General features: G+C 37.0%; 2 protein-coding genes across 3 annotated transcripts in view; both read left to right on the top strand.

The window, feature by feature from the left end:
• Window positions 1-14563: 14563 nt before the first annotated feature.
• On the top strand, window positions 14564-29882 carry LOC311582173 (cytochrome P450 2C50-like). The gene is made up of 9 exons (XM_084755019.1): window positions 14564-14765; window positions 15768-15930; window positions 16096-16245; window positions 16509-16669; window positions 17803-17979; window positions 22296-22437; window positions 23485-23672; window positions 27563-27704; window positions 29415-29882. Exons 1-9 carry the CDS (start codon window positions 14598-14600, stop codon window positions 29594-29596), a joined length of 1473 nt encoding a protein of 490 aa, XP_084611145.1. The 5' UTR covers window positions 14564-14597; the 3' UTR covers window positions 29597-29882.
• A 25077-nt stretch (window positions 29883-54959) lies between these two features.
• LOC311582172 (cytochrome P450 2C50-like) overlaps window positions 54960-60075 on the top strand; it is a 19784-nt gene continuing 14668 nt past the window's right edge. Inside the window, exons 1-6 of one of the 2 annotated variants that reach the window (XM_084755018.1) lie at window positions 54960-55152; window positions 56234-56396; window positions 56560-56709; window positions 56973-57133; window positions 58276-58452; window positions 59038-60075. The exon at window positions 59038-60075 is cut by the window's right edge and continues 2005 nt beyond it. In XM_084755018.1, coding sequence (XP_084611144.1) covers window positions 54985-55152; window positions 56234-56396; window positions 56560-56709; window positions 56973-57133; window positions 58276-58452; window positions 59038-59148 — 930 coding nt within the window. In that variant the 5' untranslated portion in view covers window positions 54960-54984 and the 3' untranslated portion in view covers window positions 59149-60075. The remainder of the gene's footprint in view (window positions 55153-56233; window positions 56397-56559; window positions 56710-56972; window positions 57134-58275; window positions 58453-59037) is intronic. The other variant, XM_084755017.1, reaches the window with a different exon arrangement.

Raw genomic sequence — 60075 nt, 5'->3', positions numbered from 1 at the left:
TGTACTATAGAGCAATAGTAATTAAAACAGCATGGTACTGGCACAGCAATAGGCTAGTGGATCAATGGAATTGAACGGAAGACCCAAAGATGAATCCACACACTTTTGCTCACTTGATTTTCGACAAAGAAGCCAAATCCATTCAATGGAAAAATGACAGCATCTTCAACAAATGGTGCTGGTCTAACTGGATGTCTACATGCAGAAAAATGAAATTAGACCCCTATTTGTCACCATGCACAAAACTCAAGTCCAAGTGGATTAAAGACCTCAACCTAAAACCACAGACATTAACCCAGTTAGAGGAAAAAGTGGGGAAGAGTCTGGAACTCATAGGCACATGAGACAACTTCCTGAACAAAACACCAACAGCCCAGGCCTTAACATCAACAATTAATAAATGGGACCTCATGAGGCTGAGAAGCTTCTGTAAGGCAGGTGACACTGTCAAGAGAACAAAGCGACAGCCTACAGACTGGGAAAAGATCTTCACCAACTCTTCATCTGACAAAGGTCTAATATCCAAAATATATAAAGAACTCAAGAAATTAAACATCACCAAACCAAATAACCCAATAGAGAAATGGGGGCGCAGAGCTAAACAGAGAATTCTCAACAGAGGAATATCAAATGGCTGAGAAACACTTAAAGAAATGCCCAATGACTTTAGTCATCAGGGAAATGCAAATCAAAACAACTCTGAGATTCCATCTTACACCCATCAGAATGGCTAAGATCAAAAATTCAAGTGACACCACATGCTGGCGAGGATGTGGAGAGAGAGGAACACTCCTTCATTGCTGGTGGGAATGCAAACTAGTACAACCACTTTGGAAAGGTATCTGGTGCTTTCTCAGAAAAATGGGAATAGGGCTTCCTCAAGACCCAGCTATTACACTCCTTGGAATATACCCAGAGGATGCACTACCACACAACAGGGACATATGCTCAACCATGTTCATAGCTGCCTTATTCATAATAGCCAGAACTTGGAAACAACCTATGTGTCCCTTAATAGAAGAATGGATAAAGAAACTGTGGTACATTTACACTATGGAATACTACTCAGCTATTAAAAACAAGGAATTTCCAAAATTTGTGGACAAATGGATTCAACTAGAAATTGTCATAATGAGTGAGTTCACACAGAAGCAAAAAGAGCTAAGTGGTATATACTCACTTATATTGAGACACTAGTCCAAGGTGTACGTCCCCATGAAAACCTGTACCTACCACGATAGTGGGTAAGAGGGGAGGACATCCTATTGAAACTTTAGGTGTGAGAAGCCTGGGAGAAAGAGGAAATAGAAGGATCCAGCGGGTCCTGGAAAACTACAGGTGAGTCTGGGCCCTGGGGTCCTCCGCAAACTGTGGCAACAGCCAAGGAAAAAAATAGGCAGTAAACCTTGAACCCCCACCCGGACTAGCCGATGGACATTCTCCACTGTTGAGTGGAGAAGGAGATCTAACTTTCACACAACATGTCCCTTGGATGGAGATGCCTGGTGGCACTCAGAGGAAAGATAGTAGGTCACCAAGGAGAGACTTGATACCGTATGAGCATATTCAGGGGGAGGAGGTCCCCCTCAGACACAGACTTAGGGGAGGGGAGGGGAGTAGGGGGGAAGTGGGAGGAAGGGAGGAATGGGAGGATACATGGGATGGGCTAACAACTGAGATGTAATATGAATAAATTAATAAAAAATGTATAAAAATATAAATAAAAATTAAAAAAATAAAAAACAAAAAAATAAAAAAATAAAAAGCAGTGTACACCTCAGGTGTGGTGGTGCACACTTTTAATCCCAGCATGCAGGGAGGAAGATATAGGCATATTGCTGTGAGTTCTAGGCCAGTCTTCTTTCAAAGTAAGTCAAGGAGAGCCAAGGCTATACTGAAAAACCATGGTGTCAAAACAAAACAAAAAATGCAGTATAGATAGATAGATGATAGATAAATAGATAAATAGATAGATAGATAGATAGACAGATAGATAATAGATAGATAGATAGATCCTCATTATACAGATTACAAACATCTTAGAAACACTTTTTAAAATGTTCCACAACCATAGGCAACAAGGAAATGAAAAGGAAAGTTACTTTGAGCTTCTTTCTTACACTTCTCAAGATAACTAAGAGCATTAACACAGGTGACAGCTCATAGAGATAAAGATATAGAGGAAGAAAATCACTCCTCTATGCTGGTGGTAATGCAAATATATGTAGTCACTATTGGATTCTATTTGGTAGCTTCTCAGAAAAAAAAAGGGAATACATATACTTCCAGACCCAGCTATACTATTCTTGGACATATACCCAAAGGACTCTCCATCCTACAGTCATGACACTTGTTCAAACATGCACACTGAGAATTTATTCATGATAACAAAAAACTGGAAAGAACCCAGATGGCTCTCAGCAGAAGAGTTCTAAAGAAAATGTAGTACATTTACATGGTGGAATATTACTCAGCTGTTAAAAAAAAGGCTTACTGATAATTTCAGGCAAATTAAAATTTTTTAAAAAATCACCCTGAGTGAGGTCACCTAGCCCCATGTGACTGAAGTCATGTAAAGCCTATAAAGCTCCTTCAGAAATACAGACCACCAAATCTCAGAAAAGAATCGCTGATTATTTACTACAGACTAATTCAAGGCTTAAGTGGCCATGGTCACTCCTGAGGAAATCCAGGTACAATGGCTCTTCTGAAATCCCACTACATCTGTTTCTTTGCTTGAGGACTTAACATGTCAATACATGGTTTAAATAACTTCTCCCTCCAACTCATGCAATGTCTGTGTATGACTCTAATCAGTGGCCTCTTTTTCTATTATTGTTACCTATAAACCTATAAATACAACCTGCAAATCCATCTGGTGTTCCTCCTATGGACATAATAAGTCTGATGACTTGGTCTCAAAGAACCAGCTAAAGGGCTCATCCCTGTGGAAGACTAGTTCTCTTGCCTTCAGCTACTATTAATTGCCTATATCTCTTCATCTAAGCAAACTCTAGATAGATTTGCCCACCTACTTTGGTAGGTTGACTTGTGTTGCCATTGTGGAAAGAATCTTTAAAGCAACCATATTGTTGAGCTCTCTCAGGCACAGCCTCCCTGCCATACAGAGGAGTCACTATCTTATATTATGATCCTCTGACTCCTACAGTATTTTCACCCATTCCTCCTCCATGCAGCTTAGGTTTCACACTTGTGTATCAATTGTGGATAGGTACATGCTACTCCCAATCAGAGCATGTCTATTATCTCTTTCTAATAATCTTTGCTCTGTATCCTGACACTATACTAAGATTATGTTTTGAAAAAGATTATTCTCTGATCATTTCTTCATGGTTTTCTATCCTAACACCTTGCTGTTTCCTCACTGATTTATATCAGAATTGGATCGTTTGTCATTCTCTTATAACATTTACTTACTTCCAAACTCTGATCTGCCCCGGCCTGTGGGGTTTGACTAAAACTCAGAAGGAAGGTCAACTGTTGAAAATGCAAGACACAAGAGGGAGAGCAAGTCTGATTGATCAAATTCTCAAACTTTATTAGTCAGGCAGCAGCTTTTATAAGTCAGAAGACATAGGGCATATTGCTATTGCTACCCAGTTGCAGGCTTTTCTCAAAACACAAGGAATTCCAGGCAGGGTCATAATGTCCTGAGGATCTTATCTCATCATTTTTATAAAATTTTAAATTCCCTGAAATTAGGTATAAACTGTGCAGACATTTCCCTCCTCATCTTTGACCAATCACCACCTTGTTGATGGTCTCTATTCTAATGACACCTTATAACAGTTCTAAGAGATTCCAAAACTATGATACCCAAAGACTATGCCATAGGCATAATTCTACTTGTCCCTGTGGCATCATTTAATAAGGTTCTGAATCTTCAAAGAGAACACCTTTACCTTTCACACCTACAATGTGACAATTTATTTTCTGGGTCATCTCTCTAGACATTTAGTTTCCAGATTTTTAGTATTATCAATTGTCAGGTAACCCTTATTGAACTCTAATTTTACTAGAGAAAAATATATAGCTTCTCTAAATCAGAAAAATAATTGCCTTTGTATTACCTGGAACTGAGTGATATTACTGATAAAATGGTGTTTGGTGCTGTGGATTAAGCAAGATTAATTTATAAGCTATATAGAGATGCTGAATTTACAAAGAACTTAGCACCCCAGACCTTTTTTTCGCTGTGATCATTTTTTCCAGTCTCTAAATGAGCCAGAAGCTACAAACTTGTCAAAAATTCTTCACACCACAGAACACTCTAATTCACATCCAAGATCCCATCATTCAGTATTTCAACTCCTTTATTCGGTACCCTAAAGAAAATCATAAAAACAGTAAAAATCCCAGTTGATATTTTTCATTTTAAAGAGTCTTCTTATTTCCAGAATCTTCATAGTTTTGTCTGTATTCCATCCAAGTGGATGTGTACATCTGAACAAAAGACCATCTAATTTAAATTTCACAAATTGCAGTCCATTTCTCCATCACTAAATTCAATAACATACTCCCAACCACAGTCCCCTTTTTTATTGATTTTATCTCATAAAGGTTTGTGTCTCCTTCTTATGATTCAAAATCACAAGTTTTTATAATGTTCAGTTGTTAATAATTGATCTTATATAGTACGAAGCACTCCCTATGTCCAGCTTTATAATTGTTTTCTTTCTGTGGATTTGTGACTTTTTTGTGTTATCCATTAGAATACAGATGGAAAAAAGCAGCACCTGAAATGTAGGTCATGTGTTCATTGTGTCAGGTACGGTAGTGGGGTGTGTATGTGTGTGTCTGTGTCTGTGTGTCTGTGTGTGTGTCTGTGTCTGTGTGTCTGTGTGTGTGTTCATGAGGGTGTACTAGAACAAGAACATGACATCACCCATCCATAACATACAATTATAATGTGTTCATCAAAAGTTTTCTGTCATGAGAGTAAAGAGAATAATTCTCTGGATTGGAGCTGATTGTTACCTACTGGGGCTTCCATGGATGGCAGCAATCATAGGCCAGAACTGCTTGTAAATGGTGAGAGATTCTGAAAACAGAAAAAGGCTAAACTGAGAAGAAACTACTATTTATGAGGATGTAAAATGATAGTGCTGTTAAAGAAATAGAAGAAAAATATTTATCCAAAATAAAGTGTATAAATGCATGGCAATACACAGCAATGTGAATGAGTCACAAATTACCACTGACTGTGTTGTAGGTAGTGGAGACAGCCAACACTCTGGGTCACTAAAGTTCTACAAATTACAAAAGCAAACATTTCTGAACTCGATGCAATAAAAACAGTGACAACATTGTTGACCATACCTTGTTTGCTTTGTTTCATGCTGACTAAGGTAGATATTGAACCATAGGACAAGGTCTGTAAGTGTGGTAAGTAAAGATAACAAAACGTATCTGTGCAAGAAAGAAGTGAGGCTCAAGTGAGACAGGCTCAAGCCTTTCTGTACCAACATCATTCTCTGGATTTGTTGAGATTATTAATCTACAAAACAAAGATTCTAATTTGTATATGGGCATAAGTTCTCCTCAGAAAAGAAAGTTGAATGAATGAAAATTGACAGAACCACTGTAGGAGTGACTAGTACACGTGATGTAAACAAATATCAAGAACACAGTTTCCCATACTGAAGAGGTTTATGAGAAACTGCTTAGTCCAACCAGAACAAACATAATGACATTCTTACAGAGGGATCCTTTGCTTAAACAATGGCATTACCCTTCAAATAATAAATGTTATTCTTCTGGTAATGAAGTTCCTTTGATAACTGTCTCCATGCATTTAGTTCTGCATACATTGGTCCTTTCATAGTAGTATTTTAACAACTATAACATGCAAGTTCTTTGTCCACAGAAAGTGCTCTGCAGCTAACAAAGCTTCATTACTGTGTACCACCTGTTTCTGACTCTTAAAAAGGAATGCCACTGGGGATGTTTCAAAGTTTAGAAGATAGACTTCTTCAAAAGCTTTCTGATATTGTCTTCTGCTCAGTTATGCTGGGCCAACCTCACTTCTGAGGTGCTGTATTATGGAGAATCCAAATATTTTGGGAAGCCATGGTAGATCCAAAAAAGGTACCTGCAACCACAAAATAATCACATTGAATTCTGAACTCTTCCAACTAAGAGCTCTTAGACAATGGCAGTTCTTATGTTACACTGTTGCCCTCAGGGGAAAAAAGTCATCTATCTCTTATACATTTGGGTTCCACATTAATAAATTCCGTACAGCTTTCTCTAGGTGACAACATTGTATAATTTCTCTTTTAAAAATGTGTTACTAATATGAAATATCTTTGCCTTAGTTGCAGTGCTCCAACCATTCATAATAGTTGTAAGCATTCACTGTGGACAGTGTATGTTGAAATGCTTACTTTGTCAAAAGCTATTTAAATGTACAACTTACCATACGAATGATATTATGGGTGTCTATTTCTACCCAAGAGTGGAATCAAAAAGTGAGTATTGAGTTTGAGGCCTTCATGAACTACACAGTGACTGAACTACACTTTATTTAAAAAAAAACATTTATTATAGGACACACAAAATATCCTTAAAACACAAATTCCTACATGAATACAAACACAAGAGTAAACCTTTTGAGGAATTTTTCACTTATTTAAAAGTAAAATCAAGTATTTGTATCTTTAGGAATCTATATGTGCATGCAAAAATGTATATAAGAGTCATGAGACAGAAAAGAGGTCATGGATTAGAAAAAACAAGAAGTTAAAAATATGGGAGGTTTGGGATAAGGACAAAAGGGAAAATGACATAATTATACTATAATCTATCGATAATGAAATACTTTTGAATATTAAAATATTTTAGATAAACTAACATTGCTGTCCTAGATTCCTTTTGTTGACCAGACTGGCTTTGAACACACAGAAATTCTCCTACCTCTGCCTGTAAATCTCTTTTCTGATGCTCATATTTATCAACATCATTTGGTCCCACATTACTCAATAAAATTTATGCAAAATATCTTATCGGCGGCCCACAAAGAAGGACAGCAGAACTGTTCTGTCTGCCTACACCATGTCTGTTTTACAGGAACATCCATTTTACACACCTCCCCCACCACTCTCTGCACATTAAGTTTCCTCATGCATTCCCAGCTATTCTGTGACCACTAAAATGCACAGTGGCTTCTGAGCTCTGTTATCTGGTCCATTGGCTGCCTTTGGAGGACAGCTGCATCAGGAACCTCGAAGGACAGGCCGATGGCTTAAAGTCAGCATAAGAACACAGCCACCAAGTTGTCAGGCAATATGCCACCACCAGAGTCCAGCTTTTATACTGGAAATAATCCCTGGATATTCTACCACACCAAAAGAACAAGAATATGCAGTATTCAAATGCAGTAATGTGAATATGATAGATCTTTAAAGAGGAAATTACTACAGCTCATAATGAAATAAAGGAAAATACAATCAATCAGGTGAATGAATTGGCTAAAGCTGTCCAAAACATAAAATTAAAAATAGAAACAATAAAGAAAACACAAACTGAGGCAATCCTGGAGATAGAAAATCTTGGAAAGACAAAAGGAACAAGAGAAACAAGCATCACCAACAGACTACAGGATCTTGAAGAGAGAATCTCAGGCATAGAAGACAAGATTGAAGAAGTCAAAGAAAATTTTAATTCTAAAAAATGCCTGAGAGAAAGCATTCAAACAATCTGCATATAGTATCCAGGGATACTGTGAAAAGACCTAGCCTAAGAATGATAAAAATAGAAGAAGGGGCACAGTCCTAGTACCAACGGAATGTTCCCAGGTGACAACCCCTTAACCTCAGTCCCCTCCAGTACAGTAATGACTTTGATGTGTTTGTGACCTATGGGGGCCTCAACGAGAACTCTTTCGTAGATGGCTTGAATTTTAGCTTAAATAACATGCAGTATTCTAACCAGCAATTCCAGCCTGTCATGGCTAACTAAAAAAACAAGGGAAAACATGTATCATACAACTTAAAATGTATTGGACAAGGTAGAAATTTAATTTTTTTGCCTCATTGAGATTTTTAAAAAAGATAATAGTAAGGATACATTCAAGCTTGGTTACAAAATAAAACATGCATCATTTTTCATTTTCCAACCAAGCTCAAAAGTTATTTTCTACTGACTGTATATTTTAAAGTAAACTCTCAGATATGCCTCCTTACAGCATTTAAGATATAGCAAAGACATGGCTGATTATATATATAATTGACATTAAGTGGTTTTACTGATATTTTCTAATAGTATAATTTAATTTAGTACAAAGTTTGTAAAATATCAGAAAATATATATGTATATATGTATATAGTTTCTATGACACAATATTGCATTTCTATCTTTTTACTACAATGATCTATGACAGGAGCTTCTCAACAGAGACTGTAAAGCTATAAAACCAGGCCATATGTTAGGCAGACTCAAAGAGACCACAGATATCAGTGCAAAGTACCATACACAGCAAAACTTTCAATCACTATAGATGGCAGAAAGATATCCTAACACAAAACTTAATTTCAGCAATATCTATCCTCAAATCAAGACCTACAGAAAATACAAGAAGGTAAATGCCAACCCATTGAGGTTAACTATACCCAAGACAGGAAAAATAACTCCATACCAGCAAAAACAATAAAGATAACACACACACACACACACACACACACACACACACACACACACACACACACACACTTCCTCTATGAACACATATGGAAAAGAATGAATTGGGAAGGATGTTAAGAAAAATCTGTTTGGCTGGGCACCACCTAAACTTACTTGAAGTATTTACATTTGGAACAGAGAAACAGTACCCAGGAGTATCTGCACACTGTGTAGAAGCTATTATGGAATATACTGGCAGAGGAGAGGACATTCCTCCTGTGGGTCTATGGAGTCTCACTGGCCAAACCTTCAATAAAAATAACTTTTGCTGAAATGTGGCTTTTTACTTGAAAGCCTAAAGTGTCTAATAGTGACATGGTTAGCACATTATACAGTAACTCATTGTAACTCCTTTTATATGTGTCTATGATATAGAAAAATCAGCACTACAGTAGGGATTTCATAGATATATGAGGTGTTATGCATGCTACTAAAAGAGAAATTAATAATCAGTTTGTGAATTCTGGAATCTACAGTAGTCAACTAGACTGAAAAACTGCTGAGGCATTAACAACCTAAATATCCTGTGAGTAACCAATCGCTTATGGGTGTATTTAAGCATCCCTCTATAAGATAGAATTCATACCTGAAACTATTATCAAGGCCAAGAACCTTTGGCTAGATAGGTCACAGATACCAGGAGAGGGTCAACTATGATCACTTTAAAAAGACATAGTACTTTACTGACTTCCAAAGAATCCAGTTGTTTTGTGCTTTTTTAATCATTAAGTGACAATTAACACAGGGACTCACAAATATTCAGGAGGGTAAAACTAAGGGATTGCAGTGTGTTCAGTCCTGAGTTAGAATTTTTTGACATCCTGACATTCCAAGACTCAGGAATCACTGCAGTAACTGGGAAAAATATATTATAAGAGCCAAATGTAGTAGAGCACTTCAAGGATACAGTGTATTTTTTTTTTCAGAAAAAAAAATGTGAAACAGCATTTATGAACTCAAACAGTTGTGACAGCAAACACAAGACATGTGCAAGTTAAAGCAGGATGAAATTCCAGCAAGTGTGTGTTGCATAGGGGCAATTGCCCTGTCTCACCAATCTCTAATGTGCTCCTTGTAACTGAAAACTGCCAATAATAAGAGACTTGGTTTTCTCTAAATGTATGTCCCATGTTATGTGATATACCACATACCCAACAGTATGTACTGTACTAATGGGTTAAAAAAAAGATAACATATGTCCTTACTGTATGGGAGACCATCTTTTGGGTATATGTCCACGTGTGATACAGCTGGGCCTTCTGATAGTGCTATTCCCATTTTTTGAACAAAGTGTGAGATTGATTTCCAATGTGGTTGTACAAGGACAATTGCACAACTATGTTCATAACAGTTTTATTTGTAAAAGCCAAAATCTAGACACAATCAAGATATGCCTGAACCAACGAATGGATTTTTTTAAAATGTGGTACGTTTGCACAATGGAATACTCTTCAGCTATTAAAAATATGGAAATAATGAAATCTGAGGACAAATGAATGGAACAAGGAAAGATCATCATTACTGAGGCAATCCATAACAAAAAGACACACATGATATATACTCTGAAGTGGATCTTAGCAATTTAGTATGGGGTAAAAATACTACAATTCATCAATTTAAAAAATGACAAGGACCCATGTGAGCATGTATAAATCTTACTCAAAGGGGGATATATAACTGAGATTGGAAGAGGTTGAAGAGAGAGATCAAGGTAGGAGAAGAAGCACAGCAAAATGGAGGTAGAAGGAGTGAGAGTGGGACTGGGATGAGAGGACAGAGGGGGCTAAGTACATAATATAAAGTGAATAAAAATAAATAAATAAATAAATACAAGGAATTTCTGAAATTTGTGGACAAATGGATTGAACTAGAAATTATCATAATGAGTGAGTTCACACAGAAGCAGAAAGAACTAAATGGTATATACTCACTTACATAGAGCCAGTAGTCCAAGGTGTCCGTCCCCATGAAAAACTGTACCTACCAGGAAAGTGGGTCAGAGGGGAGGACATCCTATTGAGACTTTAGGTGTGAGAAGCCTGGGAGAATGAGGAAATAAAAGGATCCAACGGGTCCTGGAGAACTACAGGCTGGTCTGGGCCCTGGGAGCCTCCGCAAACTATAGCAACAGCCAAGGAAAATATAGGCAACAAACCACGAACCCCTACCCAGATTAGCCGATGGACAGGACATTCTCCACTGTTGAGTGGAGAAGAAGATCTGATTTTCACACAAACTCTAGTGCCCCATATTTGACCATTTCCCTTGGATGGAGATGCCTGGTGGCACTCAGAGGAAGGATAATAGGTCACTAAGGAGAGACTTGATACCCTATGAGCATATACAGGGGAGGAGGTCCCCCTCAGACACAGACATAGGGGAGGAGAGTAAAGGGGAAGTGGGAGGAAGGGAGGAATGGGAGGGTACAAGGGATGGGCTGAGGTGTAATATGAATAAATTAATTTTAAAAATCTTTAAAAAAAAGAATCAGTATGTGATGTGGAAAGATGGCTCAGAGGTTAAGAGCACTGTCCACTCTTCCAGAGGTCCTGAGTTCAATTCCCAGCAACCACATGGTGGCTCACAACCATCTAGAATGAGATCTGGTGCCCTCTTCTTGTGTGCAGGTGTACATGCAGGCAGAACACTGTATACATAATAAATAAATAAATCTTTTTTTAAAAAAGAATCAGTATGTGCATACAAATATGTATATAACAATCATGAGAAAGAAAAGAGATCGTAGATTGGAAAGAAAATGAATTCTAAATATAGGATGTTTGGATAAGAAAAAGTAATGGAAAATTACATACTCATACTATATTCTCAAGAAATAAAATATTTTTGAAGAATAAAGTATTTTTGAGATAAATTAACATTATAAAATCTCTTTCTTATTTTTTGAGATAGGGCTTCTCTGTGTACTCTTGGCTGTCTTGGAATCTTTTTGTAGTCAAGGCTGGCCTTGACATCTCATAGATCCTTCTACACCTGTCTGTAAACATCTCCTGTATTGCTCATTTAGTCAGAATATTTGTTACCCCATCTCTCAACAAAACTTTTGCAAAATGTCTTATGGGCAACCCATAAAGAAGAAGTATAGTTCTGCCTGCCTACATCATGTCTGTTTCACAGGAGCATACATTTTACACCCCTCACCCATAACCCTCTGCCCATTAATACCCCTCATGCATGACCAGCTGCTCAGTGACTCCGAACTTCCCACTGTCCTCTGAGCTCCATTATCTGGTCCATGGCAGCCTTTGGAGGACTGCCAAGCAAACAGCTAAAAGTCAGCATAAGAACACAGCTATCAAGATGTTGGCCAATCTGCCACCTCCAAAGCTCAGCAGTTCTACTGAAAATAATCCCTGGATATTCTACCAAAACCAAAGCACAAGAATATGACTTTAAATACAATATTATAAAGATGATAGATCTTTAAAGAGGAAATTACTAAATCCCATAAAGAAATACAGAAAACACAATCAAATAGGTAAATAAAATGAATAAAGCTGTTCAAAACCTGAAATCAAAATAAATGTAATAACGCCTGCACAAACTGAAGGAATCCTGGATATAGAAAACCAAGGTGGGAGAGCAGAAACAACAGAAATAAGCATCACCAGCAGAATACATGCAATGGAAGAGAGAATCCCAGGCATAAAAGACTAGATTGAGGAATTCTAGACATCAGCTAAAAAATTTGTTAAATGTAAAAAGTTTCTGACACAAAAGTCCAGAAAATCTGCATAGAGTATGCAGGATTACTATGTAAAGTCCTAACCTAATATTAATACTAATATAAGAAAGTGAAGATTCCTAGCTCCAAGGCCAAGAAAATATTTTCAAAAAAAATCATGGAAATTTTCCCAAGCAAAAGAAAGAGATGCCAATAAACATACAAGAAGCTTACAGAACACCGATTAGATTGCACCAGAAAAGAAAAATATCCTACCATATAATAACTAAAATGCTAAATGTACAGAACAAAGAAAGAATAATACAAGCTGCACTGGAAAAGAGCCTAGTAACATACAAAGGCAGATCTACCAAAATTGTACCAAACTTCTCAACAGACATTGTAAAGCTATAAAACCTGGCCATGTTTTATAGACTCTAAGTGACCACAAATGTCAGCCCAGACTACTATATCAAAAAAAAAATTTTCAATCACAGTAGATGGGAAAACAAGGTATTTTAAGACAAAACTTAATTTTGACAATATCTATTTATAATTCTAAGTCTAAAGAAAATACGAGAAGAAAAACTCCAACCTAAGGTTAACTACACTTAAGAAAACACAGAAAATAAATATCTCTATATCAGCAAAATTAAAGAATAGAAACACACACACACACACACACACACACACACACACACACACACACACACACACACACTAATACAACCACCATGAAAATGATGTGAATTAACAATCATTGGTTATCAACATCTCTCAATGTCAATACACAATAGAAAAAGAAAGCATTTTACACAAATGGTGCTGGTCTAACTGACTGTCTGCTTGCAGAAGACTGCAAATAGGTCCATATTTACCATCCTGCAGTAAACTCAAGTACAACTGGGTCAAGGACATCGACACAAAAGCAAATACACTAAATCTGATAGGAAAGAAACTGGGGAATAGCCTTGAAAACATAGGAACAAGAGACAATTTCCTGACCAGAACAACAGATCAAGCCCTAAAATCAACAATTAATAAATAGGAATTCGGGAAACTGAAATGCTTTGGTAAGGTAAAGGAGACTGTTAGGAGGACAAAAGGCAGTGTACAGATTTAGAAATGATCTTCGCCAATGCTACATCCAACAGGAGCTAATATCCAAAATTTTTAACGAATTCAAGAATTTAAACACCAACAAATAAATAACCCGAGCAATCCCACCTCAACACTATTAATGATATTCTTCTATATTGGTAGTCAAGAGCCTAGCATAACTGTCCTCTCAGAGGTTTTGCCCACTAATTAATGAGAAGAGATACCGAACCCACAGACAAACATTCAGCAGAGCTTAGAAAAATCTTATGGAAGTCGGAGAGGATGAATTGAAGGATACAGAGATGTCACCACAAGAAAATCTATGAAATCAACTAACCTGGGCCCCAAGAGACTTAACTATCAACCAGTGAGCATTCTATGGTAGGTACTATACATATATTAAAGAGATGTAGCTTGTTCTTAACATGGGGCCCCTAGCAGCAGGACAAAGGCTGGTCTCTGACTCTGTTACCTACCTTTGGATCCCTTTCCCCTAACTATGCTGCCTATTCTACCCTCAATAAGAGAAGATGTGCCTAGTCCTACTCTAACATGACCTGCAAGGCTGGCAAATCATACATGGGAGGCCACCTCATCTCAGAGAAGAAAGAAAGGGAAACATGGAAGGATTGGTTTGGATATTGAGGCACTGAGAGGAAAGGATGGGGAGGAAGTTGTGATTGGGATTTAAAGTAAATTTAAAATCATAATCAAGAATATGAAATGACTAAGTAGGACCAAATCTGAAAGAAGTTTAGGGCTGGCCAACACAGTTCACAACACCGAAGTGAAAATACGAGGAGAAAGAGGTTCCTCTGTATATTAAGATCACAAAGAGAAAAATGGAATAACTAACTCTGGAAGTGAAATACTCAAAAACAGATAAAGCACACAAATTTCATGACAAAACAGATCAGAAGATCTTTACCAAAAAAAAAAAAAATACCTAAGCGACTGTTTGTCTAATCATTGGAACAAAGTCTACTTGGCTGAGACTTAAAGCCTGTGAAGTTAATGGTCAACGATGGCCAAAAGTACAACATGTTGATTCTGCAGCTGCATTATAAAAGCTCTGTGATGCCTGTTCACATCTGTGTCAGGAAGAAGGGTCCCCATGGAGCCAGTTGTGGTCTTGGTCGTCACTCTGTCCTGTCTGCTTCTCCTCTCACTCTGGAAACAGAGCTCTGAGAGAAGGAAGCTCCCTCCTGGCCCCACTCCTCTCCCAATTATTGGCAACATCCTCCAGATAGATGTGAAGGATATTTACCAATCCTTCACCAAGGTAAGTATGCTTTATGCTTCTCTAGTCACAGTGCTTTCAACAAAATTCTATCACTGGAAAAAATATTGTTTATAATAGTTCATAAAATAAAATACTGTAACATTGTATGTCTTTTCTGCCTTTTACCTCAGATAATTTTAAAGTTATGCTTCTTCAAATCCTTATTTCATAACAGTTTTAATTATTCCATTCAATATTTCAGAATTTTAGACATGCCTTGTTATTTGATGCTCAATTCTGAAAAACTAACTTGTGCCTAGTATGAAGTAAAATCTATGGGCATGAACTCACACTAGAAAGGAAAGCAATAAACACTCTGTAAAGCCATATGTGGTAGATTCCCAATCTTATTACTTACAGAACATGTCCCTTGATCCAAGGCCGCTTCACGGTGATGTATTTTCCACACATGCTGCATTCTGCAGTGCAGCTTCTATGATGTGTGCTCTCTGTAGTTCTGTAAAAATTGACAAAAACACGGATGCATTAATTTGTGGTAAATGAAGATTTTGTATCTCTTTTCTTCATTGTGAGGTTCTGTAGTTTTCACAGGAGGAGTTTCATATCTTATTCTGCATCAATCATATGACTGTTGATGTCTATTTCAGTATAAAATGTGCATGAAAGTAGTGCTCAAGCATCCAATAGTACATAAACAGATGATAAATTTGGAGTCTTTACTTGTTTGCAATACGGCCCTATAATGAACATAGGATCTTCTTCCTTCCATTTCTTTACTAGATTAGACCTGAGAGCACCTAAATATCTTAGTGTGGTATAAAATTTTATCATGTTCTATGTGTCAATCCTCTTTGTGAATTCCTGCCATACTATAGGATATCCACAAGTAATTATTCTCAAATTGTAATGTATAACAACTTCAAATTGAGATATTCTTGATAAAATAGCATATTACAAGAATATTATCAGTTAAAAATGTTTGAAATAGTGGAGAAGAAGGTGACCTTCTTTTTAAAATGTATATTTCCTTTCTGTTTTTAGTTATCAAAAGCTTATGGCCCTGTGTTCACTCTGTATTTGGGAAGGCAGCCCACTGTGGTGTTGCATGGCTATGAGGCAGTGAAAGAAGCTCTGATTGATCATGGGGAAGAATTTGCTGGAAGAGGAAGATTACCAGTGATTGATAAGGTTGCAAATGGCATGGGTAAGTGTGCATGTGCTTATGTGTGGCTGGGCAGTGTGTGTAGTCAGTTGGAGGGTGGAAAGCAGAGACGGGGTAGGCACCCTTTGAGACTTTATGGGGACCACTAGTTATCTCCTTATCCTATCTATGCTATATGTTCTCTCTTGTCTCTTCCCTTATTTTCAGGCATTGTATTTAGCAATGGGAATATATGGAAAGACACGAGGCGCCTTTCACTCATGACCTTGCGGAATTTGGGCATGGGGAAAAGGAGCATTGAGGAGCGTGTTCAAGAGGAAGCTCAGTGCCTTGTGGAGGAACTGAGGAAAACCAATGGTGAGTGCAGCTTGAGAATCTCACTTTTACTTCTTGAATCTAGGTACAGGTGTATGCATCATGTTGTTCCTATCCTCTTCTGAGCATTTTTCTTAATGAGATTTATAGGTCTGATGTTAAGGCTGCAATGCACTTCCAATCCATGCAGTTCACTTGGGACAACTGTAGTTTAAAACAGCTAAAGTAACTTACCATGTTAACAAGGGCAAAGTGCGTGCTATGGATATTTTAATAGTATTTTACAATTGTTTCCAATTCCTCAGGCTCACCCTGTGATCCCACCTTCATCTTGAGCTGTGCTCCCTGCAATGTCATCTGCTCCATTATATTCCAGAATCGTTTTGATTATAAAGATGAAGATTTCCTTAACTTGATGAAAACAGTGAATGAGAACGTCCATATTCTGAGCTCACCCTGGTTGCAGGTGAAGTCACAATCCATTCTTTCTGAAAACACTCTTGTATTCTTTCTTTCTCAAATGCTACAGGGACCAAGTACTGAGGTGACCAGACCTCACAGTCCTTACTAACATGTGATGGAAAAATATTTGGAGAAAGCACTAAACCTTTTCCTCTTCAAAAACAAACCAAGAGAAAAAATAATAAATAAATGGATAAATAAATAAATAAATAAATAAATAAATAAATAACAAAACCAAGAAAGGAGAATGCCATGATGGCTTTAACCTGATAGCTTCCTGTCTATTGATCTCACTATTAATGTCCACAAGGCTCTTTTATAAAATACTGTATTTAATTCTAGGAATCTGGCTAGAAAAATCATAGAACAACCTTCTAGTATGCACATTTATTGGCCTCATTTTAACAATTACACACATCCTCATCATATTACCAGGATGTAATATCTTAGACTATTTTCTTAAAGGAGAAAGAATATATATGTTAATGAAAGATTGCAGTGAATTCTCAGTTGTTTCAGTGGTTTGATGCATCAGTTAGAATCCTAGGTGACAGGGTAAGAGGAAGAAGTGACAAGGTGAATGATCTCATTTTGTGTGAATCATAAACATCTTCCCAGAATTTTCTTTGGCTGAACTACCCTTTCATGCACACTGCATAAAGAAGGAATTCATGAGAAATTCCCAAGGGTTTGGTATGCAATTTATTTTAAGTCATATACTGTATTTGTGTAGAAAGCTGTTTCATAGGAATAAAATCTTCAGGGACTAAATTTCTTCACTAAGTAACGTCCACCCAACTGTCTTAACTTCTACTGTCTTCCTAAGTGTGAGTGTAAGTAATTTACATAACATGCCATTTCAGCCTTGTAGAACAGAGTTTATTTTGAGCTATCAAAGAACTGACATGAGTTTACTTCACGCTAAAAAGAGATGTAAGAGTAGAAATTTTACTATGATCTTTGATCATTTGGGCAGAAATTTCTCCATGAAATATCTCTATTAGAATATACAGTTGCCATCTCCTTAGATAAATTTCAAACATAGCTTAATATATTAGTGAAAGCAGTCAAGTGATATGCTATAAATATATTTTAATTCATTCATTACAATTTAGAAAATCTTACATTTCCTCGTAGGTTTGCAATGCATTCCCCATTCTGCTTAATTTTTGTCCAGGAAGTCATAACACATTTTTTAAGAATTACATTTATATAAGAAGTTACCTTTTGGAGAAAATAAAAGAACATGAAGAATCATTGGATGTCACAAATCCTCGGGACTTTATTGACTATTTCCTAATTAAAGGAAGACAGGTAAAGGGTTAATATAACTTTGTATAATTACTGAATTGATCAAGGTCTTTATAGTTCATTGAATACTTAATAACTTGCCAATAATTTTTAAAATCATGCAAGCATCATTTGAAAAACAATTTTGTGTTTATTATTTTGTTTGAATATGCCTGGAAGAAGGAGAACAAATTTGTTTATTATGCACATTGGCCCTGGTGTTTAAATTACAAACAAAAAAAGAAGTGTGAAAACAGCCTAGTGACTATAAAGGCAACACAAAAGGTAGATAAGGTGAAACAAATCCGAGTCATACATCATAAATTGTCCTATGTTTTTTGTTGTTGACTTTATATTCCAGCTCAGGGCCCATCTCTTGTCACATACTGGTCCCACCCTGGGTCACTCATACTCCCTCACTCCATCCCTTAATCCTCAGATAGAGGAGCACTCCTTTCTTAATATCTGACCTCAGCCTTTCAAGTCATATCTGGAATGCCGATGTCTTCTCCCTCTGTGTTTCATGGCAAGGCTTCCCTGACACGGGGAAGTGATCAACATGTTGACATTTTGATGGGAATTGCATTAAATCTGTAGATTGCTTTTGGGAAGATGACCATTTTTACTGTGTTCATCCTGCTGATCCATAAGCATGGAAGAACTTTCCATCTTCTGGTAAGAATTGTCCTGTCTGAACATGAACATAAGTGTCATTGTCACCCTATTGTAGATCACTTGCATAGATTTTAATGTGCAGTAATATACATTTAATACAGAATAAATATAATCTTTACATACTTGTACTGATAAACTCTACAGGGCATTTCAAAGGAAATTAATCATTCATGGAGAGGTATACGATAGAAAGAGTGGATAGAAGAACAAGTGAAAATCTGAGTATTGTTTCCACTGATTTTGCCCAAGAGGGGTTAGAAATAGATATTATTTGAGTTTGCTGTCAGTGTAAATATTGGCAATTGTGTAATTTAGAAAAACAAAGATTCATAGAGTTTCTGTCTCACACTCATTTAAAAATAACCAATCGATGATAAACATTCATGTTTATTGGAGGGAATCAGTTCTACTCCCTTTATGTCTATTTGTCTCCTTTGCTTGTGGCCCAGTGATCCAAGGTGTTCATACCTGACACACTTTAGAAATATTTAAAATGTACATTCTTCAACTTCAGTTCTTGTTTTTGCCAGACTGTTTGACCATCCTTGGCCCTTTCCATTTCCATTTGAAATCCAACATATGTCACCAGTTTCTATGAAGAAACCAATGGGGATTTATATAAACAGTAATTGAACTTAATTGCTCAATAACTGTAGGGACATATGCCATCTTTAAAACAGATAACATTGACATATAGAGAAAATCATCATATTTTGTGTCACTGTGGGAGTACTAAATGCATTTGCAAATACTACTCCTAACGCTATCCAGTTTCAAATACAATATCACTCTACAAAACATCGCAGCCACTAACAATTACTCCACAAACTGCACATTATTAGTAGCTGGGGAGTGGTTTCTGACTTTCTAGACTTCCCTGTGTCTCTCTGACAGAGTACACTGACATCTACACCTGCCCTTTCTACACCAGAAACTGGAACATGTAATTCTGGAACCTTCTGGATTTAAAAATCAAAGTTATGTGACCAGATGCTATTCTGATGGCTCTACGTTTAGGAGTGACTTGGTCTTTCCTACGGCATTTATTGTCATTTCTTTAATCTCTGGTTTTAATATTTTAACTTGGCAGATTCTTTTCTGATACTTCGTATTTCAAAGTCTGTGGATCTTTTCTACATATATTGGTATCTCCATTTCTGAATTTCTTCTAAGATATTCTAAAGAACATTCTTTTTGTCTTTGCTGGATTTCTTTTCCTTCTATGCACTTATTTTGAAAGTAGGATCTTTACATGTTAGCCAACTGCTCTTCTATTTTCTGTTTATATTCATTTTAAAATTCATTATTGGATTTTACAGAGTCATCCATCTACTCTACTACATTTTTTACTTGTTTTTGGTCAAATTTCTTGAAAAATATCTATATCAATTTTTAAATATTTTATTTAAATGAAATATAATTATATCACTTCGGGTAAGCCTCTCCTACCAACATTTGACATGGCAAATGTTTTGATCTCTTGAAATTCATGATCTCTTATCATTTAACTGCTATTAGTGTGTGTGTGTGTGTGTGTGTGTGTGTGTGTGTGTGTGTGTGTTCGTGTGCGCACGCACACATGTATGTGTGTTGTATATATAAATGCACTCAGCTGGGTTTACTTAGCGCTTCTTGTATGTATATATTTTAGGACTTGTCCTTTAAGGTGGGATAGCACTTTAGGATGTTCAGTCCTGAGAAAGTTTTTAATTGCCTGAGTCTTTCCAGCTTGGAATCTTACTCATCAACCTCATCATTTCAACTGATGTTATTGTTGTTCAGGTCTGGTTTCACCAACCATGTTTTTGAGATTTTGTGGAGGTAACTTCCCTGTCTTATCTACAAGATGCAATCTTGCAGAAGACATTCTCTTCCTATGGCTCTTAAATTATTCTTTCCCTATTTCCAAGATGTACTCTGAGTTTTAATTGTAAGAGTTGTACATACATACTATAAATCAGGTCAAGAGCTCCCATACTCAGTTTACTCTGCAATTTTACTAGGTGATAATTTCTCCTATTGCTCTACAAGGAAGATTTACTGATGAGATAGATGTAAAAGCTACACTATCTCTTGGTATTAGGAAGTTTACTTATAACACAGTTAACAATTTTATGTTTATGAACTATTACCTCACTAGAATAGTTCGCTAAGTTTACAGTTATAGCATGAATTCCCTATTGTTAAGAAATCCTTAAAGCCACATAGACACTGGTAGGGCACTGATCAGATATAACTACCATAATTTTACCATTGTATGTCTATATGTTTTAACATGTGGAAATAAAATTATTAGGTTTTAGTGCAAGATTTAGGTTAATTTGAGGTTAAATTTTATACAAGCTATGCCATGTTTACAGTTAGAAAGTGACATGAAGCGGTATTACAAAGGGAAATGAGTGTATTTGCCTGGCAGGTATCAGTACAGAGAAGGTTAATGGTTCTAATAGTGTTGGTTATACAATGTCAGGTGCATTAGAGGCCATCTAGAGATTATGAAAACACAATGAAAGTGATCCCTAGAAATAACCTGATGTTTTATCTATTATCTCTTGTCTGAACATTTGAAGCCATAACTTTGTTAATAATCCTGTAGAATATCATCTTCTAATCCTCATGTATTTTGTTACTCCCTATCTCTCTGTTATCCCCTGATGGCCTTGAGAGGTTCTCACTCTTTGTGTATCACCTGTGTCTCCTCATTTTATAAAGTTATTTTATCCTTCACTTTTGCACATACCATGTTGCTAGTTGATGTCCATAGGAAAAGGGCCCAGGTCACCTTGATTGTGCAGATCTACTCTTGATAGCTTTTATTGTTTATCTCTTTTACACACTTTGAAATTTTTAGTGAGTCTACAGCAATATGAGTCCATGAATAACTTTAATAAACTCTTAATACAAAATTTTTCATAAGGGCATGAGACAGATAACATTATTATAATTTCCCTCTTGATATTTATTAAATTATGTTTCATCAAAAATAAAAGGAAATCTAGTTATAAATGTTTAAGGAAATCAAGGTGGCACAGGTTTTAATCTCAGTACTCGGGAGGCAGAGGCAAGTGGATCGCTGTGAGTTCGAGGCCACCCTGGTCTACAATGTGAGTCCAGGACAGCCAAGGCTACGCAGAGAAACCCTGTCTTGAAAAACCAAAAAAAAAAAAAAATCAAGAATCTATAGAACTCAAGTGCAAAGAGACTTTTGCACCACAGTGTTTGTATAGCAGAGTAGACTTAGAGCTTTAGACTCAAGTGACTGTCAATGTTCTTATTCAAAGTAGAATTTCTTTTTATAAATGATTCTCCTTTTGCCCAGATAGGATATAAGATGCATACATCCATCCTCACATATGTTTTAACAAGATAAAAAGACACTGACAAATATTGTCTATGCACTTAGATATCAAGCATTGTGTACAGACACACTCACACATGAATAGATAATATGAGGAGTATAATTTTGGACAAACAAGAAATATAGATATAGAAAATAAAATAAAGGCCATTACACTACAGTCTTTGAGATGTTACATTAGTTTCCACCACAGCTGTGCATTTACAGGTTCTGTGTCATTGATAAAATAAGATTCCAGTACTGTAAATTTCTTGTATTTCAGTGTTCCATTAATATACATATATATTATTGTATCAAACATTCTTAGGAAAATCACAATCAACTGTTGAACAATACACATGAACACCTGGCAACAATAGTGAATGATTTGTTTGGTGCTGGGACAGAGACAACAAGTGCAACCATGAGATATGCTCTCCTGCTCCTGCTGAAGCACCCACATGTCACAGGTGAGGGGGACACAGGTGATGACTGACAGTGTTCTATAAGATGCAGACAAGAGCCCACAAGAGTGCTGCGTGTTGTTATTCAGCATCTCAGTTTGTATCCTTCTGTTCCTCTGGATGTAATGAGGAGGATGACTGAGAAAAATAAACAGACCATACCTGTAGAAAAAGTCATCAAAGCTGGTCCAGGGTTTGGGTTCCAAGGTAGGTAATTGATTGTAGCCACCACTTGCACATATTGCAAGGTGATTGCATATTGCTTTGTTCCCCAGGTTGAGTATTTGGGGGCAAAAAAATAGTTGCTTGAAGCAGGTGATTTACATAGTGAAAGGATAGCTGGAGTAACATTGCATACTACACATACACAGACATAACTTAAAAATATAGAATTTTGACAAATTTGACAATTTAAAAGTTGATGTCATAAACCTGTGTCATTACAGTTCTGTATATGTAAATTCACTCTTAATTATGGCATACATGCTCTGAGGCACAGTTCATGCCCTGGATAGACTTGCATTAGTACAACAAACATGTCACATTTCCCAGAACACATGTAAAATTGCCTTACATGGTGGCACACACCTCTTATCTCAGCACAGGAGAGCTGGAAACAGAACTGAGCTGTGCACTGGGTAGAGGGTCTAACCTAATCACTTCATTCTTGTTTCTCTGACCCTGAGAAAATACAAGGGGAATGACTCCTGCATAACAACATCCGAGAATGTCACCCTGCACCTATATATACCTGATTAAGTGTATGCAAATGCACATGTACAAATATGTGCATGCACCACACATAGGCACATTTTTACACACAAGTACAACTATTTAGTAAGAGAATGGTATGAATACAATCTGTGTGTGTGTGTGTGTGTGTGTGTGTGTATGTGTGTGTATGTGTTTGTAGATTCATTAGTGGTCTCTTAAATTTTTGTATTAATAAATAACACTTTGGGACACCATCATTATGCCCTGGATAGACGTTTATTGCTGTCAATAACATGTCACTTGGCTCTTTTTACAACGTATCTTACTGTAACAAACTAGCTAAAGTCCAGGAAGAGATTGACCGTGTGATTGGCAGACACCGCAGCCCCTGCATGCAGGACAGGAGCCAAATGCCCTACACAGATGCCATGATTCATGAGGTTCAGAGATTCATTGACTTCGTCCCCAACAGCCTGCCCCATGCAGTGACCTGTGATGTTAAATTCAGGAACTACCTCATCCCCAAGGTAAACTTGTCTCTTTGCTGTGTCTCTGTGTTCTTGATGGCCCCAGGATCACAGTGTAGGACTAGTACATGAGTCACACAGCACTACAGGTGGCTTATAATGCCTCATGGTTGGATGGTAGCTCTACAGCAGTCAGACACTTAGTAGCCGCACTTCCCCATTTGTTCTGCCTTTCAAATAGATGAGTAAAGCTTATTTTACAACTTTCTGTCAGGTTCTCCAATGATTCCTTTAAAAATATAAGCATTGTTTGAAATTTACCAATTAAATGGAAAAAGCTTATATCCTGAATTCTTCAATTTATCAAACATGTATGCCATTCATTTACTTGGAATTTTTTTCTTTACAGTATTTTCTAATCAATGGTGTAGCTTGGAAATATATCCTTAGACTTTTCCTGGGCAATTAATGCTCTGTAGTTATAATTTTCTAATACTTCTGCTTCTTCCTGTATGGTTTTTCGAAAATTGCATTGATCATTTTGTTCTTCTTGCTTTAATTACTGTTGAAATTTTTACTAATTGTTCTTAATGATTTATCTATGGATGCAGGTTGCATTGCATGGTGTTTTCTGATTTAACATTTCTATGTGGGTCTTCATATTCTTGTCATCATGTCTGCATATGTTATTGTTGTAGCAGTTGGTAAGTTATAGATAGCACTCAATAGATTTTTTTTAATTTATACACTCACCAAAATCCAATGATGATAAGACTTAATTAAGCCAGTAGAAACATGGGTTCAAATAGAGAAGAGAATGTAGTACAATGGTGTAGTTATTTATTTCTTATGTATTTTTGGTTGTAGTTTGACCAGTTGGGGTGAAGTTTTCCTTCTAGTAACTTCTGTAAAGCCGGATTTGTTGCTAGGTACTGTGTGAATTTGTTTTTGTCATGGAATATCTTGTCTTCACCTCCAATGGTTATTGATAATTTTGCTGGATATAGTAGTCTTGCCTGGTATCTGTGTTCTCTTAGCGTTTGCAGAACCTCTGTGCAGGCCCTTCTGGCTTTCATGGTCTCTGCTGAGAAGTCAGGAGTGATTCTGATAGGTTTGCCTTCATATGTTACTCGTCCTTTTTCTCTTGCCGCTTTTAATATTTTTTCCTTGTTCTGTAAATTTTGTGTTGTTATTATTATGTGGCAGGAAGATTTTTTTTTTGGGTCTATTCTATTTGGTGTTCTGTAGGCCTCTTGTATGTTCGTATGCATCTCCTTCTTCAAATTGGGGAAATTTTCTTCTATTATTCGGTTAAAGATATTTTCTGGGCTGTGGAGTCGGTTGCCTTCTCTTTCCTCTATCCCTATTATTCTCAAGTTTCGTCTTTTCATGTTGTCTTTTATTTCATGAACGCTTTGTGTCAGGAACTTTTCAGATTTAGCATTATCCTGGATGATTGTTTCCAATTGTGCGATTGTATCTTCAAGTCCTGATATTCGTTCTTCCATTTCTTGCAATCTGTTAGATAAAACCACCTCTGAGATGTTTGCTTTCTTTTCTGATGCTTCTCGATCACGTTTTTCTTCCGTGCGTTCTTTTATGATATCTTCCATTTTTATCTTCAGGTCTTGAACTGTTTTAATAATTTCCTTCATCTGGTTATTTGTGTTTTTCTGAAATTCTTCAAATGCCTCTTTATATGACTCTTAAGTCATCAGCCCTCTTGTTTGCTTCCTCCTGCATTTGTTTACAAAATTTATTTGTTTCTTCCATTATCATCTTACTTACTAAGGATTTGAGGTGGTTTTCATGTATATCCATTGTTGTTGGGTTCTCCAGGTTGTTTTCATTAGGATTGCTGGGATCTGGAGATGCCATCCTGTTTTGGTTTTTGTTAGCATTCTTTCGTTGTCCCCTTGTCATTTTGGTGACTCTAATGTTGGGAGGTGGTTTGTAGTGACCTTCCCTGTTTGGGAGTGGATAGTTGATGTCTGATTATAGGTAGGGTGCCCTTACCTGTGGGGAACAGGGAGTACTTCCCTGAACCAGGCTGGTGATTCAGATTCTACTCCTGTAGATTTTTCTCAACACCTTAGGCTCGAGGCTGAGTCATGCGAAGTAGGTTTCTGTTTGGGCCTTTTCCCCTTACTGCTGTATCTCAAGTCAGCAGTATTGGGATCTAGAGTAAGGTCAGCACACAAGCTCTCTGGTTGTGTAGGTTGATCCCAGCTGTCTGTCTTTCCTGTTGCTTTGTAGCCAAGACCCCAGGTGGATCAGATCTTCTGGGTTGTAGCTGTCTTTTAGCTCTGCCTCTACACTCTGTAGGAGCATCCAGCCTTTCCCATGAATTTGGGAGTTCTTGCTGGGTCTGTAGGAGCTGACACAGCTAGGATCTGCCTGTTGGAGATTACAGGATCTGTGCCTGTAACCATACGGTTTCAGGCCACTGGCAGTATCTGAGGAGGTAGCAGTTTCCACACCCCTGTATGCCAGGCCACTCCCAGCTTGCTATAAATTAGCAGTTATACCCTGCACGCATGAGCCACAGCTCCCTATATTGTGGGATACAGCTAGGGAGAGCCCAGTCAGAGCCAGCAGATCGTCCCCGTGGCTGGCGACAAAAGCCGCTTAGACCGCTCCCAGACGCTTTAAGGCAGCAGTTATTCCCTGCCAGCAAGGCCCACAGCTCCGGATAACGTGGGCGGTCCTAACGAGGGTGCGCAAGAATGCCCCCTGCTAGGTCTGTTGTTCGGGGAGAGCCCAGTCAGAGCCAGCAGCTCGTCCCCTCGGCTGGCGGCTGGCAACAAATCTCCTGTCTGCAACAGGTATGCCTATTTTGAATAAAGCTGCTAGGAACATAGTTGAGCAAATGGTTTTGTATGCTGGAACATCTTGTGAATATAGGTCTAGGAATGGTATGACCGGGTCTTGGTGTAGAACTATTCCTAATTTTCTGAGAAAGTTCCAGATTGATTTCCAAAGTGGTTTTAAAAGTTTGTGCTACCACCACAATGGAAGTGTGCTCAACTTTCTCCACATCCTTGCCAGCATGTGCTGTAACTTGACGATTTTATCTTAGCCATTCTAATAGTTATAAGATGAAATCACATAGTCGTTTTGATTTGCATTTCCCTGATTTCTAGAGACAGAGAGCATTTAAGTGTTTCTTGGCCATTCAATATTCCTCTTCTGAGAATTCTCTGTTAATTCTATTCCTCATTTCTAACTGGAGTGTTTGGTTTGGTGGTGTTTAGTTTCTTGAGTTACTTGTATATTTTGGATATTAGTCCTCAGTCAGATGAAGTATTGGAAAAGTTCTTTTCCCCATTCGTAGGCTGTTGTTTTGTTCTGTTGACAGTGTCCTTTGCATTGCAGAAGCTCTATGGTTTCATGACATTCCATTTACTAATTTTTTATCTTAGAGACACCTCTTGGTCTTAATTAAAGAAGTTGTCTCCTGTGCCGCTGAGCTCAAGGCTCTTCCTCAACTTGTCTTCTGACAGATTTAATGTGTTTGGTTTTATGTTGATATCTTTATTCCACTTGTACTTTAGTTTTGTGCAGGGTAATATATAAGGGTCTATATGCATTTTTCTACAAGTAGGCACACTGTTCCATGTGGAACCATAACCTATGTATTTCTAGAGACCACGTGATGAACTAGATCAACAGGTGGTGAGACATAGATGTTCAAACTTGAGGGTAAGGAAAAGAGAATCAGCAGCATTAGCAACAAATTTCCAAGTGCTGCCTATAAAAATCATAAAGGCACATTGGCCATATCACTGTGAATGATATCAGAGTTCGCCTTGCTCTTTACCTATTTGTTGTGTAGAAATGTCTTGGTTCATTGTACTTAAGTTTTTCTACAGAGCTAAAGGTCACCTGGGTTATTTTACGTTCATGTTTTAGGTCCCTGATATCTGTGTAACTTGAACATCTTGTTTCAGGGAACATCAGTAATAACATCACTGTCATCAGTGCTACGTGACAACAAGGAATTCCCCAACCCAGAGATGTTTGACCCTGGCCACTTTCTAGATGGAAAAGGAAACTTTAAGAAAAGCGACTACTTCATGCCTTTCTCAACAGGTAATACAAACTCATTTGCATGTGTCTGAATTATTCTTTCACTTCTTGTGATAAAATACCATTACAAAAACCAATTTTGGGAGGAAAGAGTTTATATTGTGTTACAACATAGAAAAGTCTGGGCAAGAATTCAAGTCAGAAACCTGGAGTCTGGAACTGTTGAAGAGGAGTAATACTTATCAGCTTCCTCAGCTTGTTTTTTAGTGACACCCATGACCACTATCCCAGAGGCATAACTGCCCACAGTAAGCAGGGTCCTCTCACACCAAAAATCAATCACAAACCGGGCTCAAAATCTAGCCTTTAGGGTAATCTGGCCAGGTGCTTTATGACTAGGGTTCTCTGTCCCCAAATGACACTCTCTTTGGTGAAGTTGACATATGATTGGACAGCATGCATGGTGCAAGGGAAGGACTTGGAAGGACTCTGGGAATGTGTTGGGACACACATGGTGGCTCCCATAAGGATGGTAGATTTTCAACTTCTTCATAATCAGGGGCATGATTCTGAGTGCCCCTGAACTCTCCTTGTTGAAACATCTTCCTGGCAAGATAAAAAAGTGAAACTGTAGTTGTGGCAAACTTTTATAATAAGTTAAGAAAACTATACAGTGTGCCATTTACATTCTTTCTGTAAATACAACACTGAGACACCAAAGAAGTCCTTATTACTTACTCCTGGAAAGTAAATATCATTTAGCCTTTGCTTTCTCACCACTGTTAATGGTTATTACCATAAATTTTTTTCTTCATTCTCTTTGCTGCTTCCACATCTCCTGGCTCAGTTAAGATGACACAATTTTCCACAAACATAGAAAACTTTTAAGTATCAAGCCCAGTCAGAAAAAATAGATGAGTAAACATGATGATACAGTGGGACAAGCACGGTGAGAAATAATCGCACACCACTAGCCAAGAGTGCAGCTACGGACAATTTCTGCACTCATATTTTCACGCCTTCATATATTAAGTATAAAGTGGAATAACATTTTAATTGATGACTCTGAGGCTGCTGCAGAGGACATCAGTGGTAGAGAAGAGAAACAAGAAAATGTAAATTTTTTAAATTATTATTGTTTTTAAATTGTATCCAATGCGTTTCAATCAAGTACACTCCTACTATATCACTCCAATACTCACATAAGTCACAGCACCATTCTCTCTCCTGACTTCACACACCCACTGAGTCTTCTAAGTGCAGCAACTGTCCATATAGCTATAGAGCCAAACATTGGTGATTGGGAAGGTACCAGAGACCACATCCATGCTTAAACTGGCTCTCCTTCTCCCAGTAGACATCAGCTTCCAATAACTTATCAGTTAGAGTGAAACTTTGTGCACATATTGCTAGAACTTGTTAGAATTTTGGCTGGAGTACGACAACATTGCTATAGCAGTAAGAATGGGTTTGGAGATATGGCTCAGCAGTTAAGATAACTTGTTGCTCTTGCAGAGGACCTGTAGAATGCCCTGCACCTATCTTTCTTAGCTTTTGCTAATTCCATAAGACCTTATGCTTTCTGAGAATTAGATAGGACCAACTTTTGTCATGTGAGGTCACCATGGATCCTCTCACCTATCCATCCATCTAACCACCCATTTGATTACTCAACAGTCACCCTTAATCTCCAATGATAGTTAACAAAACGTAGTGTCTGGTTTACACTACTACACAAAGAATACTGATCTCTTTGGTGTTTTTTTTCCCCAGGGAAACGCATTTGTGCAGGAGAAGGTCTGGCACGCATGGAGCTGTTTCTATTCATAACCACCATTTTACAGAACTTCAAGCTGAAACCTCTGGTTCACCCAAAGGACATTGATACAACCCCAGTGCTCACTGGATTGGCCTCAGTGCCTCCTCCTTTCAAGCTCTGCTTCATCCCTGTATGAAGATCAGATGTCTGTCCCCATCTGGGATATCTTCTGTGGTTACTCTGAAGCCTTCAATCACCTCCTTCCACAATGGGCACACTCTGCCTCTTCTCCACTCCTTTTTTTTTCTCTCCCTGATTCTCTCAGGTTCTGGGAACACACATTTTCCAATTTCCAGTTTCTGCACAAGCTGTGATGACATGTAACTGAACTCAGGCTAAATTTCGTTATATATGAGACATTATCACCATATTCTAGTTCAGTACTTCTGGATTTCCTTAATAATAAGCTTTTTATATTTTAATTGTCTCTATTCTCAGAGATTTCTTCCAAATCAGGTAAGAAATAAAAGAAAAAGGAGTTTCAACACCTCTTTCTGGGACACACACAGAGAAGTATAGAGGATGTAATAAGAGAGAGAATGAAAGGGAAGGCACCTCAGAAGCCTGCTTGCCACACGAGCCTGAGACCTAAAGTCAATTTGCAGTACACATCTCAAAGGCACAGCATTCAAATTGTGATTACTATACCATTCCTGGGGAGACAGAGATGGGAAGATTCCTTAGGCTCATTGTTCATCTGGTCCACCTCACTGTTCTATGGTGTCAAAACTGGGGTATATTCTGAACTTATGTTCCTTGGCCTAAGGACCAACTCAGTCATAGCTTCATTTCACTGCCACTAGCACATCCAAAGGTGGTAATGATGCAAGGTGTGTGTGTGTGTGTGTCCTGTGACTGTGCCAGTTTCCACCCAACACTGTGGCAGTTCTAAGTTCATCATCTATAAGCTTGGACCTAAGAATATGTAATGTCAACTCCTCTATTCAGTGTCTCATTGGGTTCTAGCAAATTCAAGGATGGTGGCAAGGATCCAAGGTTCTGTGCTAGCTACAACCAAGATGTAGAGTCTTGACCTTTATATTCAGGTCTAAAAAAGAGCAGGGGGCAGTTATAGTAGAAATTCATGGTTGCCTGGCTAACGTCACACCCGAAGGGCAACCTGAAGAAAGTGGACAGGGTGCAAGAGTTATGGTGTCACCATGACTGGATAAATGCTAAGTTAGAGTTCAAGGCATCAACCTAGTGTCATTTTGTTCACTTCTACTTGCTGAGTGCTGGGGTGTGGTGAAGTATTTATTCTTTTTAAAAAATATTCCTTTATTTTTAACAAAAACTTTTATATTGTTACACAGAAGTACAACAAACTACCTACAGCAAGAAGAAACATGATACACTTAGGAATTATATAAATGTTAATTCTTTGTGTTTTGGCTATTTGTATTTGGCCACCCTGAAGAAAATATCTTTCTTATCTTGGTGCATCTATAATTCTGAATGTAAATCAGTATCTATCATATTTCATCATTATCAACTTAAAACATCTATCTGGACCTGAAAACCTCTTAATCCATAAAAAACTATGCTTAATTCTAAAACTAAACTATCACATCTTCAAGCACATCAGAGTCTTGAGGAAGAATAAAATTGATTACCTGAGTGAACCAGAAGTACAGGTTAATAGCTTTTTAAATGAGAAGATGCCAGAGACAGTTGGCTACCTGTATAGTCAGGACAAACTCTCAATAATGTTGGGGCATCATTTTCCGCCTTCTGTCCCAATATATATGACCAACATATTGATAAGGTAATAGCTATTAAGGACTTGCATACCATCTCTTGGCAGAGTTTGGCTGTCAACTCTACCTGCATCTGAGCTTGACCCTCTTTAGGAAGACTTATGTCTGCTGTGGAAGGGAGGACATTTTGCCCAGTGGCTTGTTTGCCAATTTTGAAGGCATCTTTACAAGCCAGTTCTTTGATGCTCATCATCCTCTTTGATGTAGGCTGGTTGTTGTCAGGAGTTAAGCTCTCTCATTGTCAGTGAATCTTTAAAATAATAAAAATCATCTTTAAATCCCATATTCTGTAGGTCTCTGAGGGAAAGTCTTTATTTTTATATTCTTGAACATGGTTCCTGTCATTGTTACACTAAAATTGTGAATTCTTACCTGGCTTCCATACCTCTTTTTTGCATCATATTTTAATATTATATTTCTTTTTTACATAAACATTTATCTTATTACACATATATAAAATAAACTACATAAGCAAGAACAATGACAAAACAATCAGGAATTATATAAATGTTACATTCATAGTGATTTGGCTATTTCTATATAGCGACCTTGAAGACGTCTTTCCTCTCTTGGTGAGACTAAATTTCTGAATGTAAACCCTTATCTATCATATCTCATCTTTATCAACCTAAAACATCTAACTAGATCTAGAAACATCTTAAACCCTAAATAATTAAAATTAATTGTAAGACTAAACTATTTGATCTTCAACCCCATCAGAGACTTGAGAAGAAATAACACTTAATTAACAGAGTGAACAGGGAGTGCAGGTTAACAACTTCTGAAATTTAAAAAAAAAAATGAGAGAGACAGTTTGCTGCCTGAATAGTCACCCAAAATTCTCTTTAACATTGGAGCATCATCTTCACTCTCTGGCCCAATATATCTGGCAGACATGTTGGAGAGGCAGAAACTATAGTAAGATAATGTCTTCAAAAGCCTCAGACACCTACAGAATATGGCATTTAAAGATGTTTTTATTATTTTAAAGATTCTTTGACAACAAGACAGATTAACTCCTGAAAATATCCAGCCTACATCAAAGAAGATGATAAGCATCAAAGAACCTCATTATATAGATGGCTTCAAATGTGGAAAGGCAGCCACTGAGCAAAACGTCCTTGTTTCAGCCACAGACAGTTCTGCCTAAACACGGGCAAGCTTGGATTCAGGCAGAGTGGAAGGGCAACCTCTGCCAGGACAGGATAAGCTCCCATACCTCTTGAGAAAGATAGTTTTGTCTAACAATACCTACTCAAATACTTGGTGTACCATAGTGTGACCTTATTCATCATTCTTTGAGAACTTGTCTACGTATGTTGAGAGTTGCCAACTGTAAGTGCAAAGCTTAACAGATTAATGAAAGTGTTAAATAAAAGGTTAAAAATACCCAGTTTAGAACATTTTAGGTTAGTGTCTTCATTGACTCATCTTTGTGTTACAACACCTGTTGTAATTCCTCCCCCTTGCTATTTAGACACTCTCTCCTGTTCTCTATACTGACCATTCTGTTGTAGATACTCTGATGTCCTTTTTTGTAGTTATTTTCTTTCAATTTTTGTTTAAATTACACTTATTTTCCTGGAGAATCTCTTTTAATGTTAATGAGGGACTTCTTAATTGAGGATTTTAAGTATGATTAATTTCAGATGAGTTTTCATGTCACCATGATCTACACTAAGCAGTACCCCGAAAGTAGCGCAGTGTTTGCTATATGAATGTGGTCAGTGTTAAGCCCCATAGGATATTATAGTAAATGGTAATCCAAAAAAATCCCCCTAAACTCCAGTAATTTTAGGAAGAAGTGCTTACTATGGGTCTTATTTGCTTTACTGTCTTATAGGCAGAGGGTGTGAGTGGAGAGAGGAAATGTCAAAGTAAGACCAGTGAATACTGATAAAGGTAAATAGTGAGGGAAGTCCAACTAGAATAAGGATGGGAGGTCAAATGCTGTGGGAAGAACAGCAGTATTTGTCAAAGTGCAAACTGAAAAGAGAAAGGGAAAGAAATAAGTGAATCAAGACAGAAAAAGCAAAGAAATTAAAGATGTTCAACCATTCAATGAAAATGTGTACACAACATGCTCAAACTTATGGGACACAATGAGAGCAGCGTTAAAAGCTTATAGCACTGTTTACATAAAAAAGTTGGAGAGATCTTCTAGTAGCACTTAACACCACACCTCAAATCTCTAGAAAAATATTAATCACGCACAAGAGGAGTTGATTGGAAAAAAAATCAAGAAACAATAATCAATAGAAACAAAAAGAATAATACAAAGAATCTATAAAACAGTTTATTTTTTGAGAAAGTCAACTAGCTAGACAGACTTTCATCCAAACTAACTAAAAAGCAGAGAGAGAGAGAGAGAGAGAGAGAGAGAGAGAGAGAGAGAGAGAGAGAAACAGAGAGAGAGAGAATGTTCAAATTAACAATCTAGAAACATAAAGGGGACACAACAACAGACACTGAGGAATTCTAGAAAATCATAAAGACATGCCTTTAAAACCCATTCTTCACCTTAGTGGAAATTGTAAGAAATAAATATTTTTCTCTATAGGTAATATTTATGAGAGTTAAATGAAGATCAGATAGACAATTTAAGTGGAATTATAAGTCCTAATGAAGTGGAAGGCATCATTAAATATATCCCAAGGCACGATGGTTTACTGCAGAATTCTGGCAGACATTCAAAGATGAGTTAACAGTGATAGTTCTCCAATTATTCCACAAATGACACAGAAGGAATATTGTACCATTCACTTTATACAACAAAACTTACCCTGATATCCAAACCACAAAGATTCAGAAAAGTAAACCATTTACAAAACAATCTCCCTTATTGACAAAAATTCAAAATTATTCTCAACAAAATATGTTCAGAATGAATCCATGTACACATCAAAAACACCATCCACTGTGATCAAGTAGTCTTTATATCAGAAATTAAGGAATGGTTCAATATAAAAAATAAGTAAATGCAACGTACTATTTACATAAACTGAAAGACAAAAAAACCACATTATTATATCAAAGAAAAGACCCTTGACAAAATTCACCTCCTATTTATGACAAAAGTCCCAAAAAGATTGGGGATCTCATTCATATATATATGATATAAATATGTGCATATATATATATATATATCAGCATAAAAAAGGCATTTGGCAACAAGAGTAAGGCAACATCAACTTAAATACGCAGAAGGTCAAATCAATTCCACTACAATCAGTAACAAAAATAAGTTGTCCACTCTCTCCATATCTATTCAATATAATACCTTATGTCATTGCTAGAACAAAAGGACAGCTTTAGAAGGAAAATGGAATACAAAAAGGAAATCAGAGTACCATTATTTACAGGTGATATGATAATATGCATATGTGACCCAACATCAAATATTATAAAATATATTAGTAGTTATAACCAAACAAATGAAAATCTTTTATGATAATAATTCAAGTCTTTAATGAAAAAATTGAAGAAGATATCAGAAAATAGAAAGATCTCCTATGCTAATGGATTGGGAGAACCAACATAGTAAAAACTGCCATGCTCCAAAAACAGTCTTTAAGATTCAATGCAATCCCCATCAAAATTCCAATACAAATCTTCTCAGACCTGGAAAGGACAGTTATCAACTTCAGATGAAAAAACATAAAACTCAGAATGGCTTATAACTTCTTGAACAATAAAAAACTTTTAGCAGAATCACAATACCAGATTTTAAGTTGTACTACAGAGCTGGAGTAATAAAGGTCACATGGTATTGGCATTAAAAACAGACATGTCAACCATTGGAATCAAGTTAAGATGCAAACATAAACGCATACACATATGGACACCTGAGTTTCTTAATAAAGAAACAAGAGGAATACAGTGAAGAAAAACTTTTTTCAACAAATTGTGGTAGTCAAACTAGATGTCTGCATGTAGAAGAATGCAATATATATCCATACTTAGCACACAGGACAACAGTCAAGTCTAAGTGGATCAAAGACCTCAATATAAAACTAGATACACTGAACCTGAGAGAAGAAAATCGGGGAATAGCCTTAAACACATTGGCAGATGTATAGACCTTATGAAAAGAACACCTATAATGCAGACACTAAGGTCTGCATTTAATAATCACTAATAAGGACCTAATGAAACTGAAAAGTGTCTGTAAGGCATAGGAAACCATCTATTGAAAAAACTGTTACCTACATAATGGAAAAAGATTCTTTTTGCCAACTTCACATATAATAGAGGACTAATTCAAATATATATTTTTTTAAAACTATGGAAACTAGATATCAAAAATACAACATGATGCAATTAAAAAGCAGTGTACACCTCAGGTGTGTTGGTGCACACTTGCAATCCCAGCATGAAGGGAGGAAGAGATAGACATATTGCTGTGAGTTCTAGGCCAGTCTTCTTTCAAACTGAGTCCAGGACAACCAAGGCTATACTGAAAAACCACTGTGTCAAAACAAAACAAAAAATGAGGTATAGATAGATAGATAGATAGATAGATAGATAGATAGATAGATAGATAATCCTCATTACACAGATTACAAACATCTGAGAAACACTTTTTAAAATGTTCCACATCCTAGGCAACAAGAAAATGAAAACGAAAATTACATTGAGCTTCCCTCTTACACCTGTCAAGATAACTAAAGCATTAATACAGGTGACAGCTCATAGAGATAAAGATATAGAGGAAGAAAAACATTCCTCTATGCTGGTGCAAATATATGTAGTCACTATTGGAATCTATATGGTAGCCTCTCAGGAAAAAAAAGGGAATACATATACTTCAAGACCCAGCTATACTGTTCTTGGACATATACCCAAAGGACTCTCCATCCTACAGTCATGACACTTGTTCAACCATGTACATTGAAACTTAATCATGATAACAAAAAACTGGAAAGAACCCAGATGGCTCTCAGCAGAAGAGTTCTAAAGAGAAAGTAGTACATTTACATGGTGGAATATTACTCAGCTGTTAAAAAAGGCTTACTGATAACTTCAGACAAATAGATAATATTTTTTTAAATCACCCTGAGTGAGGTCACCTAACCCCATGTGACTGAATTCATGTAAAGCCTATAAAGCTCCTTCAGAAATACAGACCACCAAATCTCAGAAAAGAATCGCTGGTTACTTACTACAGACTACTTCAAGGCCTAAGTGGCCATCATCACTCCTGAGGAAATCCAGGTACAATGGCTCTTCTGAAATCCCACTACATCTGTTTCTTTGCTTGAGGACTTAACATGTCAATACATGATTTAAATGATTTCTCCCTCCAACTCATGCAATGTCCATGCATGATTCTACTCCATGCCTTTTTCTATTATTGGTACCTATAAACCTATAAATACAACCTGCAGAATCCATCTGGTGTTCCTCCTATGGACATTTTAAGTCTGATGACTTGGTCTCAAAGAACCAGCTAAGGGGCTCATCCCTGTGGAAGACTAGTTCTCTTGCCTTCAGCTACTATTAATTGCCTATATCACTTGATCTATGCAAACTCTAGATAGATTTACCCACCTACTTTGGTAGGTTGACTTTTGCTGCCATTGTGGAAGCAATCTTTAAGGCAACCATATTGTTGAGCTCTCTCAGACACAGCCTCCCTGACATATATAGGAGTCACTATCTTACATTGGGTACTACGGTCCTCTGACTCCTACAGTGTTTTCACCCATTTTCTCCTCCATACAGCTGAGGTTTCACACGTATGTACCAATTGTAGATAGGCACCTACAGTCTGTTGTTCTTTGCATTTTGTAAGGTCATTTGTTCATTGTGTCAGTTAGGGTATTGGAGTGTGGGTGTATGTTTGTGTGTGTGTGTGTGTGTATGTGTGTGTGTGTGTGTGTGTGTGTGTGCATGCATGCAAGCATGCATGCATGTGTGTGTGTTCATGAGTGTGTACTAGAACAAGAGCATGACATTAACCATCCATAACATAGAGTTTTAACATGTTCATGAGAGATATTCTGTAATGAGAGTAAAGAGAATGATTCTCTGGATTAGAACTGATTGTTACCTATTGGGCTTCCACGGATGGCAGCAATCATATGCCAGAACTGTTGTAAATGGTGAGAGATTCTGAACACAGATAAAGGCTAAACTGAGAAGGAACTACTATTTATCAGGGTGTAAAATGATAGTGCGGTTAAAGAAATAGAAGAAACATATTTTTCCAAAATAAAGTGTATAAATTTATGGGAATATACAGCAATGTGAGTGAGTCACAAATTACTGCTGACTGCATTGTAGGTAGTGCAGAAGCCAAGACTCTGGGTCATTAAAGTTCTACAAATTACAAAAGCAAACTTCTCTGAACTCGATGCAATAAAAACAGTAACAACATTTTTGACCACACCGTGTTTGCTGTTTCACAATGACTAAGGTAGATATTGAACCATAGGACAAAGTCAGTAAGTGTGGTAAGTAAAGTTAACAAAACTTATCTGTGCAAGAAAGAAGTGAAGCTCAAGTGAGACAGGCTCAAGCCTTTCTGCACCAACATCATTCTCTGGATTTGTTGAGATTATTAATCTACAAAACAAAGATTCTAATTTGTATATGGGCATAAGTTCTCCTCAGAATAGAAAGTTGAATGAATGAAAATTGACAGAACCACTGTAGGAGTGACTAGTACACGTGATGTAAACAAATATCAAGAACACAGTTTCCCATACTGAAGAGGTTTATGAGAAACTGCTTAGTCCAACCAGAACAAACATAATGACATTCTTACAGAGGGATCCTTTGCTTGAACAATGGCATTACCCTTCAAATAATAAATGTTTTCTTCTGGTAATGAAGTTCCTTTGATAACTGTCTCCATGCATTTAGTTCTGCATACATTGGTCCTTTTATAGTAGTATTTTAACAACTATAACATGAATGCTCTTCATCCACAGTAAGTGCTCTGCAGCTAACAAAGCTTCATTACTGTGTACCACCTGTTTCTGACTCTTAAAAAGGAATGCCACTGGGGATGTTTCAAAGTTTAGAAGATAGACTTCTTCAAAAGCTTTCCGATATTGTCTTCTGCTCAGTTATGCTGGGCCAAGCTCACTTCTGAGGTGCTGGAATATGGAGAATCCTAATATTTTGGGAAGCCATGGTAGATCCAAAGGAGGTACCTGCAACCACAAGATAATCACATTGAATTCTGAACTCTTCCAACTAAGAGCCCTTAGACAATGGCAGTTCTTATGTTACATTGTTGCCCTAAGGGGAAAAAAGTCATCTATCTCTTATACATTTGGGTTCCACATTAATAAATTCCATACAGCTTTCTCTAGGTGACAACATCGTATAATTTCTCTTTTAAAACTGTATTACTAATATAAAATATCTTTGCCTTAGTTGCAGTGCTCCAACCATTCATAATAGTTGTAAGCATTCACTGTGGACAGTGTATGTTGAAATGCTTACTTTGTCAAAAGCTATTTAAATGTACAACTTACCATACGAATGATATTATGGGTGTCTATTTCTACCCAAGAGTGGAATCAAAAAGTGAGTATTGAGTTTGAGGCCTTCATGAACTACACAGTGACTGAACTACACTTTATTTAAAAAAAACATTTATTATAGGACACACAAAATATCCTTAAAACACAAATTCCTACATGAATACAAACACAAGAGTAAACCTTTTGAGGAATTTTTCACTTATTTAAAAGTAAAATCAAGTATTTGTATCTTTAGGAATCTATATGTGCATGCAAAAATGTATATAAGAGTCATGAGACAGAAAAGAGGTCATGGATTAGAAAAAACAAGAAGTTAAAAATATGGGAGGTTTGGGATAAGGACAAAAGGGAAAATGACATAATTATACTATAATCTATCGATAATGAAATACTTTTGAATGTTAAAGTATTTTAGATAAACTAACATTGCTGTCCTAGATTCCTTTTGTTGACCAGACTGGCTTTGAACACACAGAAATCCTCCTACCTCTGCCTGTAAATCTCTTTTCTGATGCTCATATTTATCAGCACCATTTGGTCCCCCATCACTCAATAAAATTTCTGCAAAATATCTTATTGTCAGCCCATAAAGAAGGACAGCAGAACTGTTCTGTCTGCCTACACCATGTCTGTTTTACAGGAACATCCATTTTACACACCTCCCCCACAACTCTCTGCCCATTAAGTTTCCTCATGCATTCCCAGCTATTCTGTGACCACTAAAATGCACAGTGGCTTCTGAGCTCTGTTATCTGGTCCATTGGCTGCCTTTGGACGATGGCTGCATCAGGAACATCGAGGGACAAGCCGATGGCTTAAAGTCAGCATAAGAACACAGCCACCAAGTTGTCAGGCAATATGCCACCACCAGAGTCCAGCTTTTATACTGGAAATAATCCCTGGATATTCTACCACACCAAAAGAACAAGAATATGCAGTATTCAAATGCAGTAATGTGAATATGATAGATCTTTAAAGAGGAAATTACTACAGCTCATAATGAAATAAAGGAAAATACAATCAATCAGGTGAATGAATTGACTAAAGCTGTCCAAAACATAAAATTAGAAATAGAAACAATAAAGAAAACACAAACTGAGGCAATCCTGGAGATAGAAAATCTTGGAATGACAAAAGGAACAAGAGAAACAAGCATCACCAACAGACTACAGGATCTTGAAGAGAGAATCTCAGGCATAGAGGACAAGATTGAAGAAGTCAAAGAAAATGTTAATTCTAAAAAATTACTGAGAGAAAGCGTTCAAACAACCTTGATATAGTATCCAGGGATACTGTGAAAAGACCTAACCTAAGAATGATAAAAATAGAAGAAAGGGCACAGTCGTAGCACCAATGGAATGTTCCCAGGTGACAACCCCTTAAGCTCAGTCCCCTCCAGTACGGTAATGACTTTGATGTGTTTGCGACCTATGGAGGCCTCAATGAGAAGTCTTTTGTTGATGGCTTGAATTTTAGCTTAAATAACATGCAGTATTCTAACCAGCAATTCCAGCCTGTCATTGCTAACTAAAAAACAAGGGAGAACATGTATCGTACAACTAAAAATGTATTGGACAAGGTAGAAATTTAATTTTTTTGCCTCCTTGAGGTTTATTTAAAAGATAATAGTAATGATACATTCAAGCTTGGTTACAAAACAAAACATGCATCATTTTTCATTTTCCAACCAAGCACAAAAGTTATTTTCTATTGACTATATATTTTAAAGTAAACTCTCAGATATGCCTCCTTACAGCATTTAAGATACAGCAAAGACATGGCTGATAACATATATAATAGACATTAAGTGGTTTTACTGATATTTTCTAATAGTATAATTTAATTTAGTACAAAGTTTGTAAAATATCAGAAAATATATATGTATATATGTATATAGTTTCTATGACATAATATTGCATTTCTATCTTTTTACTACAATGATCTATGACAGGAGTCTCAACAGAGACTGTAAAGCTATAAAACCAGGTCATATGTTAGGCAGACTCGAAGAGACCACAGATGTCAGGCAAAAGTACTATACACAGCAAAACTTTCAATCACTATAGATGGCAGAAAGATATCCTAACACAAAACTTAATTTCAGCAATATCTATCCTCAAATCAAGACCTACAGAAAATACAAGAAGGAAAATGCCAACCCATTGAGGTTAACTATACCCAAGACAGGAAAAATAACTCCATACCAGCAAAAACAATGAAGATAACACAACACACACACACACACACACACACACATACACACACACACACACACACACACACACACACACATTTCCTCAATGAACACATATGGAAAAGAATGAAGTGGGAAGGATGTTAAGAAAAATCTGTTTGGCTGGGCACCATCTAAACTTACTTGAAGTATTTACATTTGGAACAGAGAAACAGTACCCAGGAGTATCTGCACACTGTGTAGAAGCTATTATGGAATATACTGGCAGAGGAGAGGACATTCCTCCTGTGGGTCTATGGAGTCTCACTGGCCAAACCTTCAATAAAAATAACTTTTGCTGAAATGTGGCTTTTTACTTGAAAGCCTAAGTGTCTATTAGTGGCATGGTTAGCACATCATATAGGAACTCACTGAAACTCCTTTTATATGAGTCTTGATGAAGAAAAATCAGCACTACAGTAGAGCTTTCATAGATATATCAGGTGTTGTGCTTGCTACTAAAAAGGAAAGTTAATAATCAGTCTGTGAATTCTGGAATCTACAGTAGTCAACTAGACTGAAAAACTGCTGAGGCATTAACAACCTAAATATCCTGTGGGTAACTAATCACTTTATGGGTGTATTTAAGCACCCCTCTATAAGATAGAACTCATGCCTGAAACTATTATCAAGGCCAAGAACCTTTAGCTAGATAGGTCATAGATACCAGGAGAGGGTCAACTATGATCACTTTAAAAAGACATAATACTTTACTGACTTCCAAAGAATCCAGTTGTTGTGTGTTGTTTGGTTTTTAATCATTAAGAGACAATTAACACAGGGACCCACAACTATTCAGGAGGGTAAAACTAAGAGATTGCAGAGTGTTCAGTCCTGAGTCAGAATTTTGTGACATCCTGACATTCCAAGACTCAGGAATCACTGCAGTAACTGGGAGCAAATATATTAAGAGCCAAATGTAGTGGAGCACATCAAGGATAAAGTGGTGTTTTTTTTTTCAAAAAAAATGTGAAACAGCATTTATGAACTCAAACAGTTGTGACAGCAAACACAAGCCATGTGCAAGTTAAAGCAGGATGAAATTCCAGCAAGTGTATGTTGCATAGGGGCAATTGCCCTGTCTCTCCAATCCCTAATGTGCTCCTTGTAACTGAAAACTGCCAATAATGAGAGACTTGTTTTTCTTTAAATTTATGTCCCATGTTATGTGATACACTACATACCCAAGAGTATGTACTGGTCTGATGGGTTAACAAAAAAGATAACATATGTTCTTGCTGTATGAGAGACCATCTTTTGGGTATATGTCCACGTGTAATACATCTGGGCCCTCTTATAATGTTATTCCCAATTTTTGGAGAAAGTGCGAGATTGATTTCCAATGTGGTTGTACAAAGACAATTGCACAACTATGTTCATAACAGTTATATTTGTAAAAGCCAAAATCTAGACACAAACAAGATATCTCTCAACATAAGAATGGATTCAGGAACAGTCATAGGGGAGGGGAATAAGGCGAAAATGGGAGGGAGGGAAGAATGGGAGGATACAAGGGATGGGATCACCATTGAGATGTAACAAGAATAAATTAATAAAGGAGAAAAAATGAGAAAAAAAGAATGGATTCAAAGAAACATGGTACATTTGCACAATGGAATATTCTTCAGCTATTAAAAATATGAAATCTAAGGACAACTGAATGGAACAAGGAAAGATCATCATTACTGAGGAAATCCATAACAAAAAGACGCACATGATATGTACTCTGAAGTGGATCTTAGCAATTTAGTATGGGATAAAAATACTCCAATTCACCAATTTAAAAAATTGCAAGGACCCAAGTGAGCATGTATAAATCTTACTCAAAGGGGGATATATAACTAAGATTGGAAGAGGTTGAAGAGAGGGATCAAGGTAGGAGAAGAAGCACAGCAAAATGGAGGAAGAAGGAGTGAGAGTGGGACAGGGATGAGAGGACAGAGGGGGCTAATATCATGACATCAAGTGAATGAAAATAAATAAATAAATAAGAAAAACCTTAAAATGAATTATACCAGAAACTTTCATAATACTAAGAAGGTAGTCAATGAATTGATGAACAACCTCAGTTTATGTGGCAGAAAGGGAACATGGAAAAGAAACAGAAATTTTTGAAAAATAAACTGTATGGCTGGGAGAACTAAACTAGTACACAGCGTTGGTGGGTATGGACTAAAAGGTCAATTTGTGAGAAGTTAGGGCAGAGGTAGGTGAAATAAAAATGTGACGTATGAAACCCACAGAATTAACCAAATACATTTTCAAAGAACCTCACTCACTAGGGACTTTAGTTTTTGGACTCTAGAAATGTAAAAGCCACCAAAAATTGGATAAACAGAAGGAACTACTATTTATCCAGCTATAAAATTAGGCTGCTGTTAAAAAACATATGAGACTGATTTATCCAAAATAAAGTGTATGAAAGGTGTAGAAATATACAGCAATGTGAGTTAGAAACAAGTTACTGCTTACTGTGCTGAGGTTAGTGGAGAGAGCCAAGAGTTTGGGTCACTAAAGTCCAATGAATTACAAAAGCAAACTTTTCTGAACTCTATGAAATCAAACCAGTGACAACATTATTGTCTATGCCCTTGTTCGTTTGTTGGTTTTTAGGCACTAATTAAGGTAGATATTGAACCAGAGGGCTAAGTCTGTAATTTTGGTGGATGAATCATAATGGAATGTTTCTGTGCAGAGAGAGGTGAGGCTCAAGTGGTGCTGGCTCAAGCCCCTCTGTACCAGCTTCATTCTTTGGCTTTCTTATGGTAATGAATCTACAAAGCCCAGTTTTCAATCTGTAAATGGGTGTAAGTTTTCTGCAGGATACAAATGAGCAAATGTAAAAAAGTTAAGCAATTAAAACTTGACAGAACTACTTCAGTAATAATGATTACAATGTGATGGATGCAAATATCAAGAACATAGTCCCCATGCTGAACAAGTTTATGAGAAACTGATTAGCCAATCAGAACAAACATAGTGACATTTTTTCAGAGTAATCCTTTGATTGCGCAGTGGCATCACCCATCAAATAACAAATGTCATTCTTCTCGTAATCATGTTCTTTTGGTAACTGTCTCAAGATATTCCATTTTGCATACCAGAGTCCTTTTATAGTAATAGTTTTTAATTTTTAATTTTTTTGAAAAATAGTGTTTTTCATGCACAATATCCTGATTATGGTTTCCCTTCTCTCCTCCTCTCAGTTCTTTCCAGTGTCACCTCCTATCCAGATGAACCCCTTTCTGCCTATCATTGGTAAACAACAGGCATATGAAGGAAAATCATTTAAAAAAGAAAAAAATGGGAACATGATGAAACAAAAAAAGCCAAATAAAATGCATAAGAAATGATATAGACACAGAGACATGCTGGTTTCCATACTTAAATACCGTTAAAGCACAAAACCCAAATACATAATATATATGCCAAAGACCTGTAGTGTCAAACAAAAGAGACAAAAATTTTAAAAGATGAAATTAAAGGAAGAGGAAGAGGAGCCTTGACATGACATTAAGAGACAAAGAACCTCCAAAGATTCTGAAATACCCTGGCATTTGGCCTTTTTTAAACTTGGAAGAGTTTTAATTACTGCCTCTATTTTAACACCCACAGCACTCATGTTCTCTGGCAATAGGAAAGGCTTTGCAGCTACAACACTTCATTGCTCTGTACCAGCTGTTTCTGATTCTTACAAAGGAACCAGAGCAATGTTTCTTGGGATGTTTCCAAGTCTTGAAGATACACTTCTTCAAAAGCTTTCAGATATTGTCTTCTACTCAATGGGCAGAACATTCTCCACAGTTGAGTGGAGAGTAGGGTATGACTTACACAAGTACTCTGGTGCCCCATATTTGACCATGTCCCTTGGAGGGGGAGACCTGGTGGCACTCAGAGGAAAGATAACAGGCTACCAAGGAGATACTTGATACCCTATGAGCATATACAGGGGGAGGAAGTCCCCCTCAGGCACAGTCATAGGGGAAGGGAGTAAGGGGAAAATAAGAGGGAAGGAAGAATGGGAGATTACAAGGAAAGGGATAACCATTGAGATGTAACAACAATAAATTAATTAAAAAATGTGAAAAAAACATGTGTGGTCAAATATGAGGCACCAGAGTGCTGTGGAGAATGTCCTGTCAATTTGCTAGTCTGGGTAGGGGTTTGAAGTTTACGGCCTGTATTGTCCTTGGCTGGTGCCAGAGTTTCAGCAGGACCCCTGGCCCCAAATCTGCATATCATAATGTTCTTCTTGTAGGTTTCTAGGACCCTCTGGATCCTTCTACTTTGCTATTCTCCCTTGCTTCTCTCATCTAGAGTCCCAATAGTATGCCCTTCCCTCTGTCCCAGTTTCCTGGTAAGTGAAGACTTTCGTGAGACATGCCTCTTGGGCTAGTATGCAGATATAAGTGAGTATATACCATTTGAGTCTTTCTGCTTCTGGGTTAACTCACTCATTATGATCATGTCCCCTGGAGGGGGAGACTTGGTGGCACTCCGAGGAAGGATAGCAGGCTACCAAGAAGAGACTTAATAACCTATGAGCATATACAGGGGAGGAGGTCCCTTCAGTCACAGTCATAGGGGAGGAGAGTAAGGGAAAAATGGAGGAAGGGAAGAATGGGAGGATATAAGGGATGGGATAACCATTGAGATGTAACAAAAATAGATTAATTAAAAACTATAATAAATATTATAATAAAAATAAAAATGTTTGACGATGGCATCTCCAGTTTTCAGCTATTCCAAAGAAAACAACCCAAAGAACTCAAATATAATGGAAACACAAGAAAATGACCTCAAATCCTTGGTAATGAGGATGATAATGGAGGAAACAAATAAAATTCTAAATCAAATGCAGGAAGATGCAGCCAAGCTGGTGCGAGACATAAAAGAAGCACAAAGTGTGGAACTGGAAAATTTTCAGGAAAATGTAAACAACCAGATGAAAGAAATAAATAAAATGGTTCAAGATCTGAAGACCTATATAGCAACAATGGAAGAAACTCAGGAATATACAAAAAATCAGATGAAAGAAATCACAAAATCAGTTCAAGATATGAAGATGAAAATGGATTCAATGATAAACACACAGACAGAAGAAAAACGAGAATGTGAGACCTCAGAAAAGAAGGAGAATGACACAGAGGTGAGCTTTTCTAACAGAATCCAAGAGATGGAAGAACGAATCTCAGGTCTAGAAGATACAATCACAGATCTTGAAGCAACCATTAAAGAAAATGCCAAATCTGGAAAACTCCTGACACAAAACATCCAATAAATTAAGGACACCATGAAAAGAAGAAATCTGAGGATAATAGGCATTGAAGAAAGAGAAGATATCAGACTCCAAGGCCCAGACACTATTCTCAACAAAATTCTAGAAGAAAATTTCCCCAATCTAAATAAAGAGATACCAATAAACATACAAGAGGCATACAGAACACCAAATAGAATTCACCAGAAAAGAAAAACTGCCCGTCACATAATAATCAAAACACAAAACATACAGAAAAAAGAAAAATATTAAAAGTTGCAAGGGAAAAGGGCCAAATAACATTTAATGGCAAACCTATCAGAATTACACCCGACTTCTCAGCAGAGACCATCAAAGCCAGAAGGGCCTGGACGGAGATCCTGCAAACCCTAAGAGACCACAGATGCCAGGCCAGACTACTTTACCCAGCAAAACTATCAATAACCATTGATGGAGAAAACAAAATATTCAATGACAAAACCAAATTCAAACAGTACCTATCCACAAATCCAGCTTTACAGAAGGTACTAGAAGGAAAACTCCATCCCAAAGGGGCAAGCTACAACCAAAACCACTCAGGAAATAGATAACTATACCATGGCGAAAACACAACTGCACAAATGCTCGACTGGAACCAACATCAAAATTAAGACTCTTAACAGTAACTGGTCATTAATATCTCTCAACATCAATGGTCTCAATTCTCCAGTAAAAAGACACAGACTAACTGAATGGGTGCATAAACAAGATCCAACATTCTTCTGCATTCAAGAAACACATCTCACCCATAATGATAGGCACTACCTCAGGATAAAAGGTTAGAAAAAAATTCCAAGCAAATGGTCACAAGAAGCAAGCAGGCATAGCCATTTTAATATCGAACAAAATAGACTTTCAACCAAAATTAGTCAAAAGGGATGAGGACAGACACTTCATACTCATCAAAGATAAAGTCAGCCAAGATGACATCACAACTCTGAACATCTATGCTCCCAATACAAGGGCACCCACATTTGTAAAAGATCTGCTAAAAAGGCTTAAACCACACATCAATCCCCACACAATAATAGTGGGAGACTTCAACACCCCACTCTCACTGAAGGACAAGTCATTGAAACAGAAACTAAGCCAAGAAATAACATCATCAACCAATGCCATGGGTCAAATGGATCTAACAGATATCTATAGAACCTTTCACCCAAACAAGAAAGAATATACCTTCTTCTCTGCACCCCATGGACCCTTCTCCAAAATTGATCACATCGTGGTTCACAAAGAAAGACTCAACAGATACAAGAGGATTGAAATAATACCTTGTATCCTATCAGATCATCATGGGCTTAGGCGGCAATTCAACAACAACAGAAATAACAAAAAGCCTACACATATGTGGAAACTAAACAACTCTCTGCTAAATGACACCTGGGTCAGGGAAGAAATAAAGAAAGAAATCAAGGAGTTTCTGAAATTCAATGAAAATGAAGGAACAACATACCCAAATTTGTGGGATACACTTAAAGCAGTGCTAAGAGGAAAATTCATAGCACTAAGTGCCTTGATAAAGAAATTGGAAGCATCGCAAATAAACACCTTAACGACACAATTGGAAGCCCTAGAAAAAAAAGAAGAAGCAGAAACACCCAAAAGGAGTAGACGTCTGGAAATAATCAAACTCAGGGGTGAAATTAACAAATTAGAAACTAAGAAAACAGTTCAAAGAATCAACAAAACCAAGAGCTGGTTCTTTGAGAAAATCAACAAGATAGACAGACCGTTAGCCAAACTAACTAAAAGGCAGAGAGACAGTATTGAAATCAACAAAATCAAAAATGAAAAGGGAGACATAACAACAGACACTGAAGAAATACAAAGAATCATAAGATCCTACTTTGAAGACATATATGCCAAAAATTTGAAAATCTAAGGGAAATGGACAATTTTCTTGATCAATTTCACTTGCCAAAGTTGAGTGAAGAACAGATAAAAAAGCTAAATAGTCCCATTTCCCCTACAGAAATTGAAGCAATCATTGATAGTCTCCCAACCAAAAAAAAAAAAAGCCCAAGGCCAGATGGTTTCAGTGCAGAATTCTACCAGACCTTCAAGGGCGAGCTAATATCAATACTCTTTAAGCTACTCTGAAAAATAGAAAGGGATGAAACATTACCAAATTCATTCTATGAGGCCATAGTCTCACTGATACCTAAACCTCACAAAGACTCAACAAAGAAAGAGAATTTCAGACCAATTTCTCTTATGAACATCGATGCAAAAATACTAAATAAAATACTTGCAAAACGAATACAAGAACACATCAAAGATATCATCCATCATGAGCAAGTAGGCTTCATTCCAGGCATGCAGGGATGGTTTAATATATGGAAATCCATCAATGTAATCTACCATATAAACAAACTGAAAATAAAAAACCACATGATCATCTCTTTAGATGCAGAGAAAGCATTTGATAAAATCCAACACCCATTCATGTTTAAAGTTTTAGAGAGATCGGAGATACAAGGAACTTTCCTCAAAATAATAAAGGCTATATACAGGAAGCCAATAGCCAAAATCAAATTAAATGGTGAGATACTCAAGGAAATTGCACTAAAATCGGGAACAAGGCAAGGTTGCCAACTCTCTCTGTATCTCTTAATATACTACTCAAAGTTCTAGCCAGAGCAATAAGACAACAAAAGGAGATCAAGGTTATCCAAGTGGGAAAGGAGGAAGTCAAATTATCCCTATTTGCAAATGATATGATAGTCTACATAAGTGACCCTCAAAATTCCACCAGAGAACTCCTACAGCTGATAAACACCTTCAGCAAATTGGCTGGATACAAAATTAACTCAAAAAAGTCTGTAGCCTTCCTGTACACAAATGACAAACTTGCAGAGGAAAAATTAGGAAAACCACACCCTTCACATTAGCCACAAGCAATATAAAATATTTAGGAGTTACTCTAACTAAGCAAGTGAAGGACCTGTTTGAAAAAAATTTCAAAACTCTGAAGAAAGAGATTGAAGATGACATGAGAATATGGAATGATCTTCCTTGCTCATGGATTGGGAGAATTAACATAGTAAAAATGGCCATCCTACCAAAAGCAATCTACAGATTCAATACAATCCCTATCAAAATACCTACACAATTTTTTATAGACATTGAAAGTTCAATTCTGAACTTCATATGGAAAAACAAAAAACCCAGAATAGCTAAAACAATCTTGTACAATAAAAGGTGCTCTGGAGGAGTCTCCATACCTGATCTCAAAGTGTACTATAAAGCAATAGTAATCAAAACAGCATGGTACTGGCACAGCAACAGGCAGGTTGATCAGTGGAATCGAATTGAAGACCTAGATATGAATCCACACAGATATGGTCACTTGATTTTCAACAAAGAAGCCAAATCCATTCCATGGAAAAGGGATAGCATCTTCAACAAATGGTGCTGGTCTAACTGGATATGTAAAAAAATGCAACTGAACCCATATTTGTCACCTTGCACAAAACTCAAATGCAAGTGGATTAAACCTCAACATAAAACCAGAGACACTAAGTCACTTAGAAGAAAAAGTGAGGAAGAACCTGGAACATATTGGCACAGGAGACAACTTCCTGAACAGAACACCAAAGGCCCAGGCATTAACGTCAACAATTAATAAATGGGAGGTCATGAGGCTGAGAAGCTTCTGTAAGGCAGGAGACACTCTCAACAGAACAAAGCAACAGCCTACAGACTGGGAAAAGATCTTCACCAACCTTACATCTGACAAAGGTCTAATATCCAAAATATATAAACAACTCAAGAAATTAAACACCACCAAACCAAATAACCCAATTGAGAAATTGGGCTGGGAACTGAACAGAGAATTCTCAACAGAGGAATATCAAATGGCTGAGAAACACTTAAAGAAATGCCCAATGACTTTAGTCATCAGGGAAATGCAAATCAAAACAACTCTGAGATTCCATCTTACACCCATCAGAATGGCTAAGATCAAAAATTCAAGTGACACCACATGCTGGCAAGGATGTGGAGAGAGAGGAACACCCCTTCATTACTGGTGGGAATGCAAACTAGTACAACCACTTTGGAAATCTATCTGGTGCTATCTCAGAAAAATGGGAATAGGGCTTCCTCAAGACCCAGCTATTCCACTCCTTGGAATATACCCAGAAGATGCTCCAGCACACAACAAGAAAATTTCCTCAACCATGTTCATAGCAGCCTTATTCATAATAGCCAGAACATGGAAACAGCCTAAGTGTCCATCAATAGAAGAATGGTTGAAGAAACTGTGGTATATATACAGTATGGAATACTATTCAGCTATTAAAAACAAGGAATTCCCGAAATATGTGGATAAATGGATTGAGCTAGAAATGATCATAATGAGTGAGTTCACCCAGAAGCAGAAAGACTCAAATGGTATATACTCACTTATATCTGCATATTAGCCCAAGGGGCATGTCCCATGAAAGCCTTCACTTACCAGGAAACTGAGACAGAGGGGAGGACATCGTATTGGGACTCTAGATGAGAGAAGCATGGGAAAATGGCAAAGTAGAAGGATCCAGAGGGTCCTAGAAACCTACAAGTAGAACATTATGATATGCAGATTTGGGCCAAGGGGTCCTGCTCAAAATAAGGCACCAACCAAGGACAATACAGGCGGTAAACATTAACCCCCTACCCAGATCTAGCCAATGGTCAGAACATTCTCTACAGTAGAGTGGAGAGTGGGATATGACTTTCTCACGTACTCTGGTGCCTCACTTTTGACCATGTCCCCTGGACGGGGAGACCTGGTGGCACTCAGAGGAAGGACAGCAGGTTATGGAGAAGAGACTTGATACCCTATGAGCATATACAGGGGGAGGTAATCTCCCTCAGGAACAGCCATAGCAGAGGGGAATAAGGGGAAAATGGGAGGGAGGGAAGAATGGGAGGATACAAGGGATGGGATGACCATTGAGATGTAACAACAATAAATTAATTAAAAAGAATGTGTGACTAATATAAGGTATCCTTCAACTTAGTTACATGCTCCTAGGACAAGGTATAAAGTTGTAAGTATTCATTACGGAGAATATATGTACAAATGCTTATTTTGCCAGAACAACCTTAAGTGCACAGCTAAAATTACAAATGATGTTGTAACAATGAGATAAAGAAGAAAGCCATTGAGTTAGAGGCCATCATTAACTACACAGTGACTGATCTACAATTTAATTAATTAGTATTTATTATATGACACAAAAAAGCATAAATGTAAAGTCCTACATGAATACTGACCAAGGAATAAAGACTTTTGAGGAATTGTTCATTCATTTAAAAGTTAACTCAAGTATTTGTGTCACTATAAATCAGTATGTGGTGTGGAGAGATGGCTCAGGGGTTAAGAGCACTGTCCACTCTTCCAGAGGTCCTGAGTTCAATTCCCAGTAACCACATGGTGGCTCACAACCATCTAGAATGAGATCTGGTGCCCTCTTCTGGTGTGCAGGTGTACATGCAGGCAGAACACTGTATACATAATAAATAAATAAATCACTTTTAAAAATGAATCAGTATGTGCATACAAATATGTATATAACAATCATGAGAAAGAAAAGAGATCGTAGATTGGAAAGAAAATGAATTCTAAACATAGGATGTTTGGATAAGAAAAGTAATGGAAAATTACATACTCATACTATATTCTCAAGAAATAAAATATTTTTGAAGAATGGAGTATTTTTGAGATAAATTAACATTGAAAAATCTCTTTTTATTTTTTGAGATAGGGTTTCTCTGTGTACGCTTGACTGTCTTGGAATCTTTTTGTAGTCAAGGCTGGCCTTGACATCTCATAGATCCTTCTACACCTGTTTGTAAACATCTCCTCTATTGCTCATTTTATCAGAATATTTGTTATCACATCACTCAACAAAACATATGCAAAATGTCATATGGGCAACCCATAAAGAAGAAGTATAGTTCTGCCTGCCTACATCATGTCTGTTTCACAGGAGCATACATTTTACACCCCTCACCCACAACCCTCTGCCCATTAAGTCCCCTCATGCATGACCAGCTGCACAGTGACTCTGAACTTCCCACTGTCCTCTGAGCTCCATTATCTGGTCCATGGCTGCCTTTGGAGGACTTCTGTATGAGGAAGCCCCAGAGAAAAGCAAACAGCAAAAGTCAGCATAAGAACACAGGCGTCAAGATGTTGGCCAATATGCCACCTCCAGAGCTCAGCTGTTCTACTGAAAATAATCCCTGGATATTCTACCACAACCAAAGCACAAGAATATGACTTTAAATACAATATTATAAAGATGATAGATCTTTAAAGAGGAAATTATTAAATCCCATAAAGAAATACAGGAAACACAATCAAATAGGTAAATAAAATTAATAAAGCTGTTCAAAACCTGAAAGTGAAATAAAAGTAATAATGGATGCACAAAATGAAGGAATTCTGGATATAGAAAACTGAGGTGGGAGAACAGAAACAACAGAAATAAGCATCACCAGCAGAATACATGCAATGGATGAGAGAATCCCAGGCATAGAAGACTAGATAGAGGAATTCTATACATCAGTTTTTAAAAATGTTAAATATAAAAAGTTTCTGACACAAAAGTCCAGAAAATCTGCATAGAATATGCAGGATTACTATGTAAAGTCCTAACCTAAGATTAAAATTAATAGAAGAAGGTGAAGAATCCTAGCTCCAAGGTCAAGAAAATAGTTTCCAAAAAAAATCATGGAAATTTTCCCAAACAAAAGAAAGAGACACCAATAAACATACAGAACACCAATTAGATTGCACCAGAAAAGAAAAACATCCTAACATATAATAACTAAAATGCTAAATGTACAAAACAAAGAAAGAGTAATACAAGCTGCACTGGAAAAGGACAAAGTAACATACAAAGGCAGATCTACCAGAATTGTACCAAACTTCTCAACAGAGACTGTAAAGCTATAAAACCTGGCCATGTTTTATAGACTCCAAGTGACCACAAATGTCAGCACAGACTACTATATCAAAAAAATTTTCAATCACAGTAGATGAGAAAAGAAGAAATTTAAGAAAAACTTAATTTTGACAATATCTATTTATAATTTTAACTCTAAAGAAAATACGAGAAAAAAAAACTCCAACCTAAGAAGGTTAACTACACTCAAGAAATCACAGAAAATAATTATCTCTATATCAGCAAAATTAAAGAATAGAAACATACACACACACACACACACACACACACACACACACACACACACACACAAATACAACCACCATAAAAATGATGAGAATTACCAACCATTCCTTATCAACATCTCTCCATGTCAATACACAATAGAAAAAGAAAGTATTTTACACAAATGGTGCTGGTCTCACTGCTATCTGTCTACAGAAGACTGCAAATAGGTGCATATTTATCATCCTACAGAAAATTCAAGTACAACTGGCTCAAAGACATCAACATAGAAGCAGATACACTAAATCTGATAGGAAAGAAACTGGGGAATAGCCTTGAAAACATAGGAATAAGAGACAATTTCCTGACCAGAACAACAGATCAAGCCCTAAAATCAGCAATTAATAAATGGAAATTCAGGAAACTGAAATGCTTTGGTAAGGTAAGGAGACTGTTAGGAGGACAAAAGGCAGTGTACAGATTTAGAAGTGATCTTCACCAATGCTACATCCAACAGGAGCTAATATCCAAAATTTTTAAAGAATTCAAGAATTTAAACACCAACAAATAAATAACCAGAGCAATCCCACCTCAACACTATTAATGATATTCTTCTATATTGGTAGTCAGGAGCCTAGCATAACTGTCCTCTCAGAGGTTTTGCCCACTAACCAATGAGAAAAGATACAGAATCCACAGCCAAACATTCAGCAGAGCTTGGGAAAATCTTATGGAAGTCGGAGAAGGATGAATTGAAGGATACAGAGATGTCACCACAAGAAAATCTATGAAATCAACTAACCTGGGCCCCAAGAGCCTTAACCACCAACTAGTGAGCATTCTATGGTAGGTACTATACATATATTAAATAGATGTAGCTTGTTCTTAACATGGGACCCCTAGCAGCAGGACAAAGGCTGGTCTCTGACTCTGTTACCTACCTTTGGATCCCTTTCCTCTAACTATGCTGCCTATTCTACCCTCAATAAGAGAAGATGTGCCTAGTCCTACTCTAACATGACCTGCAAGGCTGGTGGATCGTACATGGGAGGCCTCCTCATCTGAGAGAAGAAAGAAAGGGAAACATGGAAGGATTGGACTGTAGATTGAGGCACTGGGAGGAAAGGATGGGGAGGAAGTTGTGATTGGGATTTAAAGTAAATTTAAAAAGCATAATCAAGAATATGAAATGACTAAGTAGGACCAAATCTGAAAGAAGTTTAGGGCTGGCCAACACAGTTCACAACACCAAAGTGAAAATACAAGGAGAAAGAGGTTCCTCTGTATATTAGGATCACAAAGAGAAAAATTGAATAACTAGCTCTGGAAGTGAAATACTCAAAAACAGATAAAGCACACAAATTTCATGACAAAACAGACCAGAATGTCTTTACAAAAAAAATAGACCTAAGCAACTGTTTGTCTAATCATTGGAACAAAGTCTACTTGGCTGAGACTTAAAGAGTGTGCCGTTAATTGGTCAACGATGCCCGAAAGTGAGACATGTTGATTCTGTGGCTGTATTATAAAAGCTCTGTGAAGCTTGTTCACAGCTGTGTCAGGAAGAAGGGTCCCCATGGAGCCAGTTGTGGTCTTGGTCGTCACTCTGTCCTGTCTGCTTCTCCTCTCACTCTGGAAACAGAGCTCTGAGAGAAGGAAGCTCCCTCCTGGCCCCATTCCTCTCCCAATTATTGGCAACATCCTCCAGATAGATGTGAAGGATATTTACCAATCATTCACCAAGGTAAGTATGCTTTAGGCTTCTCTAGTCACAGTGCTTCCAACAAAATTCTATCACTGGAAAAAATATTATTTATAAAAGTTCATAAAGTAAAATACTGTAACATTGTATGTCTTTTCTGCCTTTTGCCTCTACTCTAGGTCAGGAAATTAGTAATGATTTGCTTTCAGGCTGAAGAGCATCTAGGTCACTGCATTTTATAAATATAATCAGATAATTTTAAAGTTATGCTTCTTCAAATCCTTATTTCATAACAATTTTAATTATTCCATTCAATATTTCAGAAATTTAGACATGCCTTGTTATTTGATGCTCAACTCTGAAGAACTAACTTGTGCCTAGTATGAAGTAAAATCTATGGGCATGAACTCACACTAGAAAGGGAAGCAATAAACACTGTGTAAAGCCATATGTGGTGGATTCCCAATCTTATCACTTACAAAACATGTCCTTTGATCCAATATCACTTCATGGTGATGTATTTTCCACACATGCTGCATTCTGCAGTGCAGCTTCTATGATGTGTGCTCTCTGTAATTTTGTAAAAATTGACAAAAACACGGATGGATTAATTTGTGGTAAATGAAGATTTTATATCTCTTTTCTTCATTGTGAGGTTCTGTAGTTTTCACAGGAGGAGTTTCATATCTTATTCTGCATCAATCATAAGAGTGTTGATGTCTATTTCAGTATAAAATGTGCATGAAAGTAGTGCTCAAGGATCTAATAGTACATAAACAGATGATAAATTTGGAGTCTTTACTTGTTTGCAATACGGCCCTAAAATGAACATAGGATCCTCTTCCTTCCATTTCTTTATTAGATTAGACTCGAGATCTCCTAAATATCTTAGTGTGGTATTAAATTTTATTATGATCTATGTGTCAATCCTTTTTGTGAATTCCTGTCACACTATAGGATATCCACAATTAATTGTTCTCAATTTGTTATGTATAACAACTTCAAACTGAGATATTATTGATAAAAGAGCATAACACAAAAATATTATCAGTTAAAAATGTTTGAAATCATGGAGAAAAAGGTCATCTTCTTTCTAAAATTTATATTTTCTTTCTGTTTCTAGTTATCAAAAGTCTATGGCCCTGTGTTCACTCTGTATCTGGGAAGGCAGCCCACTGTGGTGTTGCATGGCTATGAGGCAGTCAAAGAAGCTCTGATTGATCATGGGGAAGAATTTGCTGGAAGAGGAAGATTACCAGTGGTTGAAAAGGTTGCAAATGGCATGGGTAAGTGTGCATGTGCTTATGTGTGGCTGGGCAGTGTGTGTAGTCAGTTGGAGGGTGGAAAGCAGAGACGGGGTAGGCACCCTTTGAGACTTTATGGGGGCCACTAGTTATCTCCTTATCCTATCTATGCTATATGTTCTCTCTTCTCTTCCCTTATTTTCAGGCATTGTATTTAGCAATGGGAATATATGGAAAGACACAAGGCGCCTTTCACTCATGACCTTGCGGAATTTGGGCATGGGAAAAAGGAGCATTGAGGAGCGTGTTCAAGAGGAAGCTCAGTGCCTCGTGAAGGAACTGAGGAAAACCAACGGTGAGTGCAGCTTGAGAATCTCACTTTTACTTCTTGAATCTAGGTACAGGTGTGTGCATCATGTTGTTCCTATCCAATTCTAAGCATTTTTCTTAATGACATTTATAGGTCTCATGTTAAGGCTGCAATGCACTTCCAATCCATGCAGTTCACTTGGCACAACTGTAGTTTAAAACAGCTAACGTAACTTACCATGTTAACAAGGGCAAAGTTCATGCTATGGATAATTTAATAGTATTTTACAATTGTTTCCAATTCCTCAGGCTCACCCTGTGATCCCACCTTCATCCTGAGCTGTGCTCCCTGCAATGTCATCTGCTCCATTATATTCCAGAATCGTTTTGATTATAAAGATGAGGATTTCCTTAACTTGATGCAAAGACTGAATGAGAACACCCATATTCTGAGCTCACCCTGGTTGCAGGTGAAGTCACAATCCATTCTTTCTGAAAACACTCTTGTGTTCTTTCTTTCTCAAAGGTCAAATGCAACAGGGAGCAAGTAGTGAAGTGACCAGACCTCACAGTCCTGACTAACATGTATTGTAAAAAATATTTGGAGGGAGCACTAAACCTATTCCTCTTCAAATCAAGCCAAGAGCAAAAATAATAAATAAATAAATAAATAAATAAATAAATAAATAAATAAATAAATAACAAATAAAATCAAGAAGGAAGAATGCCATGATGGCTTTAACCTGATAGCTTCCTATCTATTGATCTCACTATTAACATCCACACAGCTCTTTGATAAAATACTGTATTTAATTCTAGGAATCTGGCCAGAAAATCACAGAAAAACCTTCTAGTTTGCAAATTTATTGGCCTCATTTTAACAATTACGCACATCCTCATCATATTACCAGGAAGAAATATCTTAGACTATTTTCTTAAAGGAGAAAGAATATATATGTTAATGAAAGATTGCAGTGAATTCTCAGTTGTTTCAGTGATTTGATGCATCAGTTAGAATCCTAGGTGACAGGGTAACAGGAAGAAGTGACAAGGTGAATGATCTCATTTTGTGTGAATCATAAATATCTTCCCAGAAATTTCTTTGGCTAAACTACCCTTTCATGCACACTGCATAAAGAGGGAATTCATGAGAAATTCCCAAGGGTTTGGTATGCAATTTATTTTAAGTCATATACTGTATTTGTGTAGAAAGCTGTTTCTTAGGAATAAAATCTTCAGGGACTAAACTTCTTTAGTAAATGAGATCCATCTAACCATCTTAACTTCTACTGTCTTCTTAAGTGTGAGTGTAAGTAATTTACATAACATGCCATTTCAGCCTTGTAGAACAGAGTTTATTTGAGCTATCAAAGAACTGACATGAATTTACTTTACCCTAAAAGGAGATATGAAAGTAGAAATTTTACTATGATCTTTGATCATTTGGGCAGAAATTTCTCCATGAAATATCTCTATTAGAATATAAAGTTACTATCTCCTTAGATAAATTTCAGATGCAGCTTAATATTTTAGTGAAAGCAGTCAAGTGATATGCGATAAATACATTTTAATTCATTCATTACAATTTAGAATATCTTGCGTTTCCTCATAGGTTTGCAATGCATTCCCCGTTCTGCTTAATTTTTGTCCAGGAAGTCATAACATATTTTTTAAGAATTACACTTATATAAGAAGTTACCTTTTGGAGAAAATAAAAGAACATGAAGAATCATTGGATGTCACAAATCCTCGGGACTTTATTGACTATTTCCTAATTAAAGGAAGACAGGTAAAGAGTTAATATAACTTTATATAATTACTGAATTGATCAAGGTCCTTATAGTTCAGTGAATACTTACTAATTGGCAATGAATTTTAAAATCATGCAAACATCATTTGAAAAACAATTTATTACTTATTACTTTGTTTGAGTATGCCTGGAAGAAGGAGAACAAATTTGTTTATTGAGCACATTGGCCCTGGTGTTTAAATTACAAACAAAAAAAGAAGTGTGAAAACAGCCTAGTGACTATAAAAGGTAGATAAGGTGAAACAAATTCCAGTCATACATCATAAATTTTCCTATATTTTTGTTGTTGACTTTATATTCCAACTCTGGGCCCATCTAATGTTACTTACCGGTCCCACCCTGGGTCACTCAAAGTCTCTCACTCCATCCCCTAGGCCTCAGATAGATGAGCACTCCTTTCTTAATATCAGACCTCAGCCTTTCAAGTCTCACCTGGAATGCCTATATCTTCTTCCTCTGTGTTTCATGGCAAGGCTTCCCTTCCATGGGGAAGTGATCAACATGTGGACACCAGAGTCTGTGTCAGAAATAGTCGCTAATTCCCTTATTATGGAACCCACACAGAGACTGTGCTACCATGTACTACATCTAAGGAGGGGATCTGGGTGTTCACTATCCTTGGTCTTTGGTTGGTGCAGCAGTCCCTGCAGCACCCTCCTCCTCCACCCAGATTAGTTGGCTCCATCAGTCTCCTTGTGATGTTGTCTCCTGTGCCTATGAGCTCACAGTTCTTCCCCATGTTTTCTTCTAACAGTTTAGTGTGTCTGTTTTTATGTTGACGTCTTTAATGTACTTGGACGCTACTTTTGTGCAGCTTGATAAATAAAGGTCTATTTGCATTGTTCTACAAGTAGACATACTTTAGGCCAGCAGACTTTGTCGTACATGCTATCTTTTTTCTTTTGTATGGTTTGGACTTCATTGTCAAAAATCAAGTGTCCCTAGGTGTGTGGGTTTAATCTGGGTCTTCATGTTTATTCCATTGATGCACTTGTCTGTTTTTAAGCCAGTACTATGATATTTTTATTATTGTTTCCACTATAGTACATCTTGATTTCAGGAATATAGATACCTCCTGAACTTTTTTCGTATAAAATTGTCTTAGTTATTCAGGGATTTTTAAGTATTTGCAAATGAAATTGAGAATTGTTCTTTCAGTGTCTGGAAAAACTGTGTTGATATTTTGATGGGAAATGCATTGAATCTGTAGATTGCTTTTAGGAAGATGACCATTTTTAGTCTGTTCATTCTACTGATCCATAAGCATGGGAGAACTTTCCATCTTCTGGAAAGTATTTCCTGTCTGAACATGAACATAGGTGTCATTGTCGCCCTGTTGTTGATCAATTGCATAGATTTTAATGTACAGCAATATACATTTAATACAGAATAAATATAATCTTCATATACTTGTACTGATAAACTCTACAGGGCATTTCAAAGGAAATTAATCATTCATGGAGAGGTATACCATGGAAAGAGTGGATAGAAGAACAAGTGAAAATCTGAGTATCTTTTCCACTGGTTTTGCCCAAGAGGGGTTAGATATAGGTATTATTTGGGTTTGCTGTCAGTGTTAAATATTGGCAGTTGTGTAATTTA

The sequence above is a fragment of the Acomys minous genome, assembly GCF_964271855.1.
Source record: "Acomys minous genome assembly, chromosome: 2".
NCBI lineage: Eukaryota > Metazoa > Chordata > Mammalia > Rodentia > Muridae > Acomys > Acomys minous.
The sequence above is the reverse complement of the archived record's forward strand: the minus strand, read 5'-3'. Positions and strand labels throughout refer to the sequence as shown.

Bases quoted from the DNA above. Each gene is read 5' to 3' on its own strand.
- LOC311582173 (XM_084755019.1), top strand. From the start codon at position 14,598: ATGGAGCCAGTTGTGGTCTTGGTCGTCACTCTGTCCTGTCTGCTTCTC. The intron at 16,670-17,802 runs GTGAAGTCACAA...ATTTCCTCGTAG, and splicing joins TGAGCTCACCCTGGTTGCAG to GTTTGCAATGCATTCCCCAT. The intron at 23,673-27,562 runs GTAAACTTGTCT...ATCTTGTTTCAG, and splicing joins GGAACTACCTCATCCCCAAG to GGAACATCAGTAATAACATC.